The sequence below is a fragment of the Anolis sagrei genome, chromosome 6 (assembly GCF_037176765.1).
Source record: "Anolis sagrei isolate rAnoSag1 chromosome 6, rAnoSag1.mat, whole genome shotgun sequence".
Taxonomy (NCBI): domain Eukaryota; kingdom Metazoa; phylum Chordata; class Lepidosauria; order Squamata; family Dactyloidae; genus Anolis; species Anolis sagrei.
The window spans coordinates 18,152,966-18,213,913 of NC_090026.1; the positions used below are offsets into that span (position 1 = coordinate 18,152,966).

A 60,948-nucleotide genomic window follows, 5' to 3' on the forward strand; every position below is an offset into this window, starting at 1 on the left:
GCGGATCACTGATGGTCCACAGGTTGGGAACCACTACTCTATGAATCTTTAAGTCCTCCAGCACAATTTTTATGTATTTATTTATTTACAACATTTATATACCGCCTTTCTCACCCCAAAGGGAACTCAGATATATATACATATATTAAATTACAATATAATACAAATATATTAAATTATTAGCATAGTACAATATCAGTATTATATATTACTATATTGTACTAAACCATTATATTGTAATATTATTAGTAATATTACATGTAATATAAAATATATAATCATAAGATTGTATTATTATTAGTATTATATTGTATTGTAAATATATTATATTTATATTCTGATCTCACTACCTCGCTACCTCTGAGGATGCTTGCCATAGATACAGGCGAAACGTCAGGAGAGAATGCCTCTAGAACATGGCCATATAGCCCGAAAAAACTTACAACAACCTATTATATTGTATATTTATTATCAGTTTTTTTGGCAGAAGTTGAGCATAGAAGTTGCACTGGAAGACCGAGAGATTCCTACAGTGAACACTTCTCTAGGCTTTTGTTGGGTCCTTGTGTATGGTCAATGTCCTGCAAACGTTGACCATAAAGCTGGAGAATATAGATAACCCTGGAGAAGTGTTCTCTCAAGGAAAAAAGGAGTGATTTATTTAAATTCATAGTTTTCCCACTTTCATGGGGGTCCCTTGCCTCTAAGCCCAGTGAATGTGAAGAAGTGGCTGTATTTAGTATTTCAGTAATGTTTCCACTACGTTGATAGTATTGGAAGAAGGAATCTCAGGGAGACTGGGCCAGGAGTAATGGGCGCTGTAGTAGTGCTGAAGCTAAACATATATATCTCGGTTTGGGTTGTCTTCATGTTCTGATTTTTCATCTTGTCAGGTCTTTGTGTGGGAAGGTACAAGCTGCAAATGCATATATTGTTGGATTTTTTTTCCAGGCGTATGGAGCTTTGGGTTGATAATAACGAATGCAGTATTTTGAATGTTACCTTTTGGATCTTGATGTGGATTTTACTTTCATCTGTTTTGGTGAGAAAGGATGTTGTCATTGTTTAATGTGTGATGTACAGTAGAGTCTTGCTTATCCAACCTTCGCTCATCCAACGTTCTGTATTATCCAACTCATTCTGCCTTCCACCCGGATCCACAGCTGTTTCAATGCATAGCGATGTTTTGGTGCAAAATTAATAAATACAGTAATTATTACATAACGTTACCACGTATTGAACAGCTTTTGCTGTCAATTTGTTGTAAAACATGATGTTTTGGTGCTTAATTTGTAAATTTGTAGACTCTACTGTAATTTTATGTGTTGTGGCAATTTTATGTACTTCTGTAAGCTGCCCCGAGTCTGAGAGATGGTGGTGGGATATAAATAAAGTTATTATTGTGTTGTCGAAGGTTGGAATCACTGGGTTGCTGTGAGTTTTCTGGGCTTTAAGGACATGTTCCAGAAGCATTCTCTCCTGACGTTTTGCCTGCATATATGGCAGGCATTTTTCAACAGAAAGGAGTGAACAATGACAATGAACAAAATCTGGCTTCCAGTATTTTTTAAAAAACCCTTTAAAATCAGGACAGTAAATAAAGAACAAAACTCAAAAACAGGGGAATCCCAGACAAGAAACAATCAGGACCAGTTAATCACCTCCCAACATAGGATTCCCCCAGGCAGTAAGAAGCCAGGCCTTGAAACTGCAAGGGCATTAAATGCTAATCAAGGTGGCCAACTGCAACATTCTCACAGACAAGAGTTCTTTCTCCCACCCTGGAATTCCACAAATATATAAACACCACTTTCCTAGTTTCCAGCAGACCTCACAACCTCTGAGGATACCTGCCATAGATGCAGGTGAAACGTCAGGAGAGAATGCTTCTGGAACATGGCCTTACAGTCTGGAAAACTCAAAACAACCCAAAGTTGATGTTGTTGCTATTAGAGGATGGTTGGATCCCATGAGATGTTGGGATTTTTGTTTGAAACGCAGTGTTACAAGTAAAGTTGTTGTTAGATGATGATGATTGGATCCCATGAGATGTTGAGGCTTTTGTTTGAAACACAGTGTTGTAAGACTAGTGCGTGTGGTTATGGATAGAGACGAAAAACCCAGGGAAGTGTAGTGAATTCCATTGGGATCCATAGGATCTATATGTTCGGGGAACATCCCAAAGATCGCAGCCCTTTGAGTTGACTCCCAGTTCAGCCACAATGGCAACCTGTCACACCAGTAGTAGCCAGTGAGGTCATAAAGTGAGGTAACCGAAAAGGTGATGATGTAAGGTGATTTATTTATTTATTTATGGCATTTATATGCCGCCCTTCTCACCCCAAAGGGGACTCAGAGCGGCTTACAAGATATATTTTCATACAATATATTATATTAGCATAGTACAATATCAGTATTATATATTACTATATTGCACTATACCATTATATTGTAATATTATTAGTAATATTACATGTAATGTAAATATATAATTATAATTATATTATATTTATTATTATTACTAGTATTATATTGTATTACATTATAATATTATAAATATTATATGTATATACAATATACTATATTATATTATTAGTAAAGTAATTAGTGATGTAATTTTGGAAGGAATTATGCCATCCACATATGGAAAATTGTGGGAGGGGGTAGTTCTTAAACCACAAGGCTTGAGAGTATGTAAATCTACTTGATGACCGCATAGTTCTCTCAGACATTGCTCTTTCCTCCCATCTATCATAGCTTCTGCTTGACCTCATTTAGCTTCTGAATTGTCAACTTCCCATCCTTCTTAGAACTCAATGGCTGAGGGTGCGTCTACACCAGGCATTGGCAAATTTTGGCCCTCCAGGTGTTTTGGACTTCCAACTCCCACAATTCTATCTCTGATTTGCACAGAGAGCTTCTCTTTTAGTTATGTCTGGAATTAAACTACTTTATAATCTAGTTTCTGAATCCAGATTATCTGCTTCGAAATGGATTATATGGCAGTGTAGATCCAGCCCATGATTCCATCATACAGAATGAGGGGGAAAAGGAAGGGGCCTGAGGCTGTTAGGAATGGTGGGAGTTGAAGTCCAATACACCTGGTGAGCCCAAATTTGCCCATGCCTGGTCTAGGCCCTTGGGAAGAGCCGGATATTCAGAGACGAATCCTAATGTGCATGTGTGCTGTGATGAAACCACATTATATGAGGAATATAATAATAATAATAATAATAATAATAATAATAATAATAAATTGCATTTTATAGGCAGTGTAATAACAATAATAGTATTAATATCATTAGTAGTATTAATACTATTATAATAACATTAATATTAATGTTATTATTATGAGCATATAAATTTAATGTTATTGTAATAACAATATTACTATTATTATAAGCATATCATAGAATCATAGAATCAAAGAGTTGGAAGAGACCTCATGGGCCATCCAGTCCAACCCCCTGCCAAGAAGCAGGAAAATTGCATTCAAATCACTCCTGACAGATGGCCATCCAGCCTGTTTAAAAGCTTCCAAAGAAGGAGCTTCCACCACATTCCGGGGCAGAGAGTTCCACTGCTGAACGGCTCTCACAGTCAGGAAGTTCTTCCTCGTGTTCATATGTTAATATTAATATTGTAATAATAATATTAGTATTATTATGAACATATAATATATTATTGCAATAACAATATTAGTATTATAAGCATATATTATTGTAACATCAATATTAGTATTCAGTTCTTGTGGGTTTTTTCGGGCTATATGGCCATGTTCTAGAGGCATTTCTCTAGAATATTAGTATTATGAGCATATATTAATATTGTCATAACAATATTAATGTTATGAGCATATATTAATATTATAATATTAGTATTATTATGAGCATGTACTATTAATATTGTAATAACAATATTTGTTTTATGAGCATATATTAATATTACTGTAATAACAATATTATTATTAGCAGTATTAGTATTATGAGTATATAATATGAATATTAGCACAACAATATTAGTATTAGGAGCATATTATTAATATTACTGTAATAACAATATTAGTATTATTATGAACATATAATATGAATATTATTGTAATAACAATATTAGTATTATGAGATGATATTAATATTATCATAATATTAGTATTATTATGAGCATATGATATTAATATTATCGTAATAACAATATTAATATTATGAGCATATAATATGAATATTATCATATTAATATTATGAGCATGATATTAATATTACTGTAATAACAATATTATTATTAGTACTATTGTGAGCATATATTATTGTTATTGTAATAACAATATTATTATTATGAACATATAATATAAACATTATTGCAATAACAATATTAGTATTATGAGCATATATTAATATTACTGTAATAACAATATTATTAGTATTATGAGCATATGATATTAATATTATCGTAATAACAATATTAGTATTATGAGCATATACTATTATTATATTAATATTACTGTAATAACAATATTATTAGTAATAGTATTATGAGCATACAATATTAATATTAGCATAATAACAATATTAGTATTATTATGAGCATATAATATTAATATCATTTTTGTAATAACATTGTTACAATTATTCTGAGCATATAATGTACTTTCAAAGTGCATTGCATCGCAAGGGTGGGATGAGCCCCAAGCGGTGTCAAAAGCGCATCAATTCCGCAGTGTAGATGCACCCTCCTTGGAGGAACCCAACAACAAGAGGGCATCCCCGTGCCCAGCCAATCCCCGCCTCCCCTTGCTTGGCACTCTGAGTTCTCTCTCTCCCTGTGTTCCTTTTGGCAATCCCTTTGTTGTTGTGGTTGCCGTTGGCCGGCGGGGGCGCGGAAACCCCGCTCGGGCGGGCGCTTTTTAGCTCTGCCTCTCTATGCGATGGGGCCCCGCTTGGGGAGGCGCCGGCCGGGTCTCGTGTCCGCGCACGGAGCCTCCCTGGCTGCTCTCTGCTCTCTCCTCCTCCTCCTCTCACGTGCCTGGCCCTGCTTCGTGGCGCACATGTCGCGGGCCTCGGATCCTGGGCGGGGAATCAGAGAGAGAGAGGAGAGGCGCACGTGGGGAGGCGGTGTGAGCCCCGGGCTTTCCCCCGCGTGGCCGCGCGCATGGCTTCCCTCCTCCTCCTCCTCCTCCTCCCTTCCCTGCCAGCTTGCCTTCTTTGCAGCAGGTTGGCCTACTCGGACGCCTGGGATCACCGGGAGGAGAAGGAAGGAAGGCATTCTTAGGCAAGGATCTCAAGTTCTGCGGGGGGAAAGGCATCTACTTTAGGCCTGGGCCTACTTGGGCCTTGTGGGTGTTTTGGACTCCAACTCCCACCATTCCTAACTGCCTCAGGCTTCTTCCTTTTCCCCCTCAGCCGCTTAAGCGGCTGAGGGGGAAAAGGAAAAGGCCTGAGGCTGTTAGGAATGGTGGGAGTTGGAGTCCAAAACACCCACAAGGCCCAAGTAGGCCCAGGCCTACTCTACAATCAATCCAATTGTTGTGGGAGGTTCTGTTAGAGAGAAAACAATGATCTAAAGGGGAGGGGGCAGCGCTTATGGGGAAGCTTAGTGAATCATAACAAAGCAGCCCCCTCCCCTTTAATTGCATCCCTTTAATTGCACAAGGAACATTGCTTTTATGGGATTTTGTAACTTTTTTTTGCAGAAGGTCAGTGCTTTTTGAGACCTCCATCAAGGGGTCTGTAGCTGGGTCTTCAAAGAGATGTTATGGGGCAATCTTGATGGAGAAGGGTGCACTGGGAGAAGAATGGGGGTGTTTTCAACTAGAGAGAGAGGCCGAAATCTTAAAGGGAAGGGTAAATATTTATGGAAGTGGAAAATAAATATATTTTGGAGGGGATCCCCTTAGTTGCAGCACTGAGTATCTATGGGGCTTGGCAGTATTTTGGCTCTGTTATGGTGCTGTACATATTTTGGAGGGACTCCCTTAGTTGCAGTACTGAGTATCTATGGGGCATGGCAGCATTTTGGATGGGTACATATTTTGGAGAGGACCCCCTTAGTTGCAGCACTGAGTATCTATGGGGCATGGCAGTATTTTGGCTCTGTTATGGTGCTGTACATATTTTGGAGGGACTCCCTTAGTTGCAGTACTGAGTATCTATGGGGCATGGCAGCATTTTGGATGGGTACATATTTTGGAGAGGACCCCCTTAGTTGCAGCACTGAGTATCTATGGGGCATGGCAGTATTTTGGCTCTGTTATGGTGCTGTACATATTTTGGAGGGACTCCCTTAGTTGCAGTACTGAGTTTCTATGAGGTATGGCAGTATTTTGGGTGGGTACATTTTTGGAGGGGACCCCCTTAGTTGCAGCACTGAGTATCTATGGGGCATGGCAGTATTTTGGATGGGTACATATTTTGGAGGGGACTCCCTTAGTTGCAGCACTGAGTATCTATGGGGCATGGCAGTATTTTGGGTGGGTACATATTTTGGAGAGGACCCCCTTAGTTGCAGCACTGAGTATCTATGGGGCATGGCAGTATTTTGGGTGGGTACATATTTTGGAGGGGATCCCATTAGTTGCAGCACTGAGTATCTATGGGGCATGGCAGTATTTTGGGTGGGTACATATTTTGGAGAGGACCCCCTTAGTTGCAGCACTGAGTATCTATGGGGCATGGCAGTATTTTGGGTGGGTTATGGCGCTGTGGCAAGACTATGGGACTTTGCAGCTTCATGCGTCCATTAATGGGGGGGGGGGGGGTATCAAGACTCCTGAGACTCCAATTTGGTGAGATGAGATCTCAAGAGTCAATGATACATTATTGGGGGGGGGGGGGACTTGATGGAGAGGGATGCACTGGGAGAAGAATGGGGGTACTTTCAAGCAGGGAGAGAGGCCAGAACTTTAAAGGGAGGGGGAAACATTTATGGAAGTGGGAAATAAATATATTTTGGAAGGGATCCCCTTAGTTGCAGCACTGAGTACCTATGGGGCTTGGCAGTATTTTAGGTTGGTTATGGCACTGTACGTATTTTGGAGGGGATCCCCATAGTTGCAGCACTGAGTATCTATTGGGCTTGGCAGCATCTTGGGTGGGTTAAGGCGCTCTCCGTATTTTGGAGGGGATCCCCTTAGTTGCAGCACTGAGTACCTATGGGGCTTGCCAATGTCGGTTGGGTTATGGCACTGTGGCAAGACTATGGGACTTTGCAGCTTCATGGGTCCATTAATGGGGGAGCAGATCAGGACTCCTGAGACCTCACTCCAATTTGGTGGGATGAGATCTTAAGGGTCTTCAAAGTTGGGGAGGGGGTAAAAGGATATATTTTGTAAGGGGATACCCTTAATTACACCGCACTGGACCCCAAGGGCCTTCAAAGAGAAAATTTGGGGTATCTGATGATCAAAGTGGCAGAGGAATGTGGGGAAAGCTTCCAGAGATGTTAGCACTGGACCCAAGGGCCTTCAAGGAGAACTTTTGGGGTATCTGATGAGGAAGGTCGCAGAGGAAGCTTCCAGAGATGTTAATACTGGACCCCAAGGGTCTTCAAAGAGAACGTTTGGGGTATCTCATGTGGAAGGTTGCATAGGAATGTGGGGAAGAAGCTTCCAGAGATGTTAGCACTGGACCAAAAAGGCCTTCAGAGATAACTTTTGGGGTATCTGATGAGGAAGGTTGTATAGGAATGTGGGGGAAGCTTCCAGCACTGGACCCCAAGGGCCTTCAAGTAGAACTTTTGGGTTATCTGATGAGGAAGGTTGCAGAGGAATTTGGGGGAAGCTTTCAGAGATCTCAGCCACACTGCAGTTTCGTACCATTTTTCACCACCATAGATCAATTTGACTTCAATCTGAGGTTTGTAGTTTGTTGTGGCATTAAATATCTCACCAAGGCCCTTCTACACAGCTGAATAAAATCCCACATTAAATCTGCCATATATCCCAGTTCAAAGCAGATAATGTGGGATATTATTTAGCTGTGTAGAAGGTACCTCAGATAATCCAATTCAAAGCAGATATTGTGGGATTTTCTGCCTTGAAATTCTGGGTTATATGACTGTGTGGAAGGGCCCCAAGGCTGGGCAGATATACCAGTGCCGAACTGTTATAATTCTGCTGTGTGGCACCATCCCTAACCAGGTTTCCATGGTTTACTGTGAATGTTGCAGGCAGCCACTGGTTTGGGGGAAATTGCTTTTAAAAACAAAACACAGGTTGAGCATTCCTTACCCAGAAAGCCAGAACTGTCCACACTTTTGCTTTCTGGTGTTTCAGTCTGTTAACAAACCTTATGTTGGGGTCCAGTACTAACATCTCTGGAAGCTTCTCCCCCCCCCCCCCCCCCCCCCCAATATTCCTATGCAACCTTCCTCATCAGATACCCAAAAGTTATCTCTGAAGGCCCTTTTGGTCCAGTGCTAACATCTCTGGAAGCTTCTTCCCCCACATTCCTATGCAACCTTCCTAATCAGATACCCCAAAAGTTCTCTTGGAAGACCCTTGGGGTCCAGTGCTAACATCTCTGGACGCTTCCCTCACCTTCCTCTGCAGCCTTCCTCATCAGATACCCAAAAGTTCTCTTTGAAGGCCCTTTTTTTGTCGTGTCAGGAGCATCCTGTTGTGAGAGAATTGGCCGTCTGCAAGGACGTTGCCCAGGGGACGCCCGGATGATTTTGATGTTTTATCATCCTTGTGGGAGGCTTCTCTCATGTCCCTGCATGAGGAGCTGGAGCTGATAGAATAGAGGGAGCTCATCCGCCTCTCCCTGGATTCGAACCTGCGACCTGTCGGTCTTCAGTCCTGCCGCACAGGTCTTTAACCCACTGCGCCACCGGGGGCTCCTTTGAAGGCCCTTGAGGCCCAGTGTTATCATCTCTGGAAGCTTTCCCCACATTCCTATGCAACCTTCCTTATCAGATACTCAATGGCCTACACCCCTTGAAAACTCATAGCAACCCAGTGATTCTGGGCATGAAAGCCTTAGACAACACATTGGGAAAAATGCAGGGCAGAGCTGTTTGGTAGTGGCATGTGCTGTTTTGAAGGGCAGTGGATTCTCAGTCACTGGTGTTTTTACAGCAGAGGCAGGATGGCCATGTGTTGAGGGTGCTTTGATTGTGTGTTCCGTCCTAGCAGAGGATTGGACTGGATGGTCCTGGTGGTCTCTTCCCACTCTAGGATCCTCTCTCCGCTGTCCCCAAATGCTTTGCAATGGGATGATCTTGGTTTCTGGGAGCTGCAGTTCTCCAAAATAGAACTTGAGCGACCCCTGCCTGCTGCACACTCTCTGTTCACATGATAAGTCCGCTCTCTTAAGCGGCTCTCGCATAGGGCAAACAGGGGCCTTCGAAAGCCCAAATGCCCTCTCATCTGTTCGGCATTGAACGGGTCCATTTGGCCCACGTGGCCAGCCAGCTGGACACTGCCTCCAGTGCGGTGCCATTCCCAAAACAGATTCCACAATTCTGTTTAATCCTCCGAAATTTGCCACCCCCGTTCTGTGTGTGCCTTTAATCCTTGTGATGTGTGCACGGCTGAGTAGGCAAAGCAGTGTGTGTGTGTTTGTGTTCCCGATTCCCATGTCCTAGTTGTCAAGACACACATCTGCAGCGTCCTCCCTCCCTCCGCCTTGCAACCGGAGGATGTGCTTGCAAAGGACTCAGGGTCACACTCAAAAGAGTTTTAGGACAGAGCAGACCCGTCCTGCTGCACTGCAGATAAACACACCTGGAGCCCCGTTGCTGCCCTCTAGTGGCTCTTCCGCTCACCTGGATTTTTCTCTACCTGCCTCAGGTCCCATCACACCTGTGTCCCGAAGCACGCCCAGCCCGGTGGACCCCGAGGCCGTGGAGGTCCTCATGAACTTTGACCCAGACCCTGCGGACTTGGCGCTGTCCAGCATCCCGGGACATGAGACCTTCGACCCACGGAAACATCGGTTCTCTGAAGAAGAGCTGAAGCCGCAGCCCATCATGAAAAAGGCGCGGAAAATACAAGTGCCGGATGAGCAAAAGGTGAGAACAAGAGGAATTGTACAGTCCTGATGCTCTCAGCTCCCCACTGCAGGGTTGTTGTCAGGATCTTTGATTCAGAAGTTGGAGCCAGAGAATTGGTGGCAGATTTGACCAAATTATTGTGGTTCAATAAATTCCCTAAGCCACTGTTTGGTTGATTCTGTATATTGTATTGCAAATAGTTTGGATATGGGTTTATTTCATTTCAGTTTTTCTATCTTTTTATCCTATTTTAAAAAAAATATTCCAACAAAATATTAAAAACAACAATACATATTAAATTAAAAAATATATGTTTACCTGTGTATCCCCCACTCTTCTTCCATGTTATTATTAATTCCTCCCTTATCTTTCCATATGGGTCCCCTGGTGGTGCAGTGGGTTAAACCGCTGAGCTGCTGAACTTGCTGACCGAAGGTCGCAGATTCAAATCCGGGGAGTGGCTTGAGCTCCCCGTTAGCCCCAGTTTCTGCCAACCTAGCAGTTCAAAAACATGCAAATATGAGTAGATCAATAGGTACTGCTTTGGTGGGAAGATAACAGCGCTCCATGCAGTCATGCGGGCCACATGACCTTGGAGGTGTCTATGGACAACGCCGGCTCTTCGGCTTAGAAATGGAGTTGTGCACTGTGGCGCTCCATGCAGTCATGCTGGCCACATGACCTTGGTGGTGTCTACGAACAACTCCGGCTCCTTGGCTTAGAAATGGAGATGACCACCATCCCCCAAAATTGGACATGATTAGACTTAATGTCAGGGGAAATCTTTACCTTTACTTTATCTTTCTCCATATCTTATAACAATCCTGTGAGGCAGGTTAGCCTGGGAAAAGAAGGGCCAGGTACACAATCCTGAGGGTTGTGTAGTTAGCTTTCTCTGCCCTTCCTAACTGTGAGAACTGTTCAGCTGTGGAACTCTCTGCCCTGGAGTGTGGTGAAGGCTCATTCTTTGGAGTCTTTTTAACAGAGGCTGGATGGCCATCTGTTGGGGGTACTTTGAATGCAATTTTCCTGCTTCTTGGCAGGGGGTTGGACTGGATGACCCACAAGGTCTCTTCCAACTCTACGATTCAATATTCTGCGCTGAGCTAAAAGTGCCTCAGTTGAAGGACTGTTGCATTGCAACGGTCTTTCATTGTACATCAGTGTACATCAAAGTGGAGTTTTCATAGAATCATAGACATGGAAGGGACCACAAGGGCCATCCAGTTCAACCTTCTTCTGTGCAGGAACACACAATCAAAACTAAGCAAACCCAGCTCCCTCAACTGCTCCTCTTAGGCCTTGGTGGCTTCCAAACTGTTCTGTTCACAAGAGTCTCAGAGTAGTGGTGAATGGCTCATCTATATAAATAAAAATTGTAATGTTCGTTTGTGGGATTAACAGAACTCAAAAACCACTGGACAAATTGACACCAAATTTGGACACAAGACATCTAACAACCCAATGTATGTCCTTCACTCAAAAAAAAGTGATTTTGTCATTTGGGAGTTGTAGTTGCTGGGATTTATAGTTCACCTACAATCAAAGAGCATTCTGAACCCCACCAATGATGGAATTGAACCAAACTTGGCACACAGTTCTCCCATGACCAACAGAAAATACTGGAAGGGTTTGGTGGGCAGTGTCATTTGGTTTTAGAGTTGTAGTTCACCTACATCCAGAGATCACTGTGGACTGAAACAATGATGGATCTGGACCAAACTCTACACAGATACTCAATATGCCCAAATGTGAACACTGGTGGAATTTGGGGAAAATAGAATCTTGACATTTGGGAGTTGTAGTTGCTGGGATTTATAGTTCACCTATGTAACACTTTTTAATGTATGCCATATGTATTCTGCTGGCACTGTCCCCTAACAATCTGCCCCTTTTTGTCCCCTTTTTTTGTTTGGTCCAGGATGAAAAATACTGGAACCGGCGGTACAAGAACAACGAGGCAGCGAAACGCTCACGAGACGCCCGCCGCCTGAAAGAGAACCAGATCACGGTGCGGGCGGCCTTCCTGGAGAAGGAGAATGCCGTCCTCCGCCAGGAAGTGGCCAATATCCGCCAGGAACTGACCCGCTACCGCAGCATCCTCTCCAAGTATGAATCCCAGCACGGCACCTTGTAAAACCCATGGCGAGGATGCTGCTGATTTTCTCTACCGTCCCACTACTGAGGAGGTGGTGGGGCCACCCTGGTTTTTCAACCCTGACCCCCGTCTTCCCGAACCGGGCAAACAAATAATCAAACAACAGATGTTTGGAACGAAGGGGAAACGGTCCGAAGCGGGCACATTCCCCCGTGCGGGGACTACCGTGGTCCGGGTGCAGGACAGAAGGGATAAGACTTCGTAGGGTTGGCATGCGCTGACCCTTTGCCAAGACGAGGGCAGTGACTTCGAGACGTTGAACTTGGGCATCGTAGGCACACGGAAAACACACCGCAAAAAATAATAAAAAAAAGAACCAACAACACAAGGGCTCTGTAGCACGCTGGAAGATGTCTTGCACACACACACACACATGCACACAAACACACACATCCTAGCGTTTGGCTTGTTGGCAGACTTTTCAATCCAAAAGGGCAGAATTCCACTGCAGACTTCCACATCCGTTCGCTTCTGTCGTGCGTGGCATTTGGGCTCCGCGAAGTGTCTGGCGTGTCAGGACGGCTGGGTTCGTTCTCTTTCTCGCTGCCTCTTTGACAGCTGGTGCATCCTTTTTTTCTTACAGCAGATGTTTGCACACAACTGACCCATCCCTTCCTCCCTTTTTCCTCCCCTTGACTCCTTGAGAGAAGTGACAGGACTTGAGGATTTGCAGTCGGCTACCCAACGTGGATTTTGGGACCCGGCGTTCCGGGTTCCGGTCTCACCCCATTGAACCATGACGTCCCGCAATACCCTTTACCAGAGAACCCAGGAGTCCTGGCACCCTGGAATGGAGGACAGGAGGAGCTGCTCCTTTTGATGCCAGTCAATCTCTTCTGCCTACGAAATGCCAAAATTTAGAACACCAAACGGGTTGCACACACATATTATTTTTCCCCACAATTGGATGAAAGGGGCTTTGTGTCAGAAGGCAGGTGTTAGGGGGCTATTACGTTTGACTATTCCAGTTTTCTTACTATGATACCTGTTAGTTTTTTTAAAAACACAAGCGATGGTTTCTGTTTTTCCTTGCCTTCCTCGTGTTTTGTCTCCCGCACTGTCTGACGTCATCATTTGTACAGAAACTCAAAACACAAAACCTCATTGGTGACCCTCCATAAATATGAACAGAGATATATATAAATATATATGATTTTTCTTCTCTTTTTTTTTTTTGGTAAAGCAAAACAAATATATATAGAGAGAGAAAGGCTCCAGGAGAGACTTGAGAGAGATTAAAACTTTGTTCTTCTATAAGGGGAAAGGATGGTTCTTTCGTACAGAAAGGGAATGGGAGAAATAATTACCTTTATCTCCTTTGGAGAGGATTCTTGGTCTTTTTAATTTTCCATGTAATAAGTATTGCTGCGAACTTTTGAGAAAAAAAGAAATGGACAATGGGCTCGATGGGAGATTTTTTTCAAAAGGATGTTTACAATTGTATACTATGAGCAATGAGGAATAAAGAAAGACAGGATTTAATCAAAAGACTCTTGTATCTTCGTACTTGTGTGCCTGCGTGTCGATATACTTTGGAATTTCATTCTTGGGCTGGGGAAACATTGGAGCAAGGAAATGTGCATGATTGACTTACCATGTCCTTATTGAGCAAATGGGTTTATAGCAGGCATGGACAAACTTGGGGCCCCCCTCCAGATGTTTTGGACTCCAACTCCCACAATTCCAAACAGCCTCAGGCTTTCCTTTTCCTCAGACATCCCTCAGGCAATGGGGTTGTCGGGAGGGGGAGAGGATGACTACCCACCAAAGAGTACTATCACAGCAGCTCTAGATTATTGAATATGGTTTCCTGTGGACGATGTCAGGAGAAGAGGGGGGAGGTGGGCAGGAAAGGTGTATAAAAGGAAGTGATGGTGAGAAAAAAGTCAGTAGTGTCTTTCTTTGCTGCAGAGAAACAAGCAATATATTAATTTCCAAGCAAAACCGGCTTGTGAGTGATCATTTAATATTGCTATATAAAACCTACAGTCTTACAGATGAGCAGATGGTGAATAATGGATGGCATATGTTTCTGTATCAGAAACCAGAGCTGATGTGGTCTATCCAATGCAATTTTCTGAATCAGCACCCCAAATAACCAAACAGAATCTAAAGTTGACCAAAAACTAATTTGTAACCCTTTTGGTACTAATGTTGGAGGGTGGTTCCTGGTCAAAAAAAGCTTGGAAACGACTGCTCTAGGGTTTCTGGGACTTATAGTCCAACGATGGCTGCATGTTACAGAAAAAATCACCTTTTGACTCAAAACAATAACAGCAGCAATCCAAAAACTGTATTATGCAATTTTTAAAAAAGGTGTCTGGTTTGAACCTGGTACAATCCCTATATGAAGCCCTTGGCCGATTCTCACCAATGACCTCTGGGAAGTCCTTTATCATCAGTGTGTTTCCATACTGCCCATGGGTTCCACCTAATGAAACCTCAGGATCTAGAGTAGGCATGAGCAAACTTGGGCCCTCCAGGTGTTTTGGGCATCAACTCCCACAATTCCTAACAGCCTCAGAGGGTTTCGCGAAACCAGTTGCTCTTGTCGCGTGGCTTTGAAGCAACAATGTAGTAATGCTGAGGATGTGGATCATATTTTCGTTCTTGGGGACCACCGGTGGTCCATGGACCACAGGTTGGGAACCACTGCGCTAGATGCTCATGTATGGCAAATGCTGGAGGATTTTTGGCAACAGATGGAAATGGGTGTTGCATAGTTGAGGTGACACTATGTGCGTACCTTCAAGTCATCCATCAGCTTATGGCAACCCCATGGCTTTCTCGGATGTCCCTTTTTGAATGACTACACACAAGGATTTTACCACTGCCTTCCTCTGAACATCATCTATCATTCCATTGCAGTTTCTGCAGTCCAAAGACTGGGTTGTTGTAGGTTTTTCGGGTTATATGATCATGTTCTAGAGGCATTCTCTCCTGACGTTTCACCTGCATCTATGGCAAGCATCCTCAGAGGTTGTGGCGCTCACCCCACTCCCCAGATTCAAACCTGTGACTATTCGGTCAACAAGGTCCATTCTTCATACTATTGCTATTTATTAACCACATGAGATCAGACCCCTTGTCCCCTTCAATACAAACAAGATGCCTGACAATGTGTTGTCGAAAGCTTTCATGGCCAGAATCACTCGGTTGCTGTGAGTTCCAGAATCATTCTCTCCTGACGTTTTGCCTGCATCTATGGCAGGCATCCCTAGAGATTGTGAGGTCTCGTAACCTCTGAGGATGCCTGCCATAGATGCAGGCAAAATGTCAGGAGAGAATGCTTCTGGAACATGGCCACACAGCCCAGAAAATACACAACAACCAAAGACAGACAGCCATTGTTGGAATGAGTGAAAAAATGCAATAAGGAGTAGGAAGGATGACTGGGATGCAGCCTAGAATGACAACAAATATACCTGCAAGAAGGTACAGCTTTGTGTATGAAGCATCTGGCTGGGAGGTATGTAATGGGGAGCTCATATTTGTTCCTTTCCAGGACTATGGCTCCCAGCATCCCCATCTAGCATGGTCCTAGGCCATAGTCATGTGAGATGGGGCATTCTGGGCTTCATAGTCCAAAACTGCACTTTCTCAGCAGTGGTAGGGATGCCCTTAGATTTCCAAGGTTGACTCACTGTTGTTCACATAAATCTGGTCACATTTCAGCCTATTTAAAATGGTCATCCCTGCACCTTCCCTGAACTACAGGCGCAGAAAGAGAGAGCAGGGTACATAAGATTCTTGTTGGGAGTAAAAATAGGCAAGCCTCTCCTTTTTTTTTGGTCTTAGTTGCACGTGTCAGTACGCACGTGCACACATACACACAGCCCTCCCTCCTTGCAGTACATCCAGAATTCCTGCACAAGCTCACACTCCATTCCTAGAGCACTCCTTTGGGTCTCTTAAAGGGACTCATTCCCGTTCCATGACTGCCACCTTGTGTCCAAAGTCATGTACTGCACATTTAATTTATTTATTTTTTCCTCAAGCCATCAGACTGTTTTAAAGCATTTGGGACAAAACTGGAAGTTGTAAACTAGCAAGAAAAGGGACCCATCTTACTCCCTAACTGGACATCTGGGAGACTGGTGGTTGTGCGTTTTCCGGGCTGTTTGGCCATGTTCCAGAAGCATTCTCTCCTGACGTTTCGCCTGCATATATGGCAGGCATATGGCCATGTTCCAGAAGCATTTTCTCCTGACATTTCGCCTGCATCTATGGAAGGCATATGGCTATGTTCCAGACGCATTCTCTCCTGAAGTTTCACCTGCATCTATGGCAGGCATATGGCCATGTTCCAGAAGCATTCTTTCGTGACGTTTCGCCTGCATCTATGGCAGGCGTCCTCTGAGGTTTTCTCTATAACTCTGACCTCAGCAATTACAGTGCCATGTCCATTTCTGGGTCTCTGTGATGTCAAAAAAGATGACAACATGCTAACGCAGTGGATTAAAGCACTGAACTGCTGAACTTGCTGACCGAAAATTCACAGGTTCAAATCCGGGGAATGTGGTGAGTTCCCGCTGTCAGCCACAGCTTCTACCAACCTAGCAGTTCGAAAACATGCAAATGTGAGTAGATCAATAGGCACCACTCAGGCGGGAAGATAACAGCACTCCATGAAGTCATGCTGGCCACATGACCTTGGAGGTGTCTATGGATAGCGCCGGCTCTTTGGCTTAGAAATAGAGATGAACATCAATCTCCAGAGTCAGACACGAATCATAGAATCGGAAGAGACCTTGTGGGCTATCCAATCCAACTCCTTGCCAAGAAGCAGGAAAATCACATTCAAAGCACCCCTGACAGATGGCCATCCAGCCTCTGTTTATTTTATTTATTTATTTTTAGGAAAACAATCCTTTTATTGAAGATAATTAAAAAGCAGTAAAGTTAAAAAGCACTTTAAAGAAATAGGTTAATCCAATTAGGTAGGAAGATAAGCAGGAACAAAGTAGTCCAGGGTAATAGTCCAGCAAATTCCATGAAACAAAGGCAAAGCTTCTCTAATAAAATCAGGAAACATGAACCCAAGGCATGAATACAAAACCATAGAATCCCAAGAATCAAAACCATGAAACAAAAGGCACTTAAACATGAATCTTCCAAGCAAGGTTTCCATGAAACAAGGACGAGATCCAGCCTCTGTTTAAAAGCCTCCAAAGAAGGAGCCTCCACCACACTCCGGGGCAGAGAGTTCCATTGCTGAACAGCTCTCACAGTCAAGAACTCCTTCCTAATGTTCAGATGGACTTAATGTCAGGGAAAAACTTTTACCTTTCTCTACCTTTACTGACCACATGCTAGAACAGGCCTGGGCAAACTTGGGCCCTCCAGGTGTTTTGGACTTCAACACCCAAATGAGAATTTCCTGCTGCGTGACCTTTAGCAAGTCACATTTAGGTTCAGGACCCCCTGGTGTCACAGAAGGTTAAACCGCTGAGCTGCTGAACTTGCTAACTAAAAGGTTGGCGGTTTGAATCCAGGGAGCAGGATGAGCTCCCGCTGATCGGGCTAGCTTCTGCCAACCTAGGAGTTCAAAAACATGAAAATGTGAGATCAATAGGTACCACTTTGGTGGGAAGGTAACAGCATTCCATGCAGTCATGCTGGCCACATGGCCTTGGAGAGGTGTCTATGGACAACACCGGCTCTTCAATCAAAGGAGCCACAGTCCAGAGTTTGTAAGATGTTAGGAAGGCTGTTAAAACAGGGTCTCTTGGAGATACTTCATTCTGAGGATACTTGCCACAGATGCAGGCAAAACGTCAGGAGAGCATGCTTCTAGAACATGGTCATACAGCACAAAAAAACTACAACAACCTAGTGATTCCGGCCATTAAAGCCTTCGACAATACATCAAAGCGTGACTGTTGGCAATTAATAACACTCAAACTTCACAACCTCTGAGGATGCCTGTTATAGATGTGGGAGAAAAGTCAGGAGAGAATGCTTCTGGAACATGGCCATACAGCCTGGAAAACTCACAACAACCCAGTGATTCTGGCCATGAAAGCCTTCGACAACATACTGACAAGGTACTTAGGACTTTTCCCGCATGCACTAGAACTCTCAAAAAGCCTGGAACCTATAGACTATTGCAGAAATAGGAGCTCCCAGTGGCGCAATGGGTTAAACCAGGGATCCACAAACTTTTTAAACAGAGGTCCAGGTCACAGTCCCTCAAACTGTTGGAGGGCCGGATTATAATTTGGAAAAAAAATGAATGAATTCCTATGCACACTGCACATAGCTTATACACAATACAATAATTAAAATGAAGAACAATGTTAACAAATATAAACTTATTAGTATTTCAATGGGAAGTGTGGGCCTGCTTTTGGCTGATGAGATAGAATTGTTGCTGTTGTTGTTGTTGTTGTTGTGTGCTTTCAAGTTGTTTCACACTTGGGTTGACCCTGAGCAAGGGCCGGGTAAATGACCTTGGAGGGCCGTACCCGGCCCCCGGGCCTTAGTTTGAGGACCCCTGGGTTAAACCCTTGTGCCAGCAGGACTGCTGACTGATAGGTCAGAGGCTCAAATTGGGGGAGAACAGGTTGAGCTCCCTCTGTCAGCTCCAGCTACCCATGTGGGGACATGAGAGAAGCCTCCCACAAGGGTGGTAAAACATCCCCCTGGGCAACGTCCTTGCAGACGGCCAGTTCTCTCACACCAGAAGCAACTTGCAGTTTCTCAAGTCACTCATGACATGAAAAAAGGTTTACCAGATCTGGAAATTTGATAGCATCTGTAATACGTTGGAACATGCAAGGAATTAGTGACTGTGTGTGTATCAACTGCAAAATAAAATGCATGAAGCTGATTCGCTGGACAATGCCCAGGGAGCAGGCTGAGCCTGGGACTTTTGAATACTGTTGCATTTTTGTTCAGGCTTCAGCAATGCAAGTAAAGAGAGACAGTTTGTAGAGAGACACAGAGAGAGACAGAGTTTGGAGTGTGCTCTTGCTTCATGACCTGCTCAAGGAGTTTATCTACATGAACAGAGAAATAGAATTTTAAATCTCTCATAAAAAGGACATTATGTGAGTTGATGCAACTGATCTCATTGTACAACTACGAAGAGTAAACTACTTGTTCTTTGCTGTTCACCTGCATAGCATATTTTCTTTCTCTGGCAAGGCAGTATGTGAGCTATCAATTGTGAAGTTCACGTGGTTTATTTTACATTATGCCACATAATATTTTGAAGTGCATTTTCCACAATGTGATTAGCAATAATTGCGATAAGCAATTATTTCAGGTCAATAATTGCTTATCACACTCCCAAGTTACAAATCGGATCAAGAAAAGCCCTCAACTGTTCCCCACCTTTCATTGAACGTGACACAACCGCATCCCCGTTCCGACTGATCCCCCAGTGCAGGAAAATCAAAGACAACTTTTGGATTCCATGCTATTGCTTTTATTGCATAGTTTTTTGGAGTTTTCGATTTTTAAAAAAGTTTAAATGCTATCGTGTGGATAGGCAGCACAACAGGAGGCAGACAAAAGAAGGTCAACCAGTACAGCGTTTCAGACAGACAGCCCGAAGAAGGCCTGCATTAAATTCCAGTCGTAATCTGGCAAGTGGTCTTGAGCTGCAGGTCCTATTCCCCACAGAACGTGGCAAGTGGACAGAAAGCAAAAGGAACATGGAACGGATACATTCAGAGACTCAGATGGGAGGCAGAGAAGGAGAGCTGAGACCAGAATAAATAGACTTCCTATACAAGGCTGGCAGTCTCCTTGACAGAGATGGAAAAGGAGGCTGTTTTGAACAGAAATGGGGAGGGAGTGTTCTGGAAGTTGCAGCCCAAAAAGTCATTTTTCCAGAACAGATTAGAAAGTTGGGTTGTTATAGGTTTTTCGGACTGTATGGCCATTCTCTAGAAGCATTCTCTCCTGACGTTTCGCCTGCATCTGTGGCAAGCATCCTCAGAGGTTGTGAAGTCTGTTGGAAACTAGGAAAATAGGGTTTATATATCTGTGGAATGTTTATATATCTCTGGCAGTAAGAAGCCAGATCTTGAAACTGCTGGGCCATTAAATGCTAATCAAGGTGGCCAATTGAAACATTCACACCTACTTCCTGTTTGAGTATCTGAGGTTATATTGAGGAGAGCAAGCTTGTTTTCTGCTTCCCTGGAGACTAGGGACAAGAAGTTCAAATTGCAGGAAAAGAGATTCCACCTAATCATTAGAAAGAACTGGGTTGTTGTAGGTTTTTTCGGGCTATATGGCCATGGTCTAGAGGCATTCTCTCCTGACGTTTTGCCTGCATCTATGGCAAGCATCCTCAGAGGTAGTGGGGTCTGTTGGAACTAGGAAAAAGGGGTTTATATATCTGTGGAATGACCAGGGTGGGACAAAGGACTCTTGCCTGCTGGAGCTAGGTGTGAATGTTTCAACTGACCATGTTGATTAGCATATAATGGCCTGACAGTGCCTGGAGCAAACTTTTGTTGAGAGGTGATTAGATGTCCTTGTTTGTTTCCCCTCTGTTGTTGTGCTGTTGTAATTTTAGAGTTTTTTTTAATACTGATGGTCAGTTGAAACATTCACACCTAGCTCCAGCAGACAAGAGTCCTTTGACCCACCCTGGGTCAAAGGATATATAAACCCCTTTTTCCTAATTCCAACAGACCTCACTACCTCTGAGGATGCTTGCCATAGATGCAGGCGAAACGTCAGGGGAGAATGCCTCTAGACCATGGCCATATAGCCCAAAAAACCTACAACAACCCAGTGATTCCGGTCATGAAAGCCTTCGACAATACATTAGAAAGAACTTCCTGATGGTAAAAACTGTTAGACCAGGCATGGGTAAACTTGGGCTCGCCAGGTGTTTTGGAGTTCATCTCTCACAATTCCTAACAGCCTCAGGCCCTTTCATTTTGTCCCGCAGCCGCTTAAGCAGGAAGCAGCCAGGCTTTTAAGCTGCAAGGCCGTTAATTGTTAATCAAGGTGGCCAATTGCAACATTCCCACTTGCCTCAAACAGACAAGAGTTCTTTCTCCCACCCTGGACATATAATAAACCCCATTTTCCTAGTTTCCAACAGACCTCACAACCTCTGAGAATGCCTGCCATAGATGCGGGCGAAAAGTCAAGAGAGAATGCTTCTGGAAGACGGCCACACAGCCCAGAAAACTCACTACAACCAAGCGCTTCTGGCCATGAAAGCCTTCAAGAATGCATATGTTCCTGTTTTCACCTAGCAAAGGTTGCCTGTAGTCTGTTGGGATAGATTTTATATCTGCTTGCTTCCTGGCTTTGGAAAATAACAACAAAAATGCAACTCCATGAAATACAAAAAAACAACAACTGCTGAAGTGCATTTTAATCTACATGTTCCCAATAAATGCTAAAGCCATAAACAAAGCAATAAACAGCAGCCCCATAATGCCTCTTTTTATCAGAAAGCCACACAGTATATATGACTCTATTCCTGAAAGTGTATAATGAGAGGGCTTCCTGAAAGGAAGGCGAAACGGCATTTTTCAGATTTCAAAGGCCTGATGCAAACCTCCATCTACAGCACTGTTTCTCAAGTTTCCTAATGCCGCGACTCCTTAACACAGTTCCTTATGTTGTGGTGACCCCTAAACCATAACATTATTTTCGTTGCTACTTCATAACTGTAATTTTGCTATTGTTATGAATTGCAATGTAAATATCTGATATGCAGGATGTATTTTCATTCACTGGACCAAATTTGGCACAAATACCTGATATTCCCACATTTGAATACTGGTGGGGTTGGGGGGGGGGGTGTTGATTTTGTCATTTGGGAGTTGTAGTTGCTGGGATTTATAGTTAACCTACAAAGAGCATTCTGAACCCCACCAATGATGGAATTGAACTAAATTTGGCACACAGAACTCCCAACACAAAAATACTGGAAGGGTTTGGTGGGCATTGACCTTGAGTTTTGGAGTTGTAGTTCACCCACATCCAGAGAGCACTGTGGACTCAAACGATGGGTCTGGACCAAACTTGGTGCAAATACTCAATATGCCCACATGTGAACACTGGTGGAGTTTGGGGAAAACAGACCTTGACATTTGGGAGTTGTAGTTGCTAGGATGTATAGTTCACCTACATTCAAAGAGCATTCTGAATCCCACCAATGATAAAATTGGGCCAAACTTCCCACCCAGAACTCTCATGATGAACAGAAAATATTGTGTTTTGTGATGGTCTTTGGCGACCCCTCTGACGCCCCCGGGGTCCCGACCCCCAGGTTGATTAACACTGCCTTAAGGGCTTAAAAGAGACATGGCGTTTTGTTTAAAAAACGTAATCAGGAATTTTAATCAAGCCAAAACGTGCACCAGGTTTTGGGTGAAGACATCCAGCCTTGTGAGTCTGTCTCCTTCGTTCTGACCTCAGCATTTGTACACAGCAAGGATGATCATTAGGAGTGGAGACAAGGAGACTGAGAGGGTGGGAAAGGGAAAGAGAAGAAAGAGATGAAGGGAGGGAAGGAAGGAAAGATGGGAAAGGCATATTTTCTCCACCTTCCACATCTCAGCAACATTCATTAGTAGGTCAGGGCAAGTGATCAGTATACAAGCAGATTTCTTGCATATGTATTAGGAACAAATTAAAGCAGCAGCTCTACAGGCTCCAGAATAAATTAAGAGCAGTACACAGCCCAGTAACTGCTTGCGTGTGCATTATGCATATATTTCCCTCCCTGCATATACAAAAACCCAAGCTGCACGTGTTAACTGTTAGGAGAGGCGATATCCAGTATTTGTGATGGCATTGTGTGTGTGTGTTTAATTTTAAAATGGTATTTAAGGTTCTTTTAGGAGAGTGGGGCCAACTATTTAATATTGTTCATCAAAGAATTGCAAGTAAACGCCCTGATACAGAAAAGCAAACCCTGCTTCCCCTGCTTCTGGAACATGGCCATACAGCCTAGAAAACACACAACAACCCCGTGATTCCAGCCATGAAAGCCTTCGACAATAAACCGAGGTATAGTTAGTGAAGGAAGAATTCCGTTTCCTCCCCATTAAATTTTCCTTCGATCCACACATTTCTAATTTAGAAATACAGCTTAGGCATTTGGAGAAAAGAGGACAGACAAGGTTGCAAAGGGATTGTAAACAAAACTCATGCTATTGATGCTCTCGTCTTGACGGCTCTTTGGGCCCTTGTTAGAAAAGGGGAACGTCCTGTTCTTTTCTGGATCAGGGCTGTCATTTTGAGCAAGAGTTGACTGGATATCCCTGACAGTATTCTAAACCTAGTTTACTTGACAGAAGAACTAGCATTAAAGCTACAGACCACAGAGGTTTAGGCTGCATAGCGCTGTTTGAAATATCTGTTGTTGGTTTCTCAAAGTGCAAGAAGCAAACGTAAGAGCAGCGATATTTTCTAACACACTGCCTATTTGAGGTAAGCCACATATATCTATATCTATATATATATTAAAGTGACGGGATCGAGAGATGCTCAGGCATTGGGCTGGGGCATGGTTTCCAACCTCTACAAACCCAAAGAAGTGGCAAAACGGTATCCGAAGAGGTTAGCAGAATTACGCTATTTGTGGTTCTTCCAACCTAGGTCAATACCAGAACTTGGCAAGTTATTTCAGGACATAATGGTGGACCCTATCCCTGAAAAAATAAGCAACGAGGACTATCTTTTACTAGCTGCTTTTTGACGGGAAAAACCATTTATGAAAGTTGGGAAATAATCTAGAATTAGAACTCCCTCAGATATCCCAAGGAAATAATCTTTTTCTCAAAAGGACTGCTGTTGTGGACTCTTGACCTCTAAAATATTGTATTATAAATAAAAACTTCAGCTGTGTTACTTCCAAACTCTGGTTTTGGACAGTATAATATACTAAAGAGACATCCTTTCTCCCCCATGGATTGGAGTCTGGATTTTCTTTTGGACTACAATTTCCGACCTCTTACACTGCATGGGAGATTCTGGGAGCTATAGTCCAAGTGTAGGGTTGCCAAAGTGAAAACTATAAAATGCTCCTACACTTTTAGTGGCTTTATAGTAGAGGTTTCCCCTGACCAAATCCCAGAGTATACCAAGGGCCAACTATATATCAAGGGTGGGCAATATTGTTAACAATGGCACCCATTCTCCTTTGTTGTTGGATATAAAGACTATGGAATTTCAGTCTTCCTATCTCCATAGACATTATGATTTCAGTCTTAATCCCATTTGGATGCAATTAGGTGTTGAATTGAGTGGAACCTATATCTGAGTGGACATACATAGGTAAAGGTATTCCCCTGACATTAAGCTCAGTCGTGTCCGACTCTGGGGGTGGTGCTCATCTCCATTTCTAAGCCAAAGAGCCGGCATTGTTCGTAGACACCTCCAAGGTCATGCGGCCAGCATGACTGCATGGAGTGCCATTATCTTCCCACAGAAGTGGTACCTATTGATCTACTCACATTTGCATGTTTTCAAACTGTTAGGTTGGCAGAAGCTGGGGCTAACTGTGGGAGCTCACCCCGCTCCCCAGCTTCGAACCACAGCAAATTCAGCAGTTCTGTGGTTTAACCTACTGCACTACCAGGGGTCCCCTAGTGGCTTTATAGATGTAGGAATTTCAACAAGTGTTCCTTGCTACCTGGGTGAAATCCTATTCAGGGTACGAGAACTCCCTCCAGTTTTCACTCTGGCAATCCTATTAAAAGTCAGTTGTTTTCCAAGCTCTTAGTCTGGATGTATGCCTTCCACTGCTATCAGCCCAAACACCTGCCATCCTTGTCTTCACCCCATCCCTAGAAGCCAGGGAGACCAGCAATCCTTATAGTCATATTTGCTCGCCTCTCTTGCTTGAGCCGATCCCTGGGTAAAGGAAAAGATAGAAGAGGAAGCAAGATCCTTCGGTCTTTGTAGATAAAACAAACATAAGTAGTAAAGAGCATGATCCCAAACAAAGGACCTTGTTACTCCACATCTACCTTCTCAAATGGCAGCAGCACAAACCCTCCCATGGACATCCAGTGCACCCCAGATCCTCGCTATATTTCTTTCTATAGTCCTTAGGAGGGGAAAACACATAATTAGAGCTCCACATTTGTAGGTTTTACTTTTGTGGATTTGCTTTATTAATTGGTTTATTTAATAGGGTCACTCTTGGAATCCCTAGGTCCTCTAATGCGACTGTATGCTCAACTTCTGCTGGAGACTGACCATAATGTCATGCTGGAGGACCTAGATCATCTCTCTAGCAACCTCTATGTGCTCCAAAAGAACTCTGTGGTCAATTTCCTGCAGATGTTGACCATTGAATCACACTGGGGGACCTTTGTATTTTTCTCATTTTCACAGGAATCTGGAACCCCTATCCCAGAGAAATATGGAGAGCTGACTGTAGTCCTCTACATATTGTTTGACTCCAACTCCCATGATCTGCCAACTCTGACAAGTCAACCAGGGATGAAGGGAATTAGAATTCACAGTTTCTGAGATATTCCTCAGTCATGCCATCAGCACATACAAGCCTTGCTTATGCTCTGCCCAACTCCATAAGGCCAGGTGTCCCCAACCTCTTGTTATTGAGATACGTTTGACTGTAATTCCCATCATGACCCAGCCAGCAAAGCCATTGGAGCAACTCAACCTACATCTCAGAGGGTCATTGGCACCAAAAGGTCCATGTCTCAAAATAGTTTTTAAAGCCTGAAGCTCGTAAGGACACCTTTGTTCTAGAGCAGTGGTTCTCAACCTGGGGTCCCCAGATGTTTTTGGCCTTCAACTCCCAGAAATCCTAACAACTAGTAAACTGGCTGGGATTTCTGGGAGTTGTAGGCCAAAACACCTGGGGACACACAGGTTGAGAACCACTGTTCTAGAGCAATGGTTTCCAAACTATGGTATCCAGATGTTTTAGACTTCAACACCCAGACTTCTTGGCCAGGTCAACTAGGATTTCTAGGAGTTGGTCTCCAAAACACATGGTGGATTGACATTTGGGCTATTCTAGAGGAAGTCAGCTGGCCACTGTTGGCTGGTAGGCACTCGACTATGTTGATCTGATCTACCTGCATCATTTCAATATTTCAGAAGAAACAAAATCATACCCTTACAAGATACTGTGTGACGTATCCAGGCTGGCCAATTCACCAATGTGGCTGCCATCTTAGATACATCACTTTATAATCTCGACTTTTAGAATATTGCTTTTTGGATAATGGCTATGCTGGCTGAGGGGATTCTGGGAGTTTCCATTGCCCAAAGTAACTTTTCCAAGATCCATTTCATAAAAAAGAAGTGTGGAAAGTTCTAAGGAGTGGGGCATTTACCACACTGGTCTGCTGGCTTAACATCTGTTAAAGAGAGACAGACAATATGTATAGAGTAAACATCATTTCATATAGAGACACATGTTCTTTTACAGTATTAGATCATTTTAATTGCTTTGTTAGCCCCCACATGGTGGGGAGGAAAAAAAAATAAAGATATCCCCCAAAATCAAACCCCTCCCAAAAGAAAAAAAATCCAGTTACATTCATCCAGTGTGTTTCTAGAAAGCCAGATTAGAGGTCACTGATGTGACCGAGAGAGAGAGGATTGATCCCACCTCCTTTTAATACATCTCCAGCTGGCTAAAACGAAGCCAGAGAAGGATCAAGACAAAACGTTCCCTTCCTTCCCTAAAAAGTCAGTGGTTACCACCCTATAGAAGAGAGGGCAGAACCAAATATAGGTCAAACAGGAAGGTGGAAAATGAGCAACATCAATTATTTTAGGGGCTTACAAGGAAAGAGAGAGAGTGGTAGTGTTTCAGAAGCTACTTCATATGTCCAGTTCTGAACTTCAGAGACCTTCTATTATTTATGTCAGTGTGAGGAACTGATAAACTTTGAGATGATGCTGTCCTCCAATTCTCATCAGGGAGGACAGAAGTGGTAGCCCAGCAACATCTTAGGGAGGCGCACACCAACTGTTTTACAGGTGTACACAGAAGTGCACACCTCTTCAGAGTAAATAATTGCACGAGCAAGGATCAGCAAAGGAAGCCTTCTGGTTCCCATCCTTCTGTCTTTGCCAAATGTGGCAAAATGTGAGGGCGTTGTTGGCTTGGTCTTCCAAGGTGGACCAAAGGATTTCTATTCCACACGAAAGGGGTGTCTGGCTCAGCTTGAAGGCAGAAGAGAGGGTCACTTGAGATCAGTGGGATGGGGGAAAAGATGATCATTAAAGTGACAAGGGCTATTACAATTGGCCCCAGGAAAGGTCAGTGTTGCTCATGCGCAATCAGGTCCATATGACCATTCACCACCAAATTTTGAAACAAGAATGACGTTAGGGTAGTGGTTCTCAACCTGTGGTTCGCCAGATGTTTTGGCCTTCAACTCCCAGAAATCCTAACAGCTGGTAGACTTGCTGGGATTTCTGGGAGTTGAAGGCCAAAATACCTGGGGACCCACAGGTTGAGAACCACTGTGTTAAGGGAATGTCCCTCAATCTGCCACCTATCTAGATATGTATTAGGCTGGCAGAGATTGTATCTGGATAGGTGGCAGGTTGGAGAAGTGCCCATGCTGCCCGGGAATGATCTGGGGAACAGTCCAATATGTCTGTAGGGCACCAGGCTGGGGATGTCAGCTTAAAGACCATTTTAGTCTTGTCCTATGGAGTCTATAGGGCAGGCATGGGCAAACTTTTTTGCCTTGAGGCCGCATTGCAGGCCCAACCAGGAGGGCCGGGCCAGGAGGGAGGGGGGCCCGGGCACATGCTGGGTGGGAGAGGGCCAGGAAAGGGCAGGGCAAGGGTCATCCTCAGGTTGTTCTCCTGGCATAAGGACGGGGCTGCTCATCCCATCCTTATGCTGGGAAAAAGGCAAGACACACGACGACTGCCTCGATCCTCCTCCCCCAATCCTTGGGCTGTCCTCTTGGCATTATGCCAGGAGGAGGGTGAGAGAGGCAGTGGTTCAGACTGCACTGGAGGGCTCTCAGCTTCTGCGTGCTTTCCTCTCTTGTCTTCTTTTTGGAATAAGGAGGCATGGGCCACCATGTCCTTATGTCGATAGGACATGGTGGTAAGCGCCCAGGGGGCTGCATCTGGCCCTGGGCCTTAGTTTGCCCATGCCTGCTACAGGGGCTGGGGCAAAGCTGCTGGCAGTCCCTAGAGGAAGAGCCATGGAGAAGAAGTTGGAAAAGTGGATTAAAAAGAACTTCCAAGCAACATTTCCAAGAAACTAGGTCAGTGGGATGGCCAGAGGTGCTATTCCTTGTCAGAAAATGGTGGTGTATGGAGGAATATCACCTTTCTATCCACCAAACTAACAAAAAGGGGACCCCCTAGGGTCAAATTGCTCATTTTTGATGGGAAATGTAGACCAGACCTGAAAAATTAGGCCAATGGGGTGGGGAAAAAGTCACCCTTCAAACCTTTGCATTACTAGGATAGCAGCAGAGGATCATGGGAAAGTGGCCACTGATTTTGGCTCACAGAAGGGATCTGAAGGGCTGAAAAGAGTTTTCCAGTAAGACTGGAGGAGGCCACTGCATTTGAGAAACCATTCTTCCTCTCCCCATCCTGCCATTCCTTGTCATTTTATGCCCTTCATTGAAACAAGAAGAGTGAATGCATGTCAGACCAGATTTGCTACATGTTCCTGCAAGGGGAGGTGGGTCTGGAACTAGCTCAGAACTTTGTCACCTTCACTGGGCTGATCCCTGTGATGAGGTTGGCCACCCCATGGTGTATTTGTCCCTGGATGGGGCCGTACTCCACCCTCTCGCCATCCACCGTGATGATGCCCTTGTGGGTGAGGGGTTCGATGCGGAAGGCCCGAACTGGGATGTTGGTGACATGGGGGCAGCCTTGCTCGAAGTGAGTGCCCTTCTCCATGGCCAAGAAGAGGCGGATCAGGGCTGCCCGGGAAATGCCCGCCTTTACATAGGCCAGGTGAATGAGCCCGTCATTGAAGCAGGCAAAGGGAGCCGCATAGAGGTCAGCCCCCAAGTGAGTCTGGTAGATGGCCAACACCAGCACAAAATCATCCTCCACCGTCACCCAAGATTTGGGCACCGGCTGGTCAAGGGGGGCCAAGAAGTTGTCTGGGGGGCCACGCATCTGCCGGGTAGAAGAGGGCAAGGAGGTGGGGGCTGCCACCTCCTGGGCTCCCAGGCCGTCGGCTACCAGCTGCTCCGACAAGGTCTCGAAGCTGAAGGCGGAGGTAGGGAAGCCGGAAGAAGGAGGTGGAGAATTAGGCGAAGGGGCAGGCTCATCAGCAGACTCCAGCCCCCGGTAGCAGAAGGTGCGGCGCTCCTCGCAGAGCCCCATGTCAGAGACCGTGCGGTGGAGAGGCATCCTCTGGAAGGGGAGGCTCCCGTTGGCTGCCATTGTGATGCTGCGCAAAATAGGACGGTGGCCCGTGGAGTCCGGGGCGGGAAGATACGAGAGGCGCCCCCGGTAGGTGTTCAGGGAGGCCAGTCGGACCATGGTCCCCAAGGTGAAGCGGGCCGATCCCATGTGGCGGTACTTCTCACTCTCAATGTCCACGTCGGAGATGAAGCCCCAGGCCACGCTGAGGAAGGAGAAGGAGCGGGAGCCTGAGGAGGTGGTGATGGAGACCAGGTCCAAGGGGGACACTGCCCCGTGGCAAAGCAGGAGGGTGCAATTCGTCAACAGTTCCTGGCCCAAGGTCTGCTCAAACCTGCCCGAGAGATAAAAGAAAGGCATCAGGGTTTTGGAAGCTCATTACTCTGTCCCTCCTAAAGGGCATAGAGGGCTGTGGAGCCAGCCAAGCAGACAGAACACACATTCTATTACTTATTATTTATTTACAGTATTTATATTCTGCCCTTCTCACCCCACAGGGGACTCAGAGTGGATTTCAATGTACATATACAGGGCAAACATTCAATGCATAGACACACATCATATATAGACAGACACACAGAAGCTATTTAACATTCCAGCTTTTTCATGAGGGTATTCTGGCCACCAGGGAAGCTGTCGCTTCACTGTCCATTTGTGACACTGATGAAGTTCTTCCTCATTCTTTGCATGCTTGCTGGAGATTTTTATGGCGTTGTAAATTAGCCTCCCCGCATAAGCAGCATCTACATTTCCTACCTGACAGATGCAACAGTCTTTCAGGCTGCAAAGGTTGACAGCAAGCTACACAAATTGGTTAGAAGCTCACTGTGACAGGGTTGGCTTTGAACTCATGACCTTTTGGTCAGTAGTGATCTTAATGCAGCTGACTCCAAGCCAGCTGAGCCACAGTCCCGGTGCTTTCTAGGACGCGACATCTGCAGCCCCAGATCTATTCCATATAGAGTTGAGACATCAGACAGTTATCTGACTATTTCCTTGTAACTAGACATGAAATGATTACATCGCCAACTAACATAATGTGTGAGTATGGGGCATAGCCAGATGCTTCTCCTGTTTTTCCCTGCTTTCCACCAGGCATGAAATGGCTCAGGCAGCGGCTTTCCTAACTCTACCGTAATTACCATATATACTCAAGTATAGGCCGACGCAAATATAATCTGAGGCACCTAATTTTAACACAAAAAACTGGGAAAATGTATTGATTCGAGTGTAAGCTGAGGGTGGGAAATGTAGCAGTGACTGGTAAATTTCAAAATAAGAATAGATACCAATAAAATTATATTAATTGAGACATCAATAGGTTAAATGTTTTTGAATATTTACATAAAACTGTAATTTAAGATAAGATTGTCCAACTCTGATTGAACCATTATTCTAACCTTCTTCAAGGTTAGAATATGCATCCTTCCAATAATAGAGTAAAATAATTAATGTAATAAAATAATAAAAATAGAGTAAAATAATAAATGCAATAACAACAAAATAATAATAAATACTAAATGTAATAATAATAATAATAAAATAATAATAATAGAAAGCTGACATGATATGAGGATTTAAAGATTGTACTGCAAAGACTCTGGCACAAGCCAGTAAAGGTGGTCCCAGTGGTGATCGCCATACTGGGTGCAGTGCCTAAAGACCTTGGCCTGCACTTAAACACAATAGGCACGAACAAAATTACCATCTGTCAGCTGCAAAAGGCCACCCTACTGCGATCTGCATGCATTATTAGGCAATACATCACACAGTCCTAGACACTTCGGAAGTGTCCGATGTGTGATCCATTACAACAGCCAGCATAGTGATCTTGTTCGCTGTGTGCTAATTTTGTTGTGTTTCTAATAATAATAATAATAATGACGTGTGATCCAATTCAACAGCCAGCAGAGTGTCTGCTGTGGACTCATCTTGTTGTGTTTCAAATAATAATAATGATAATCAATAGAGTAAAATAATAAATGTAATAAAAATAATAATATCAGAGTAAAATGATAAAAAACCTTGACTCGAGTATAATCCAAGGGGGGCTTTTTCAGCTTAAAATGGGCTGAAAAACTCATTTTATACTCGAGTATATACAGTATATCTGACGGAATCTCCAGACGGCATGGTCATGGGGGGGGGATTCTGGAAAATATAATTAAAAATGTAAGTTTTCTAAGCTTTGACACACAAACCCATGGTTACTGCAAAATAAGATGGATGATGCATGATAATGTGGTGTATTGGTCAGATCGCTTGACCATAAAACTCACTTAACTCTAACCTGTTCCACAGGATTTTTACAAAGGTGAGGTGTGAAGAAATGGCAGGATACCTATTTAATAAATTATCTTAATGATGATGGATGATTGTTATCTTACCATACGCAGTGGACCAAAACAAAATTGTTCAGGAGATTGTGGCTGTTTTACAGGCAAACAGGCAATCTACTTTGAAGACTCACATTTTTGCCTGAATTCTAGATATGTGTGTACTAGCCACCATTGTTAAGGAGGAACTCTGAGCAAGCTCAATAGTACAGTTGTGTACCAGATCTCCACATAGAATAGATTATTGACCCTCATTATGCCTTGGGATTGCCACATGGGATACCACACTCGCTTCCCAGAGGAAAAGAGATGCTAAGCTTTTTAATACAGTATTACCCAGCATTAAAGTTAACTGCTGCAGCGACTGCGTTTCCAGACCCACAGGGGAGAATCCCAAGGGGCATTTTTATGGCTTCTTCCCAGTCTGGACGCTCCATCAAACCATTAATGACCTGGAAGGAAAGAAGAAACAGGTAAAAGTTCAATACTTGTAGATATTTATCTGAACTTGAAAAAGGCACGTTTTGGGGTTGTGACTCCCAGAATTTGCCAACTAGTAAGGGTGTGCTGGTTGGCCGATTCTGTTTGTGGACCAAATACCACGGTGATCCACGCTCTGGTTACATCCCGTATAGACTACTGCCATGCGCTCTATGTGAGGGTGCCTTTGAAGACAGTCCGGAAGCTTCGAATGGTTCGGCGTGCGGCAGCCAGGTTACTAACGTGAGCTGCGCTCAGGGAGCATACTGCTCCACTGTTGTGCCAGCTCCACTGGCTGCCAGTTTACTACCGGGCACAATTCAAAGTACTGGCTTTGGCCTATAAAGCCCTAAACAGTTCTGGCCCAGCTTATCTACCCACATGTATCTCTCCCTATGAACCTTCTAGGAATTTGAGATCGTCTAAGGAGGCCCTGCTCTCGATCCTGCCTGCCTCACTGGGGCGCTTGGCAGGGACAAAGACAGGGCCTTTCCAGTGGTGGCCCTTCGGCTGTGGAACTCCCTTCCCAGGGATATTAGATCGGCCCCCTCCCTCCTGACCTTTCAAAAACGTGTGAAAACCTGGCTCTTTGAGCAAGCATTTGGAGATGCAGAGTGACCAGTTAACACAAAATCATAATACGAACATGGAACGGCTAAGACTATGTAAGCAGATGAGGAATTTGGATGTAGACTTTGGTTTTTATTGATTTTTATAGTTTTTTATGGATTTTATATGTATTTATGATGTGTTTTAGTTGTCTTTATTGATATATGTATTTCTATATGGCATCTAATTGCTGCCGATCTGTACGATGCCCTGAGTCGCCTTTGGGCTGAAATGGGCGGGATAAAAATGTTGTTAATAAATAAATAAATAAATAAATAAATAAATACAAAGGTTTTCAAGTGCTGGGGAAACAAAGGGTGGTTGAAGGAACGGAGTGGAAAATTAACATTTTTAAAGAGCTGAACCCTGAATTTCTCTCCAAAAGGACTAAAAATATGACAACATACTTTTGAAAACTTCCATTATGGATCAAGTTTTAGTCGGTGTATAGCAAGACTCACTCCAAGCCATTCCAACATGGGTTCAATGATCATGGAGCACCGTTACTTTTCCGCTTTTGATCTACTCACATTTGCATGTTTTCAAACTGCAGGGTTGGCAGAAGCTAGGGCTAACAGCTGGAGCTCACCCTGCTTCCCGGATTTGAACCACCAACTTTTTGGTCAGCAAGTTCAGCAGCTCAGCGATTTAACTCGCTGTGCCACCAGGAGCTCCAGAATATACTCATCATTAAAGAGACCAAAATCTTTAATTTATGGAAAAGGAACATTACGAAATTTGTTTGGGAAGGGAAAAAAGCTAGAATTGCATACAGGAACTTAATTGATGCCGATGAGAGGGGGACTCAATTTACCAGACTTAAAAAATCTACTACAAAGCCGCTTGGATGAGCTGGCTTAGGGCAGGCCCTCATTTGAACCCCACACACATTTTTTAATTCTATGTGATATACAAAGGTTCAGCTGGAGACATGATTCTGAGAGGGGCATGAGTCTTACATGCCCCAGTTCTGAGAGACCAGGCCAGAAGAAGTTAACCAATGGTATTTCAAAGCTTATGGGACCATTGTCCATGACTGACTTTCTTAACCAGTACCTCATAAAGCAGTCCATCTCCTGAAATGGCTACAATGCCATCCCATTCAGCCAAACTGATGCTCTGTACTAGTTCCCGGGCATGGTTCTGCCTCTCTGGGGTAGAGAAAATATAAAGAAAATAACATGCAGGTGAACAACAATGCAATACTTCTTGAACATCATTTCATGATATCCTTACAACAACTGCCATCATTATCCTCAGATCATGAGGTAGAAGAACTGAAGCTGAGAGAAGGCTACTTTTGTCTCAGATTGTCTGGAAAGTTCAATACACATGGGACTGCAGGATGCTAGATTTTGTTATAACCTCCACATTGTTTAGCAGTTCCTGTTTTCAAATATTATGGCTACATTTTCTGTTTGGGTTTCACCGAAAAAATAAGAATAGCTGAGTTGCTCCAAAGACCAATGTGGTCAAAGAGCCAACAGCAATTAAGGAAGTCTATTCAGGAAGTCCCAGAATATAAACACGAAAAGAACCCACTAAAACCAATTTCTTAATTCCTGAAAAACTAGGATGTCTGGCTTGTTTTGAGATGCAAACTTGCCTCTGTTAGCACAAGCCACAGTCTGAAGCCATGCATTTTATTGGCTTAACAATTCTAGTAGGTTTAAAACAGTTTGCTGCTGTCAGAAATATTAAAAATTAACTAGGTATTTTTAATTACAAAAATGTGAGCCAAGTACTGAAAGGGTTAAATGGATACAATGACTCAGCAAAAGCTGCAGTTCAATATAAGCAGGTGTGCCTGTTGCTTAGTAGCCCTCAGTCTGTGAGAGGTTTCTGTGGGAGAAGGACCTCAGTCTGTTAGTAGGTCTCAGTATGAGAAAGCCTCAGTTAGTTCCCCCTCTGTGTGAGAGGCCTCAGTGTGAGATAAGCCTCTGTTAGTTTGCTTCAGTATGAGGTAGGCCTCAGTATGAGAAGGCCTCAGTGTTAGTTCCCCTCACTGGAGAGGCCTCAGTGTGAGGTAGGCCTCAGGTTTACGTTTGCCTGAGTGTGAGAGAGCCCTCAGTGTGAGATAGGCCTCAGTATGAGAAGATCTCAGTGTTAGTTTGCCTCAGTGTATGAGAGGCGTCAATCTGAGAGAGCCCTGAGTGTGAGAAGGCATCAGTGGGACAAACGCCTCAGTGTAAGGTAGGCCTCAGTGTAAGTAAGCCTCGGTGTGAGTAGGCCTGATGAGAGAAGCTTCGGTGAGAGAAGGTTGAAGGTGTGAAGCCCAGGTTGAAGTGTGTGAAGCTTCAGTGTGAAGGCTGCTGTGTGTAAAGCTACTGTGTGAAGCTCCTAAGTAAGTTCAGTGTGAGAAGAGGTTCTGTGAGAGTGAAGCTGTTTATTTGCATGAGAAAGAAGCCCAGCATGGAAACAAAGATGGAAGTGTAAAGAACTTTATTTGTGTTATGGAAGCCTTGTTCTTGTAAATAGTGCAATCATATTATTTTACTACAAAGAAAAGCCTCTTACGGAAGAGATAACATTGGTCTGTGTGTTTTTGTTCTCTTTATCACTTTGGGCTACTGGTGCTGGGATGTGCTGCGGCTGATAATTTACTCTGCTATACATTCATGGGGATATTTTTTTTGTTAATATGCCCACTTGCCCAACAGCTACTACATCTAAATCCAGAACCATGGCTTTTCCCATGTTTCTGTCCTGCCTGCATTAAAACAGGACCTAACAAAAGGACCAGAAGAGAAACAAACCAGGAATTGTGAAGTGAAGCCATGGTTGGATTAGTCATCTCCACTGCAGTACACAAAGCCATGGGTAATTCAATGCCACAAGGCATACTTCAGTGATGCCTTTCTAAGGCCACCTTCCTTCTGTCACAGTCTTACCTGTTTGGATCAAGTTGAAGCTGACATCAGCCTCTGTAATCATGGGCAGGATGTGATTCTGGCACCACTGGAGGGCATTGCCTTTGCCACCAAAGGGGTTTAGCAGAAGGAGCAAGCGACGTGGACGGGGCAGGAGGCTTCTGCTGATCTCTGTCAGGTGAAGAAAAGAAGCAAAGGAGTAAAGAAGTGAGCAAATAAGATTCTGGGCCCTTCCACACAGCCCTATATTCCTGAATATCAAGGCAGAAAATCCCACAATATCTGCTTTGAACTAGGTTATTTGAGTCCACACTCAGATAATTTGGGATTTTCTATCTTGATATTCTGGGATACAGGGCTGTGTGGAAGGGCCCTCTGATATCTCTGGAGCAGTCAGCAGCTGGATCTCCAGCTTGGTGCAAAACTGAATTATTTGTGAAGCAAAGCTTGAAAACATTACTTCTTTTTGTGCGACAATTTCCAGAACCCTGAGATTTGTAGTCCATGAAATATGCTGGAGCTACTTTTAACTCAATTTTCTTCTGAGGTCCCCATTATGTGTCCCGTGTTACAGATTTGCACAGAAAGATTTGGCAAATCCTCCTCACCATGACACACACAAAGGGTCCATTTCTGAAGAGATTCCTTATGCAGCTTAAAGAGGCACCTGATGCTGGAAATAAAAACAGACAAGCCACTGTGAGAGTGAATGAAGTCACAACTGGTTGCAGTAACTTGTGGCAGACACTCCTTCTGTTGTGGGTTGTGAAAACTGGGTTTGGGAACCCTTCCTTTAAATAAGAAGGGGGGACGACAATATGAGACCACAGAAATAAATGATACATTATTTTAAAATGTGGGTGGACAGCATGAATAGGAATGAGAGGGGAAATATCACCCCTTTCCATCCTTATATAGGTGCTTCAACTTCCTACCCAGCATATAGGGAAATTATATATATTGTATAAGACTCAATTTCAGTACCACCAACAGAAAAGAGCACCTTGTTTTAAGCGATGTTTATATTTGGAGGGCCCTGTTAGTGCAGCAGGTCAAACCGCTGAGCCTTGCTGACTCAAAGGTTGGCGGTTTGAATTTATGTTGCAGAGTGAGCTCTCGATGTTAGGCCCAGCTTCTGCCAACCTAGCAGTTAAAAAACATGCAAATGTGAGTAGATCAATAGGTACCACCTTGGCGGGAAGGTAATGGCGCTCCCTGCAGTCATGCTGACCACATGATCTTGGAGGCATCTACGGACAATGCCGGTTCTTCATCTTAGAAATGGAGATGAGCAACACATCCCAGAGTGAAGACGACTAGACTTAATTTCAGGGAAATCCTTTATCTTTTATTTATTTATTTATTTATTTATTTATTTATTTGGGGGGGGGGGAATCAAAACCTGAGAGGGAAGCTAATAATAATGTTTAAATATTTAAAATGATGTCCCACTTGGAGTGAGCAGGCTTGTTTTTTGTTGCCCTGGAGACCAGGACATGGAGCAATGGATTCAGGTGGCAGGAAAAAAAATATTATAAGTAAACATGAAGAAGAACATCTTGTTGGTTAGAATTGTTCAGCAGTGAAATACTATGCCTTGGAGAGTAGAGGAGTATCCTCCTCTGGGTGTTTTTAAGCAATGGGGGGATGGCCATCTTTCAGGGGTGAACTGATTGTGTTTTCTTGCATGGCAGGGGGTTGGACTGGATGGCCTTTGTGGTCTCTTCCAACTCTATGATACCATGATTCATTCTGTCTGTCTGTCTGTCTGTCTCTCTACACACACACACACACACACACACACACAAATACACTACAAGTGAAAAATGTGTATGTGGCAGATGTGTCCACTTACATAGACAGCATCCTGCCTCCACACATAGACTATAGTTCCAAAGTCACACCCTCAACTGGCATTGCAGGTTATAGTGAGCGTCATGAACATGTAGCCCAAACCCTGCCAATGTCCTCCCCAAACACTACAGCCCACCATTCAAGGAATGCTTCCACTCGCGTACCATTTCATGCTACATTTGATGTGTTTCCTCCACCACGGGCAGGCATCCCAGGGTTCCTTGTGTGGAATTTGCATGCCCATTGCCTCTCCCTTAACCCTTTCCTGCCCTGTCCTATGGCACACAGCAAGCACAGAGGAATTAATCAGAAACTGGACAGACTGGAGGAGTTTGAGGGATTGACTCTACAGGATGGAAGTTGTAGTTCAGCCTGCATAAAGGCAGAGCACTGTGACCCCCTTCGATAATGGACCTGGACCACATGGCCAGGTTTTGGGGAATTTACCTTGATTTATAGGAGTTGTATTTCACCCAAAACAAACAATGACTTTTTTCAAATAATCCAGGTACCACTTGGTACCCAAGCTTTTATACACACACACAACAGTTTTCCAGATGCTGGATTCAGGTATCAGGGGATAACATTTCCAAGCTCCGATCACACTAACTATTGCAGAAGCAGGGGGTCTGTAGCCTTTCACATACTGTTGGGAGTAATATTATTCCCCACCCCCCACGCCAATGACTAACCACGAGGATGAGAATAAATGGGAGTTGGAATCCATCAGTATCTATAAGGCTGCAGCTTCCTGAACCCTGGAGATAAACATTCCCCTCACCCTCTTGCAAAGTCATCCCCAAAACAGGGACAGCTTGCACCACAGGGCGATGACTGAGAATTTCCATGCCACAAGCTTCCTGCTGCTGGCATTTCATAGGAATGATAAAAAAGATGCTCAGCACATCCTCCGCAAAGACGGAAGGAAGAGTCAATATCAAGCAAAGAGGCCACAGCCAGGGGCTCCCGATAACTGATGCCTTGCATTACAAACAACAGCTCATTCTTAGCTCATCTGAATTCACACATGCCCAGGGGGTTTAAATGGCTTTGCTCAAGACTCAAAGAGTCTTGAAAGATCTTTAGGGCAGCACTTTCAACAATGCTAGCCATAAAAAACTACTTTTATCAAATAGTTGGTTTTTCCACTGAGAACATGACTGGATTGGCTACAGGGGAATTGCTATTTATTTTGTCCAAGTTAATTTTATGGACAATTTATGTTAGTTTGTTGTTATCTCAGTCAATTGTATAATTGGCACTGAATGTTTGCCCTATATGTGTTCTGTAATCCACCCTTGGGGAGATAGAATAGAATATAAATAAAGTATAAATAAAAGCATATTATTATCTACTAGCCGTTCCCTGCCATGCGTTGCTGTGGCCCAGTCTGTGTATATGTGTTTTGTGTGTGTATGTGTGTATATATATTTGTGTATATGTGGTTTTGCGCATGTGTTGTAATGTATTTTTATTTTGGGGCTTTTAAAGTCTCTTTTGCTGTGTTTTTCAGTGTTTTTATGAGTGATGGTCACTCGTTGGCCTGATAGGTGTATTGTGTCCAAATTTGGTGTCAATTCGTCCAGTGGTTTTTGAGTTATGTTAATCCCACAAATGAACACTACATTTTTATTTATAAAAATTGCAATAAGTTGCCCCCTTCATCCCAACTCTCATCTGTCCCCAATTCACAATACACTTTAAAAATACAGTTATGTCAAATTTATTTCAGTATCTCTTTGTTAATTGATCATTTGCCATTATTTTGACCCATATAATTGATTTACAGTTTCCATGTAATATCAAATTAATTTTATTTTTTCTTTTGCTACTCTTATCTTACATGTTAGCTTTGTTGATAGGGCTACAGGTCATATTTTGTTTAACCAATTCTTTATTGATCAATTATCTATCCCCTCCGTGCCCAAGATAAGAGTCTCACTTATCCAACCTTCACTCCCCCAACGTTCTGTATTATCAAAAACACAGTCTGCTTCCCATCTGGATCTACAGCTGTTTCAGTACACTGTGATGTTTTGGTGCTAAATTTGTAAATACAGTAATTACTACATAATGTTACCATGCATTTAACTGCTTTTCTTGTCGATTTGTTGTAAAACATAATGTTTTGGTGCTTAATTCGGAAAATTATAACGTCATTTGACGCTTAATTGGCTTTTCCTTAATCCCTCCCTATTATCAAACATTTTTGCTTATCCAACGTTCTGCCAGCCCATTTACGTTGGATAAGCGAGACTCTACTGTATTTCGAGCCTCACTGCACATAACATAAGCAACACAAGGCCTTTACTTGATAAATCTTTGAGAATGAAGTCTTCATTTGACTAATCTTTGCTTGAGAATGAGAACAAAGGTTACCAGGGAATGATGCTTAGGAGTGGCAGCATCCTTAGCATTTCACATATTTACTTACTTTTGTTTCATTACTTTAGTACTTTTCCTCACTCTACCCCATCACAGTTGTCACGAAGTACCATTAAACTCACACCCAGAGAAGAACCTGGGATATAATCACTCATTTATAAACAAACACAAAGTTCATGCAAGAATGGGTGGCGTAGTTCTCCCAGCCTTGGGATTTCTATTGTAATTCAGACAGAAACTGCACATTGAGCAGAACTGTGCATGGTTTAATGCAATATGTACCAGCTGGTTTTCATGAGAGCTAGAAACTTGCCATTCATGTTTAGGACCGAACTTCCTTAATTGTAATTAATAGAAACACCAATTACTGAGGTATTGATGTGCCATCCGATATTTAGGCTTGTGTAACTTGAAAAAAACAACACGGTGCATTATTTAATTACATCTAACCTCCTCTTGCCAAAGTTTTCTCCTTTTTCTCAGGTTCTGTTTCCAAATTGTGGTATGATCACAATCCTGGATATGCCTTATACTAAGTTGTAATTAATGGATGGGTGTAAAAGCATGCACCAATTACTGGGCCACTGACTATAACGTCCAATGTTTAGACCAGTGGTTCCCAAAAGGTGTTCTGTGGAACTCTACAGTTCCACAAAAGCATTGAAGGGGTTCTACGAAAAATCTTTAAAATCTTTTTTAAAAGTTTGTGTCTGAGTATGAAGATCTTTTTGTTCCTCTACTTTAAAAACAAAATTTGAACCTGTGCCGCTGAATGACTACTGGGAGGACTGATAGACATATACCTGTCAGTAGCCTGAAAGGCTATCGGAACAATGCTCCCCTTCATATCGATCTATTGATGGAAATCAGACTTTTTAGTTACTGCCTACACCAAAAACACATTTAGGAAGAAGTTGGATGCTGCCCCGGATTTATGTATTCAACTGTCGAACAATTAAAAAACGATTTTAAGTACAAAAACGAAACAATTTCATTCGTCACTTTAGCCGTGTAACTGATATTTTGTTGTACAAAAATAAAAGTTTGTGGTTTCATTTAAAATGTTTTCTCTTTACTACATTATAAAAAACACTCAAGCAATAGGAGGAGAAGAAAGAAGGGTTCCATGACTCAAAAGTTTGGGAACTGCTGGTTTAGACTCATGTAAATTGGAAAATATACACTGTTCATTATTTAATTACATCTGACCTCCTCTTGCTAAAATTATTTTTCCTGGAGCCCCCGGTGGCGCAGTGGGTTAAACCGCTGAACTTGCTGACCAAAAGGTCACAGGTTCGAACCCGGGGAGCGGGGTGAGCTCCCACTGTTAGCCCGAGCTTCTGCCAACCTAGCAGTTAAAGAACATGCAAATATGAGTAGATCAATAGGTATCGCTCTGGCAGGAAGGTAATGGTGCTCCATGCAGTCATGCCGGCCACATGACTTTGGAGGCACCTACGGACAACGCCTGCTCGTCGACTTAGAAATGTAGATGAGCACCAACCCTAAGAGTCGGACACGACTGGAATTAATGTCAGGGGAAAACCTTTACCTTTACCTTAGTTTCCAAAATCATAATATGATCACAATCCTAGACATCTCTCATACTAAACTGTAATTAATGGAAGGGCATAATTGTGTGCACTAATTACTGTGGCACTTACTGTGCCACCCAATGTTTACTTTAGACTCATGTAACTTGGAAAACTGTAAATGATTTCATTACAACTATCTCTTGCCAAAATGTTGTATTTTCCCTAAGATTCTGTTTCCAAAGTCATGGCATGATCACCATCCAAGATATCACGGAGATCGCAAAACTGGTTCAGACTGTAAGAAGTGAAGGATTGCAAAACTGTTACTGTATGTTGGAGTCTTTACAAGAGGTATAGTCCAAGCAGAGGCTTGTCACTTCAATAAAAACTAGAGTTTAAGAGAGGAAGTCTAAAATGCATCACATTTCACACATATTTGTGGAAGAATCAGAGAGTACCAAAGCAATAGGGCATATCATGTTTTACATGGACCTTTATAACTCAAGATCTCTGCATTTGGTAATGTAGCCTGACGGGAAAGCAATACACCATCATTATCATCAAAATAGTTTATTGTATGGGCCCAAGGCCATGACAAAAAGCACCACAATAGTATCCTCAAAGCAACAGGCACTAAAGATGCTAAACAGAAACCACAGGAAGCTGTACACAGTGGTTTTGCAGTGGATGGACAGATGTAGATTATTTTTCGCCCATAGGGTTGAATATTCAGAGAAAAATATATCCATTTCAAGGCTTAGAAGCACTCTCAGAATCCCTATCATCCATGAACATGTGAGTGGAGGAAATTTAGGAGCCTAAAAAAGGAACTTTTGAAACTCTGTGAGTGTCCTGGCTTTCCACTATGAAGTGCTCAAGGCAATTTTTATTTTGCAGGCCCATGAATACTGTATAAAGCAAACACAACAGTCTGTTAAAAGAGCTGCCAATAAAAATAATGCAGAAGCAGGAGGAAACACTTCAAATAATATGGCCATTAAGCATCTAGCCAAGATAAAACACCCGCCTAAACAAATAATTGTTCAGCGGGTGGTCAAGCAATAACACAACAGGGTGCAAAGCAGAAGACCCCCCAGGCAAGGAGGGACGTTCCACAGCTTGGTATTCCTACACAGTGCCTTCAGCCCTATACAAAAATTTGCTCCAAATAACTCTTAGTCATAAGTGGGGAGGCACAAAGGGTCACCCCAGATTGGGGAAGCTCATATAGGGAAGGGAGTTATAACAATAACCACTAGCAATTTGAATTGAACCTGGAAACAAGATTGGTAGACAGTAACACATATGCACAAATATGCATCCATAGAGAAAAATAAGTTAATTTGTAAAGAAGGATATACAAAAATGCTCCCCACATTTATATATAAAGCAAAATTGGAGAAATCTGCTCTTTACTCCAAAGGCGGGTGAACTTTTTAGCCCAGAGGCCAAATTCTAATTTGGGAAGGATGTTGAAGAGTTATATAATTCTTACCTTGGCCATTCCCCTACCAAAGTGCAGCTGAGCTTTGTGTGCATCTACTCAGGAGGAAGCCTCAATGCAACAGCTTTCAAGGTTATACAATAAAGCCCTGATCCACAAAAAAAGCCTTCTGGGCTAAAGCTGATGGAGACTGTCCACCAATCATCCATGGATCCCTTTCCAATCATGCAATTATAACGGCTTGATTCCACTTTAACTGGCATGGTTATATTTCATGGAATCCTGGGGTTTGCAGTTCCAGCACTAGAGCTCTCTGGATGAGAATTGTAAGTATCTTTCTCTTAACTACAAATCTCAGGATTACATATGACAAAGCTATGGAAGTTCAAGTGGAATAAAGTGTTATGATTACATAGTGTGGAGCACTATGTAATCACTGGGTTCGTTGAACCACATGAGATGAGAAAGGGGATACAAAATCAACCTCTGTGTTTGTCGTTTTCCATCAGGTTTCTAGAACCTATGCTGGATTACACCTCCCATCCTCCCCAACAGATCAGCTATCAGCAAATGCTGGCTTATGGTACCTTTCCTCACAACCTGATTCCAACACCAGAAGGGAGCCAAGCAGCGCTCAAAGCAAAACAAAATGGTGTAAGTTAGAAAGAGACGTGTATTTCCTTGTGCAGTTTTTAAGAATCAGAACGCTCTCAAAATGCACATACAAAGCATCCAATTTTGCAGACCAAATGGTACAGGAATGCCAACAAGATGCATATCAATGCTATAATGTTCTCTCCTTTGGCTCACACTGAAGAAATCCCATCCAGGGTGAATCTGGGGAGGCAGCTATCTAGGATTATGCAGGTCTGGCTCCATCTTCTCCATGGCTCCTCTTGAATCAGCACTGCCTGCATTGCAATCTGGGACACAGCTGAAAGAAGGCACAGTGAGCACATCACTCCTGGGTTTGTGATCATGCAGGGCAGAGGTAAATCCAGGGCAGGTTAATTGCACCCTAATTACGGGTTCTAAGGCAAACCATGCATTGATGTCTCCAGGGCCATCAGCCAAGACTCAAGCAAGGCAGAAAACTGTGACCCATGTTGCAATATATAGGGCAAGTAGTTTGTAAAAAGCAAATTAGTTCTACAATTTCCAAAAATGCCACTGGCCGTTCTGTCTGGCGAGCAGGGTGAAAAATAACATTTTCAAACTCTGTGTAGGACCCAAGTTATTTTGATATCCAATAACAACAACAATTTTATTGATTAGCCAGTTGGCCTTATCAAAAACAGACAGTGCAGACACAACATACAATATACATCTAGTCCTCTTAAAATAAAATACAAATATACAGGTAGCCATAGATATATGCATCAACTGTCTTTGTCTCCCCTACACTGCACCCCAATCTGATCTATGTACTCCGATCTCCTTTTAGCAGCTTTAAACAAATAAAGTAAACCCACTTGTATCTCTGGCTTGCATATTTGTATTGAACCTTCATAGTGTGGGCCTGAGGAATGTATATAGCCTGTGGCCCTCACGTACTCTGCTACTGGGTTTGACAGTATCTCACCAGGATTGACTGCCCCAGGGGTGCCAAACTCATTTAAAATGCGGGCCACGTCAGCCTTAGGGTTGCCTTCAAAGGCAATTGCAACCCAACATTACTTGTGGCAAAGGTTAAAGGACATTGTAAAGTCAGATATCATATCCACAAGCCTTGTATCTAAATTCAAACCCCACTGTCCTGACTAAACAGAAAAAAACTGCAGTTTTCCAGATGTGACTGTATTACACCTCCCAACAGCTCTGGTCATGATGAGGAATACAGGAGTTGTAGTCCATCATCTGAATGGACACATAAAATGACATGGCGGCCCTTGAGTTTGACATATGCCCAAAGCCTAAAAAGATGCCTTGTCTATCCCAGCCTCCCTTCTTGGCCTTTGAGAAATCAGTTCCTAAAAAAGCTAAGGGAGAAGATGGTAGAAGAAATTGCTGGCCTCGAACCAGTTTGAGAAACATGTGGCGCAATTGGTTAAACCGCTGAGCCGCTGAACTTTTTGATCGAAAGGTCGCAGGTTCAAATCCAGTGAGCGGCATGAGCTCCTGCTGTTAGTCCCAGGTTTTGCCAACCTAGCAGTTTGAATACATGCAAATGTGAGTAGATCAACAGGTACTGCTCCAGCGGGAAGGTAACAGCGCTCCATGCAGACTATGGACAACGCTGGCTCTTTGGCTTAGAAATGGAGATGAGAGCCCACCCCCCCTCCCCGAGTCGGACACGACTAGACTTATTGTCAAGGGAAACCTTTGCCTTTACCATTTATCTTTTCTACTCCTCAGCTGCCTCATTCATGCTGGCCAAGGGATTCTAGGAGTTCTAGTCTAAAAGGAAACCTTCCCAAGTTCTATGCTTAACCCACCCAAAGCAAAAGGTAGGAAGAGCCCACTATAACTAATACTCATGCTGACCTGGGAATTCAGATGATGAAGTTTCAAAAAGTAACTTTTACAATCTCTATACCTGATCCATCTAACCCTTTATGTAATGATGTAGAGAGAATTATCTGAAGTGCAAGTCTTCTTCAGTCCAGTCTCTATAGCAACATCCACTTGAAGAGTCCACAACTGCAGGCAGTTGATTCATTTATTTATACAGGTAGGGCTCCTGATGGTGCAGTGGGTTAAACCGCTGAGCTGCTGAACTTACTGACCAAAAGGTTGGCGGTTCAACTCCAGGGAGTGGGGTGAAAACATAGCAGTTTGAAAACATACAAATGAGAGTAGATCAATAGGTACCGCTTCTGTGGGAAGGTAAAGGTGTTCCATGCAGTCATGCTGGCCACATGAACTTGGAGGTGTCTATGGACAACGCCGGCTCTTCGGCTTAGAAATGGAGATGAGGACGAACCCCCAGAGTCGGACACTACTAGACTTAATGTCATTTTTTTTCAAAATCCAATGATCACAGGGACAGAAAGTGAGGTGAAATCTTCTGAACAGGGGCACAGACAGCAAAACAAACACCACATGGGGTGTTAACCCTTGCCTATGCTATCCAAAGCTAAATTTTTGGCAGAAGTAACACTTAAAATGTATCTGTTCCGACATACATTCAAATTCAACTTAAGAACAATCCTACAGAACCTCTCTTGTTCGTAACGAAGATTGCCTGTACATTAAAAAACGTATTTTGAGCAGTTTACATGTCTACCAGAAACAAGACCTTTTGCGAAACTAATGGGTCCTTCTCACTTAAAACCAATCAACCCCAAATGGTTAGTATCACAGCATGGGTAGCTCAATATAATGCAGTGTTTGAGGTGGAAATCTATTCTCCTTAGAAGCCATTGTAGGGATTTCAGCTGAACTCTGAGAGAATAGGGCACTCAAAGAAGGTGGTAGTGGCTGATAACATCATCACCTCCCTTTATCAAAAAGTCCCCTGGCTTCAACCTTATGAAAAATGGTTGCACTATACCAGTGTTTCTAAGGAAACTTACAGACTCTTTAGAGGTCTTTTCAATGGAGTGGATGAAGGCAGAATGATCTGTGTATAATATATGCCTCAGCAGGGAAGTGAATCACTGTTTCCTTGCACACATGTCAAAGAAAAGTAGGAGTTATCTAGTTGTAGAGAAATTTGGATGCCACAGCACTTTCAAACACATTCTACCTTTGCCCTTCAAATGATTTTTCAGCCTAAAATTTGCATCAGTCCAAACAAACAAAGCAAGAAACTGGGGGGAGCCACATCTTCAAAGCACCTGTGTGACTAAGGAGCCATATAAAATCCATATTATCTGCTTTGAACTGGATTATATGGCAGTGTAGACTCATATAATCCAGTTCAAAGCGAATAATGTGGATTATCAGATTTGATGATCTGGATTATACGGCAGTGTAGAAAAGAGGTTCAGATTCCACATCTATATAAATAAAAATGTAATGTTCGTTTGTGGGATTAACATAACTCAAAAACCACTGGGCAAATTGAGACCAAATTTGGACACAATGCAACTATCAGGCCAACAAGTGACCATCATTCATAAAAATACTGAAAAACACAGCAGAAGAGACTTTAAAAAACTCCCAAATAAAAATACATTATAATGCATGTACAAAACCACAAATATACACACATATATACACACAAAACACATACACAGACTGGGCCACAGCAACTCGTGGCAGGGGACTGCTAGTCTGTAATATAAAGATTCCTCAACTCATGCACCTATATTGTGCAATCCCATATAAAAGGGCTGGGGAATGACATGTTTTGACAGACCTGCTCTTTAAAAATGCCTGTCAAAGTAGAGCTAAACCAGAGATAGTTATCCGTAAGCTATGATGTTTTTATTAGGAAGATCACCAAACAAAAGCCGGATGCAAAAAAGAAATATAAGTGAACTATTCCTCATGTACTAGGTTCCTCAGATTCAATTTGTGTTGGCACAGTTCACACAGAGCTAGATCAACAATTCATTCTACAGGATTGACCCCACACTGCAATATATCCCAGTTCTAAGCAGATAATGTGGGTTTTTATCCAGCTATGTGGAAGGATCCCTGGTTATCTGAGTTCACATTCAGACAATGTGGGATTTTCTGCCTTGATATTCTGGGATATAGGGCTGTGTGGAAAGGCCCCAGGATGCAGAAATGTGGAAATAGTTTGTGTTCATTACCAGTAGTTTGGCTCCATAGGAGGACTGGAATTTTCACTGGAGTCAGAAAACACAAGACGTACATCAAACCCTAACTCAGAAGTTTAGTTTAGTTTCGCAACCCTGTGGGTTTTTATGAGCTCCCTGCAAATAACCTGCTCCTATGTTTATCTCATTAGAGTATTTTAATCATTTTATCCTGTACATGTGGCCCGCTCACTGTTATTGTGATTGTGTTTATTGGAATGTTATTTTGTTACTGTGTTTATACTTCTTTTTTTCTTTTCCTATGTAATTTTAATTATGTTATTTGTTGTTTATGTTTTGGTTTTATTTTGCTGTAACATGTTGTCCGGGCTTGGCCCCATGTAAGCTGCTCTGAGTCCCCATTGGGGAGATGGTGGCGCGGTATACATAAAGATGATGATGATGATGATGATTATTATTATTACAGCTGTTTTCAGTGGCATCAGCTTCTACTCTCAACCTTCCTAATGCCATGACCCCTTAACACAGTTTCTCATGTTGTGGTGACTCCAACCATAACATTATTTTCGTTGCTATTTCATAACTGTAATTTTGTTACTGTTATGATTCATATTGTAAATATCTGATATGCAGGATATATTTTCATTCACTGGACCAAATTTGGCACAAATACCTGATATCCTCACATTTGAATACTGGTGGCATTGGGGGGATTGTTTTCATCATTTGGGAGTTGTAGTTGCTGGGATTTATAAACCTAAAATCAAAGAGCATTCTGAACTCCACCAACGATGGAATTGAACCAAATTTGGCACACAGAACTCCCATGACCAAGAGAAAATACTGGAAAGGTTTGGTGGGCATTGACCTCGAGTTTGGGAGTTGTAGTTCACCTACATCTAGAGAGCACTGTGAACTCAAACATGATGGATCTGGACCAAACTTGGCACAAATATTCCATAAGCCCAAATATGAACACAGATGGAGCTTGGGGGAAATAGACCTTGACATTTTGGAGTTGCAGTTGCTGGGATTTATAGTTCACCTACAATCAAAGAGCATTCTGAACCCGACCAAATATAGAATTGGGCCAAACTTCCCACACAAAACCCCATGCTTTGAAGGGACTCGCTGGCACAAGTCTCTCTCCAGCCTTGCACGTTCTCACTCCTCCCGCACATGCATACCACGCTGCCATGCACCAAACACGCCTGCTCTCCTCTCCTTGCTTTGAGTCTCAGAAGCAACCCTCCTTTAGGTTGAGAGGCTGGCCAATCACAGTGGAGGAGGGCTTTTGGTGGGAGGATTCGTCCTCTGTTTCCAGAAAGGAAGAGAAGGACAGGTGGAGAGATCTACAACTTTCTCTGCCAAAACAGTTCCTAAGACTGTCAGAAATATATATTTTGTGATGGTCTTTGGTGACCCCTCTGAAAGCCCCTTGCGACCTCCAGGTTGAGAAACACTGTTCTACTCTAAAACTCATTCACTTAACAAAAATACATTTCATGAAAATAAAATTATTCCAAGAGCAGCAGTTTGTCCTGAGTAGCAAAAATTAATGGCTTTTGCAAGCCTTCCACTGTAAATCAGGAAAAGGGCACAGTATAAATTCAATAAATTAACATATACAATCCCATACAGAAGTATTTTCCTTGAAACGTTACTGGAAATGGGCTTCATGTCCCTGGTGTAATTTAAGATCAAAGTACCACTGACGTAACTGGGTTGGTCCTACTCTGAAATAACTGTGTGTCAGAAATCTGTGCCAATCTACTGAGACTCACCCCACACATCTGTACAGAGAACCAGATCTGACTCATTCCTGTATCATTTTAATTGTAATATTTACATTATTATCCCACATAACTAGAAGGAATAAACAAGGTAAGGTTATATAAACAGTGGGCCCTCGAGTATCACCTGTGGCTTGCTTCCAGGACTTCCCATAGGTAGCAAAATCCATAAATGCTCAAATCGTATTATATACAAAGGCACAACAAAATATTTGGCTTTTACGAAGCCACTGCACTCCATCTCCCATAAGTCCCATCTAGGAATGGGTCAGAGATGAATGGGAGTTGAAATCCAACAACAGCTGTTAGATCATGGCTTCCACACCCATGTATTCAGAGTTTGTGGGTATGCGAAAACTAATTTTCCACAGCAACATGTTAATTCAGAATGAGTGGAGAGAAATTAGCAGGCAAGTGGTATGAGGATTAGAAGTCAGTTTCCCTCTCCACCCATACACTTTAATTAAAGGGAAACTTTTCTAAGGAATGCACACACAGGTCTTAGTAAAACTTTTCACAAGGGGCAATCAATCAGCTAGGCATTTAGACATTACAGAACAATGTGCAATACAAGGAAGTGAAGAAAAACCTGCTTTTCTTAAGTCCAAAGGTCTCTGAAGGCATGTTTATAGGGCACTAGAAATTGCTAAGGAACAAACCGCTTTGAACAAGTACGGGTCAGCTAAGTTGTCACCGTCTTTCGTCTTTAAAGTTCCTTATAGAATATCGGCACCAAAGCATTATAGAGTTTCATACATTGGAACTCTGGAACTCCCTGCCTAGGGAAGCCAGAATGGCCCCCTCCCTGTTTTCCTTCCAGCGGCAGGCGAAAACGTTTTTATTCAGGCAGGCTTTTAAAGATGAAGGCTTTTAAGATTGATTCAGGAGGTGCTGTGGTTTTAACTTGAACATTCATGGAATATCCTGAATGGTTTCTAACTGTGAATTTTTAATACTGTTTATATTTAATTCTGTTTTAATCTTTGCATATTTGTATATTTTAAATTGTATACTAATTCTTTTATATTAAGTTGCTTTGAGTCCCCTTTGGGAGAGAGAAAGTGGGGTGTAAATAATAATAATAATAATAATAATAATAATGGTGATGATGATGTAGGGCCCTTCCACACAGCCCTATATCCCAGAATATAAAGGCAGAAAATCTCACATTAACTGAGTGTGGACTCAGATAACCCAGTTTAAAGCAGATATTGTGGGATTTTCTGCCTTTATATTATGGGATATAGGGATGTGTGGAAGGGCCCTTAATTGCCATGTCTCAATGCTATGGGATGAGCCTGCCATCCCATAGCATCATCCCATAGCATTGAGACATGGCAGGCTCAAACCCAGCACCTCAATCCGTGGGTGATACCAGATGAGAGACTCCCCCCTGGGTACACAGAAGACTGGGCGACTTGGAAGGCGCTGAACAGACTGCGCTCTGGCACCACGAGATGCAGAGCCAACCTCAAGAAATGGGGCTACAAAGTTGAATCCACGACATGCGAGTATGGAGAAGAGCAAACCACTGACCACCTGCTGCAATGCAACCTGAGCCCTGCCACATGCACGATGGAGGACCTTCTTGCAGCAACACCAGAGGCACTACAAGTGGGCAGATACTGGTCAAAGGACATTTAATCAGCTACCAAGTTTGCAAAATGTGTTTTTTTTATATCTGTTTGTTTGTTTTGTTCTGTTAGAAATGTAATACAATGTTCTGGTTGAGGATGACACGATAAATAAATAAATAAATGCTATGGGATTTTTAGAGTCAAAGGGCCCGTCCACACAGCTCTAATATCCCAATATCAAGTCAAAAAATCCCACAATATCTGCTTTAAACTGGGTTATCTGAGAGCCCTTCTACACAGCCCTATATTCCAGAATATCGAGGCAGAAAATCCCACAATATTTGCTTTGAACTGGGTTATCTGACAGCCCTTCCACACAGCCCTATATTCCAGAATATCAAGGCAAAAAATCCCACAATATCTGGGTCCACACTGCCATTTATTCCAGCTCAAAGCAGATAATGTGGGATTTTATTCAGCTGTGTGCAACGGGCCTGAGTCCACACCCAGATAATGTGGGATTTTCTGCCTTTTTATTCTGGGATATAGCGCTGTGTGGAAGGGCCCATAGCTTGGTAAGACACCAGCACTCTTCCACAGAGAAGACTAGATACCTTGTCAAACTACAGCTCTCATGAGTATTACTAAGCCATGGCAGTTAAAGTGGTGTTAATTCTACAGTGGAGATACATTCCAAGTTAAACAGGTACATGTACTGAACACTCAGGACAAATATACAAGCACACAGTGTATAAAATGAATAAATTCAGTTAATGCTTTCAAATCTACACAGGATGAGAAAACAAGGTACTGCTTTAACATCTTTATGCATCTAAAGGCTTGTTAAGTTTGACAAAACCTAGGAAGGAAGACTAAGGGCCCTTCCACACAGCCCTATATTCCAGAATATCAAGGCAGGACATCCCACATTATCTGAATTGGACTCAGATAACTCAGATCAAAGCAGATATTGTGGGATTTTCTGCCTTGATATTCTGGGATATAGGGCTGTGTGGAAGGGCCCTAAGTTCTTCTCTTCACAGGCCCTTCCATACAGCCAAATAACAAAGAATATCAAGGCAGAAAATCCACAATATCTGTGTTGAACTGAATTATCTGAGTCCACACTGCCATATAATCCAGCTCAATGTGGATTTTATACATCTTGGAGGAAGGGGCCTACATCGTCCCCATTCGTCGTACTTGTGTCCCACTCTTCATCATCCACAATGATGTCCCCAAGTGGACCCAAAGAATGGATGGCCTTTCAGTAGTTCATAGCATTGCTTACAATTTAAAACATTATATTAGGAATAATAACATCATTGGCAAGACAACTCCCCCTTTGCCCTCTGAATTTAGCTGAAAGTCTTAATGTATATTGAATGGAAGGGGGGGAAAAAACTATGTTGAATAAGAGCCTAGGCCTATCACACTCAATCTGTTCACACAGTAGCCAATGAATTCCTCAGAGATAGTCCACTAATAGGAGCATAGCACATTTGGTCCCATGTTCCCCAGCATTTGATATCCTGTGCTGATACTAACCCTGAAACTGGAGGTGATATACAACCACCCGGTCTAATAGAATTTGATAGCCTCATCTTCCACAAACGTATCCAGTTCCTTTCTAAAATCCCCCAATGCGACAGGCATTATGACATGAAGAAGTTAAAAAGCCTGGATCTCGTTACAGATCCATGCAGGGTTCTATTGCTCACATCCTCCCATTGTAAGAGATGCCTGCTTATTTTTATTATCTGATTCCTGTTCTTTAACCTTTATCTTCATGGGGACTTTTCACACAACTGTTCTGATGTAGACCTTTGGACATCAAAATAAATAATCTCTATGGGATAGAAGCCCCAAGTGGCACAATGGGTTAAATCCTTGTGCCAGCAAGACTGAAAACCGACAAGTCAGAGGTTCGAATTCAAAGATAGCATGGATGAGCTCCCTCTGTCAGCTCCAGCTCCCGATGCGGGGACATGAGAGAAGCCTCCCACAAGGATAGTAAAACATCAAACATCAAGGCATCCCCTCGGCATTGTCCTTGCAGATGGCCAACTCTCTCACACCAGAAGCGACTTGCAGTTTCTGAAGTCACTCCTGATAGCCATGTATAAATATGTGAGAGGAAGTCATTGGGAAGAGGGAGCAAGTTTGTTTACTTCTGCCCTGGAGACTAGGACGCGGAACAATGGCTTCAAACTACAAGGAAGGAGATTCCATCTGAACATGAGGAAGAACTTCCTGACTGTGAGAGCCATTCAACAGTGGAACTCTCTGCCCCGGAGTGTGGTAGAGGCTCTTTCTTTGGAAACTTTTAAACAGTGGCTGAATGGCCATCTGTCGGGAGTGCTTTGAATGCAATTTTCCTACTTCTTGGCAGGGGGTTGGACTGGATGGCCCATGAGGTCTCTTCCAACTCTATGATTCTGACATGGGATCAGCTCCATCCAAATGGGGAGAACATGGATAGGAATTAAACATCTTTCTAGATTATATTGGGCTCCAATTTCCAGTAGCCCTAGAAAGCACAGTTAGTGTTGAAGAATGTTGGAAACTGCAGTTTAGCTACAAGTGGGGGATACAATTCCCACCCTGGTTCAGACCCAAGCTACCTTTCTGACCGCATCTCGGCCTATGAACCCACCAGAACTTTGAGATCTTCCGGGGAGGCCCTGCTCTCGATCCCGCCAGCTTCACAAGCGCGGCTGGCGGGGACGAGAGACAGGGCCTTCTCGGTGGTGGCTCCCTGGCTGTGGAACACCCTTCCCACAGATATTAGATTAGCACCATCTTTAATGGTCTTCCGCAAAAAAGTAAAGACCTGGTTATTTGTGCAGGCGTTCGAATAATTAGTGCAAAGACTGGTAATGACATAGGAATGGAAGAATGGATGACGAATTTGGATCATGTTTTTAGTGACGAGACGCCAGTGAAGTAATTGTGTATGAATTGTATATTAGATTAGGTTGTTAACTGTTTTATATTGGTGTTGAATTCTGCTGTGTTCTGTGTCTTGTGAACCGCTGTGAGTCGCCTTCGGGCTGAGAACAGCGGTATAGAAGCAAAGTAAATAAATAAATAAATAAATAAATAAATAAATAATAAATAAATTCCTCAACAATTATCTCACACAGAATTTCTCAAACTTTGCTCCTTCAGATGTTTTGGACTTCATCTCCCACAATTCCAAACATCTGATTTCTGGGAGCTGAAGTTCAAATCACCTGGGGGAGCACAGTTTGAGAAATACTGATCTAGAGACACAAATAGTTCCTTTAAAGCATTGTTGAAGGCTTTCATGGCTGGAATAACTGGATTGTTGTAGGTTTTTTCAGGCTAAAGGACCTCACTACCTCTGAGGATGCTTGCCATAGATGCAGGCGAAACATCACAAGAGAATGCCTCTAGAATATGGCCATATAGCCTGAAAAACCTACAACAATCCAGTTCCTTCAAAGATATGGTAAGGAGCTTATTTCCAGAGCAGACCTGTATCAAATAGTCTTTGGGACACTTGACACATCACTACTTTAAAGCCAAGTGCGGCAGCTGAGCCAGGACACAAAGAGTCTTGGGAAACTGCCACCTTAACTATTTATGAGTTCAGCATCATCATTCTTCTACCTTTGTACTGAAAAATAATCCTATTTTTGTCCTGGAAAATGCACAATAAGCGGGATCATTTCCTAAGTATCTTATTTAATGAGTTCAAAGAAAGACATTCCCACAAAACCAGCATTCCAATCAAGTCTACCCAGGGTGTAGCTAGCAGGACATACTGGTTTAGGCATAATAATGCCAGAAGGCAACATAAGTTAGAGAGATAGCAGAGATCAGTTGGGGCAAGAGACTGGGTTAAGGGCCAAAGAGATAAATGAGATTCTGCATTTTAAAAAAAAGATTGGAAGGCAGTATGCAACGGGGCACAATAGGAGGCTACTTCGCAAAATCACAAAGCATAGAACTTTAAAACCATCTTAACAGATTAGAGAGATGGGCCAAAACTAACAAAATGAAATTCAACAGGGACAAATGCAAGTTATTATACTTAGGCAGGAAAAACGAAATGCAAAGATACAGAATGGGGGACACCTGGCTCGAGAGCAGTACATGTGAAAAAGATCTCGGCGTCCTTGTGAACAACAAGTTAAACATGAGCCAACAATGTCATGCAGCGGCTAAAAAAGCCAATGGGGTTTTGGCCTGCATATATAGGAGTCTGGTGTCTAGATCCAGGGAAGTCATTCTACCCCTCTATTCTGCCTTAGTCAGACCACACTTGGAATCACACTGTGTCCAGTTCTGGGCACCCCAATTGAAGAGAAATATTGGCAAGCTGGAATGTGTCCAGAGGAGAGTGACTAAAATGATCAAGTGTCAGGAGAAAATGTCCTATGAGGAGCATATTAAAGAGCTGAGCATGTTTAGCCTGCAGAAGAGAAGGCAGAGAGGAGTCATGATGACCATGTATAAATATCCGAGGGGAAGTCAACAGGAGAAGGGAGCAAGTTTGTTTTCTGCTGCCCTGGAGATTAGGACACAATTGAACAATGGCTTCAAACTACAGGAAAGGAGATTAGGAAGAACTTCCTCACTGTGAGAGCTGTTCAGCAGTGGAACTCTCTGCCCCTGAGTGTGGTGGAGGCTCCTTCTTTGGAGGCTTTTAAACAGAGGCTGGATGGCCATCTGTAGGGGGTGTTTTGAATGCTATTTTCCTGCTTCTTGGCAGGGGGTTGGACTGGATGGTTCACGAGGTCTCCTTCAACTCTATGATTCTACTATAAAAATATATACAGTATCTTGCTTAAATAGCCTCCCTATGGGCACATTTACACTATCAAATTAATGCAGTTAGACACTACTTTAACTGCCATGGTTCCATGCAATGACATCCTGAGAGATGAATTTTTACAAAGTCTTTAGCCTCCTCTGCCAAAGAGTGCTGGGGTCCTACACAACTACAAATCCCAGGATTCCATAGCATTGAACTACGGCAGGTAAAGTGATGTCAAACTGCATCAAGTCTACAGTATAGATGCACCCTACATATTTATACCATCAGGAAAAGGGCTAATTTTGAACCTTCTCCCTGAAGTTCTAACTGTCCACAAGCATAAAGGTTTTATCAATGTCTTGAAGCCTTGCTTAAAAAAAGAAGCAATCCGATCTGGAGCAACAGAGTTTAGGAATACTTTGCTGCCCCCAAATAGTTAGGACTTACGGGTTTTCAGAGCAAATCTACGCTGACCATTTAATGCCGTTTCAAATTGGTATTGAAAAAAGTGGTTTCACTGGTGACACAATGGGTAAACTCTTGTGCCGGCAGTACTGCTGATCAAAAGGTCAGTGGTTTGAATCCAGGGAGCAGGGTGAGCTCCCTTCTGTCAGCCCCAGCTTCCCATGCGGGGACATGAGTGAAGCCTCCCACAGGATGGTAAAACATCTGGGCATCCCCTGGACAACATCCTTGCAGATGGCCAATTTTCTCACATCAGAAGCAACTTGCAGTTTCTCAAGTCGCTCCTGACACACACCAAAAACAAAACACACTGCAGATGATTACATAGGAAATTCTGGAACCAGTTTTGAGGCCTGGCTGATACAAACTACAGAACACTCATGCCCATTAAGAGACTCCCTTTGCATGCTTTTGTGGGTGTTTGTTGTCTGGCCGCCACGGTTGGAAGCTAGCTTTGAACTGCATCAAATAGTCAGGGTAGGTGGGACCTAAGAAAGAGTTATCCAGGAAGCACCCCTCTTACCTGTTTCACTCGAGATGGAAATCCCCAGCACCAGGCACTTGATTGCAGCTGCCCATTTCTCTGCGATGTGAAGGTTGTCCTCATAGCGGTCGGAGCTGTCCACCTGAAAGGTCTTCGCCATGCGCTGCCGGGCCCGGCCTGAGCCCACCGCCACCTTCTTTTTCTTCAGGGGATAAGAGTAGACACAGAAGAAGGCCGAGCTGTTTGCCACGGTGTGGCTGCGCATGGTGTGGCATCCCACCACGTCTACCAACCGCACCACGGTCCGGTGGTCTGTGTCAGGCTTGGGCACCAGGCGCTGAATGTGCAACTCCGTCCGTGTGAGGCTCAGGGCATAACGCATCCCTTTGGGAGGATAGGCCCCAAATTCCCCATGGAGGAGAGTCTCGGAGCCTTCCCCACATGCCCCCAGAAGTAAGTTCATCTCGCCTCGGAGCCCCAGCTTTGCGGTTTTGCTTTCTACTTGCTTACAAAGCCTGGCAAAAAGCCGGTTTCTAAAACCTGACTGTTTCCCCTTTCACCCTCTTCCCCCAGAACGCCGGATTTGAAGAACAGGATTTAAGATCTTTTCACTTCAACATAGTTTCCTTAATCTTCTGAAAGGCCGGCAAGGCACTTTAACCGAGAGAACTTCATCCAAAGCACAAAGTCCTCAGCGTTTTCCCAGAGTCTTCTCTTCCTTCATTGAACACTAATCTCTGTATTGTTAGGTTCAAATGGAAAAATACACCAGTTTTTTCCCCCACCCGCAACTTTCCTTTTTTCACAAAATAAGAACAGTCCAGGATCTATCAAGATCAGGCCAAAGGAATGAACACTGACCTGTCTGAACGAGAGTATACAGCTTTGGAACAAGTCAAGAAAACAAGAGAAAGGAAAGGAGGAGGGGAAAAAGAGAAGATAAAAATCCAACACAGGTCAAATATCTTGAAAGCGACTCACAAACAGCCGCTTCCTGAGATGCCGAGCCCGATAATGTGGTATTCTCATCAGAATAATCTCACCTTCGGGCAAGGAGTTTAAACATTTACCGAGGAAGTTGTACAGATTATACGTTTTCTATCAGAGCGGATGACTCACAGAAGAAACTCGGTTCGTAATCCCTCCCATCTTTTCTAGACATCTTTTCAAAGGGATTATTGCCCTGAAATGTAGGAGTCAGGGAAACAAAAACAAACAAAAGTTCAACAAGGGGACAAAAATGCGGAGGAAGGAGGTGATGCTGGAGAAAGTCTGGAACTATTACTTGGGATCCAATAATAATTTGAGATCTGGTGCATCGAGTACATAGGTCCTATGCACCAGTTATGGAAATAAATCACATTTTAACATATTCTGGCAGCTTCTTGCCAGGCTTCCAACACATTTAGGGTTTGAGGTTTCGTCCCAATTTTTCATCAGCATAAATAACATTGCTATTCCTTTTAAAGGGGGATAGGAAAGGTATCTTAAATCATTTTCATAAAAGAAATGTAGAGGGATGGAGAAGGCTTTTTGTAATTATTCTAATATTTAATTCAGATTTATTAATTATTTAATTCAGATTTATTAACTCACACCCAAATAGGTAAAGATGGAGAGGACTTTTTAAGTTGTCCTAAAATTTAATGCAGATCCAAGGGGATCATTAGCAATGCCCCCCAAATAAATGACCCAACTCAACACACACAAACTCCCCCCAAAATCAGGCACCCTCATCCAAATAGCAGAAAACCTCATAGAATTGCTTACAATCTCTAGGATGGAAAAGAAGAGAGGTATAAAAGAATGACTCTCTATGGCAGCTCCACACTTGGAAACCCAGCAATCTCTTGCATTCCTCCTTCTTTTCTACCCCATGCCTTCGTTCCTCCTCCTCCCCTCCAGTTGATTTTTTCCTTCTCTTCTATCTTAGCTCCACAATCTCCCTCCCTCTCTCTCTCTCTCTCTCTCTCTCTCTCTCTCGCTAATCCAGGAAGTGTTCTATTTTCTACCTGGGGAGGAAAGTGAAGGAATCAAAGGGGGCGGGGTCAGGTCCCTCTTAGCCAATCAGGCAGCAGACAACTTCTAAGCTCTGCCAATCAGCAACGTCCTTCCCTTCCCACCATAGAAACAAAGGCTGGGCATTGGCGGGAGGGACGACCATGTTTGGTGAGGGCAAAGATGTCGAGAAGCAAGCTGTGCGGCCATTTTACTTAAGGGCACACAAAAAAGCGAAAGCTTCCCCAATAACAATATTATTATAGTCTTAACTGAGACTGTTCCAATGCAACAAATTTCTTACTTCGAATAAGTTAGCTTTCCCAGTGCCTTTGCTTTTGGGAAGGTTAAAGGATGTGAAGTGAGGGCAAGGTCAAACTAGAGAAAGGCTTCACGCTCCCTCCCTGAGGAGAGTCAGCCATATTTACTCAGTGAAAGGACTCTAAATCCTGTCAGAACGTATGGGGAAATGAAGGCGCAGCCGCCATTTTGGACTCGGGCAATTTTCTATTCCCTTCAACGAATTGCGTGGCCGGCCATCTTAAGTGAGGGACACGGGAAACCTCGATAGGCCATGCGCAATGGGAGCCATATTGAGTATGGGGAAGGAGTGGAAATTGAGGCTGGATTCCCTGAAGGTGGCAGCCATCTTTGTTATGGGACCGCGGCTGTTGCCATGGCAACCGAAAGGGCCCTGCACGAGGATGAAGCACAACTAGATTTCTCGTTACTATCCAGCTGTTGTTTGCTTCCAAGTAATTTATGGACAAGCTAATTAAAACCTTACACGGGATTTCTTGGCAAATTTAGTTCAGAGGAGCCTGGGCCTTCCTCTGAGGCTGAGAGAATGTGACTTCTCCAAAATCACATCACATGAATTGTAAAGGATTTCCTTAGGCAATGAATACTCAGGCCCCATCTACACTGCCATATAATCCAGTTTCTGAACTGGATTATATAGCAATGTAGACACACATAATCCGATTCAAAGCAGATAATCTGGATTCAGAAACTGGATTATTATGGCAGTGGAAATCTAGCCTCAGGCCTTATCTGGATTGCCATACAAAATCCAGATTATGTCAGTGTAGACGCGCATAATCCGGTTCAAAGCACATAATCTGGATTCAGAAACTGGATTATTATGGCAGTGGAAATCTAGCCTCTGGCCTTATCTGGATTGCCATACAAAATCCAGATTATGTCAGTGTAGACACGCATAATCCGGTTCAAAGCAGATAATCTGGATTCAGAAACTGGATTATTATGGCAGTGGAAATCTAGCCTCGGGCCTTATCTGGATTGCCATACAAAATCCAGATTATGTCAGTGTGGACACACATAATCCGATCCAGTTCAAAGCAGATGATCTGGATTCAGAAACTGGATTATTATGGCAGTGGAAATCTAGCCTCAGGTCTTATCTAGACTGCCACACAAAATACAGATTATCTGCTTTGAACTGGATCAAATCACAGTGTATATACATATAATCTGGTTCAAAGCAGATAATGTGGATTATTTTATAATCTGGATTATATAGCAGTGCAAAAAGGCCCTCGGAGATACCTTTGCCAGTTCCTTCCTCTGAAATGTAGCCTACAGCACCTGGTTTCCATTGGCGGTCTCCCATTCACAGACTAGCCAAGTCTGGCCCTGCTTAGCTGCCAAGATTAGACTGCATCCAGTGCCTTGAGGGTATTTATATCTGATTATACACGGTTTAAGTAGCAATGGTTTGACCACCTAACACAAAAATATAATTTTTTAAAAATGTAAGTGATTACATCATTATTGTGACATCTATTCTTCAAAATATGTATGTATTTATTTTATTTACAACATTTATATGCCGCCATTCTCACCCCGAAGGCGACTCACAGCGGCTTACAAGGTATATATACATACAATATATTATATTTTTAGCATAGTATAATATCAGTATTAAATATAACTATAGTGTACTATACAATTATATTGTAAAATTATTAGTAATATTACTTGTAATATAACTATATAATTATAATATCAGATGATTATTAGTAGTAGTATTATATTGCATTACATTATAATATTATAAAATAGAGTTGTTATTATTATTATTAGTAATAATACAATTATATTTATTATTCAAAATGCATTAGACTTCAAATATTAATTATAACTGCTATCACTGGCCTGGG

At 43.0% G+C, this 60,948-nt stretch overlaps 2 protein-coding genes across 2 annotated transcripts in view; one reads left to right on the forward strand and one right to left on the reverse strand.

Moving 5' to 3' along the window:
- Positions 1-13,633, forward strand: part of DBP (D-box binding PAR bZIP transcription factor) — a 34,187-nt gene extending 20,554 nt beyond the window's left edge. The window contains exons 3-4 of the mRNA XM_060780354.2: positions 9,785-10,005; positions 11,909-13,633. Of these exons, the coding sequence (XP_060636337.2) occupies positions 9,785-10,005; positions 11,909-12,124 (437 nt within the window). The 3' untranslated portion in view covers positions 12,125-13,633. The remainder of the gene's footprint in view (positions 1-9,784; positions 10,006-11,908) is intronic.
- Positions 13,634-27,528: 13,895 nt separating this feature from the next.
- SPHK2 (sphingosine kinase 2) lies at positions 27,529-58,772 on the reverse strand. Its single transcript, XM_060780358.2, has 5 exons — positions 56,807-58,772; positions 35,796-35,945; positions 33,961-34,055; positions 32,152-32,267; positions 27,529-29,813 (listed from the first exon to the last, which is right to left on the reverse strand). The coding sequence occupies exons 1-5, from the start codon at positions 57,228-57,230 to the stop codon at positions 28,799-28,801; spliced, it is 1,800 nt and encodes a 599-aa protein (XP_060636341.2). The 5' UTR covers positions 57,231-58,772; the 3' UTR covers positions 27,529-28,798.
- Positions 58,773-60,948: the final 2,176 nt, after the last annotated feature.

Bases quoted from the DNA above. Each gene is read 5' to 3' on its own strand.
- SPHK2 (XM_060780358.2), bottom strand. From the start codon at position 57,230: ATGAACTTACTTCTGGGGGCATGTGGGGAAGGCTCCGAGACTCTCCTC. The intron at 34,056-35,795 runs GTAAGACTGTGA...TCTCTACCCCAG, and splicing joins CTTCAACTTGATCCAAACAG to AGAGGCAGAACCATGCCCGG. The intron at 29,814-32,151 runs GTAATACTGTAT...TCTCTCGGGCAG, and splicing joins GCAGTTAACTTTAATGCTGG to GTTTGAGCAGACCTTGGGCC.